Source organism: Triturus cristatus, chromosome 1_2 (assembly GCF_964204655.1).
Source record: "Triturus cristatus chromosome 1_2, aTriCri1.1, whole genome shotgun sequence".
Lineage (NCBI taxonomy): Eukaryota > Metazoa > Chordata > Amphibia > Caudata > Salamandridae > Triturus > Triturus cristatus.
In genome coordinates, this window is record NC_140580.1 from 238,970,076 (window position 1) to 239,042,164 (window position 72,089).

Here is a 72,089-nt window from a genome sequence, read left to right on the forward strand (position 1 = left end):
GTACCAGTACCAATACAGTGTTCAACTATGCGGATGACACTCAGCTTATCCTAAGGATTGAGAATTCGACCCTTGCTCAACAGTCTGCTCAGAGCATACTCAGGTTCACGGTTGGCTGGATGGAGGCTAACTCCTTAAAAATTAATCCCGATAAAACGGAGGTCCTTGCCATTTCAACTAAAGGTAACCCCTGGAATGATCTTTTTTGGCCTCAGGAGTTAGGATCCCCCCCATGCCAGCACCTGTGGTAAAAAGCCTGGGTATAAAGATCGACTCTGAGCTCTCTATGACTAATTAGGTCAACGCAGTGGTCGGTACTTGTTTCGGTCTGCTGCGACAGCTGAGGAAACTTGTTCCCCTCCTCTCGGTCTCGACCATGAAGACAATAGTAGCTGCTACGATAGTCTCCAGACTTGACTATGGAAATGCACTATATCTTGGGCTACCTCAGAAGTTGACAAATAAACTGCAGATAGTCTTGAACGATGCAGCCAAGCTCATTTTTAGATTACCTAGAAGAACTCATGCTACCCCTCTGCTGAGTGAACTACATTGGTTACCCATTAGGCAAAGAGCCAAGTTCAAGGGTTTGTGTATTACACACAAAGCCCTTTATGGTCACGCCCCGGAATACATAAAAGAACGTGTACTCAAATACGTGCCAGGACGAGTGCTGCGCTCAGCAGAAGCCAGTAGACTAATATGCCCTCGTTTTAACCTCGCATCGAAAGGAGGCAAAGCCTTTTCGATCCTTCTGCCCCAACTTTGGAATCAGTTGCCCGGAGAGCTTCGGAAGGAATCTAGACTTCTCCCCTTTCGTGCAAAACTTAAAACCCTCCTCTTCAGAGAAGCGTTTGATCTGGTGTGAATCCTTTTAGCATCCTAGGACCTAGCCTGTTTCCATGGTGTTGTTTTTTCCTCTGTTTGAGCGCTATGAGACCTGTCGGTATATATGCGCTATACAAGATTGAATTAACAATAACAATAACAATACCACCACCAATACCACTACCAATACCACCATCACCACCATCACCAATACCACCTATACCACCATCAATATCACCACCACCAATACCACCACCAACACCAATACTACCACCACCACCAATACCACCACCACCAATACCACCAATATCACCACAACCAATACCACTACCAATACTACCACCACCAATACCAGTACCACCACCACCAATACCAATACCACCACCAATACCAATGCCACCACCACCAATACCACCACCACCAATACCAATACTGCTACCAATACCACCACCACCAATGCCACCAATACCACCACCTCCACCAATACCACCACCATCAGTACCAATACCAATACCACCACCAATTCCACCACCAATACCACCACCACTACCACCAATCCCACCACCAATCCCACCACCACAACCATTACCACCACCAATACAACTTATACCACCACCAATACCACCACCACCACCAATACCACTGCCACCACCACCACCAATACCACGACCACCAATACCACCACCACCAATGCCAATACCACCACCACCAATGCTTCCAGCACCACCAATACCCCACCACCAATGCCACCACCACCACCAATGCCACCACCACCACCAATACCACCAACTCCACCAATACCACCACCACCAGTACCAATTCCACAACCAATTTCACCCCCAATACCACCACCACTACCACCAATCCCACCACCAATCCCACCACCACAACCATTACCATCACCAATACAACTTATACCACCACCAATATCACCACCACCAATACCAATACCACCACCAATACCACCACCACCAATACAACCACCACCACCAATACCACCACCACCACCAATACCACTGCCACCACCACCACCAATACCACCACCACCAATGCCAATACCGCCACCACCACCAATACCACCACCACCAATGCCACCAATACCACCACCAGTACCACCACCAATACCAGTACCACCACCACCACCAATACCATCACTACCAGTACCACCACCACCACCAATACCACCACCACCACAAATACCACCACCACAAATACCAGCACCACCAATACCACCACCACCACCAATACCTCCACCACCACCACCAAAACCACCACCACTAATACCAATACCACCACCAATACCACCATCACCAATGCCACCACCACCACCAATACCACCACCTCCACCAATACCACCACCACCAGTACCAATACTACCACCAATACCACCACCACTACACCCAATACCACCAATCGCACTGCCAATACCACTACCACCAATTGCACCACCACCACCAATACCACCAACACCAAAACCATCACCACCAATACCACCACCACCACCAATACCACCACCATACCCCACCACCAATACCAATACCACCACCAATACCACTACCACCACCACCAATACCACCACCACCAATACCAGTACCACCAATACCAGTACCACCAATACCACCACCAATACCACCACTACCAATGCCACTACCACCAATACCAGCACCACCAATACCACAACCACCAGTACCAGTACCAATACAGTGTTCAACTATGCGGATGACACTCAGCTTATCCTAAGGATTGAGAATTCGACCCTTGCTCAACAGTCTGCTCAGAGCATACTCAGGTTCACGGTTGGCTGGATGGAGGCTAACTCCTTAAAAATTAATCCCGATAAAACGGAGGTCCTTGCCATTTCAACTAAAGGTAACCCCTGGAATGATCTTTTTTGGCCTCAGGAGTTAGGATCCCCCCCCCATGCCAGCACCTGTGGTAAAAAGCCTGGGTATAAAGATCGACTCTGAGCTCTCTATGACTAATTAGGTCAACGCAGTGGTCGGTACTTGTTTCGGTCTGCTGCGACAGCTGAGGAAACTTGTTCCCCTCCTCTCGGTCTCGACCATGAAGACAATAGTAGCTGCTACGATAGTCTCCAGACTTGACTATGGAAATGCACTATATCTTGGGCTACCTCAGAAGTTGACAAATAAACTGCAGATAGTCTTGAACGATGCAGCCAAGCTCATTTTTAGATTACCTAGAAGAACTCATGCTACCCCTCTGCTGAGTGAACTACATTGGTTACCCATTAGGCAAAGAGCCAAGTTCAAGGGTTTGTGTATTACACACAAAGCCCTTTATGGTCACGCCCCGGAATACATAAAAGAACGTGTACTCAAATACGTGCCAGGACGAGTGCTGCGCTCAGCAGAAGCCAGTAGACTAATATGCCCTCGTTTTAACCTCGCATCGAAAGGAGGCAAAGCCTTTTCGATCCTTCTGCCCCAACTTTGGAATCAGTTGCCCGGAGAGCTTCGGAAGGAATCTAGACTTCTCCCCTTTCGTGCAAAACTTAAAACCCTCCTCTTCAGAGAAGCGTTTGATCTGGTGTGAATCCTTTTAGCATCCTAGGACCTAGCCTGTTTCCATGGTGTTGTTTTTTCCTCTGTTTGAGCGCTATGAGACCTGTCGGTATATATGCGCTATACAAGATTGAATTAACAATAACAATAACAATACCACCACCAATACCACTACCAATACCACCATCACCACCATCACCAATACCACCTATACCACCATCAATATCACCACCACCAATACCACCACCAACACCAATACTACCACCACCACCAATACCACCACCACCAATACCACCAATATCACCACAACCAATACCACTACCAATACTACCACCACCAATACCAGTACCACCACCACCAATACCAATACCACCACCAATACCAATGCCACCACCACCAATACCACCACCACCAATACCAATACTGCTACCAATACCACCACCACCAATGCCACCAATACCACCACCTCCACCAATACCACCACCATCAGTACCAATACCAATACCACCACCAATTCCACCACCAATACCACCACCACTACCACCAATCCCACCACCAATCCCACCACCACAACCATTACCACCACCAATACAACTTATACCACCACCAATACCACCACCACCACCAATACCACTGCCACCACCACCACCAATACCACGACCACCAATACCACCACCACCAATGCCAATACCACCACCACCAATGCTTCCAGCACCACCAATACCCCACCACCAATGCCACCACCACCACCAATGCCACCACCACCACCAATACCACCAACTCCACCAATACCACCACCACCAGTACCAATTCCACAACCAATTTCACCCCCAATACCACCACCACTACCACCAATCCCACCACCAATCCCACCACCACAACCATTACCATCACCAATACAACTTATACCACCACCAATATCACCACCACCAATACCAATACCACCACCAATACCACCACCACCAATACAACCACCACCACCAATACCACCACCACCACCAATACCACTGCCACCACCACCACCAATACCACCACCACCAATGCCAATACCGCCACCACCACCAATACCACCACCACCAATGCCACCAATACCACCACCAGTACCACCACCAATACCAGTACCACCACCACCACCAATACCATCACTACCAGTACCACCACCACCACCAATACCACCACCACCACAAATACCACCACCACAAATACCAGCACCACCAATACCACCACCACCACCAATACCTCCACCACCACCACCAAAACCACCACCACTAATACCAATACCACCACCAATACCACCATCACCAATGCCACCACCACCACCAATACCACCACCTCCACCAATACCACCACCACCAGTACCAATACTACCACCAATACCACCACCACTACACCCAATACCACCAATCGCACTGCCAATACCACTACCACCAATTGCACCACCACCACCAATACCACCAACACCAAAACCATCACCACCAATACCACCACCACCACCAATACCACCACCATACCCCACCACCAATACCAATACCACCACCAATACCACTACCACCACCACCAATACCACCACCACCAATACCAGTACCACCAATACCAGTACCACCAATACCACCACCAATACCACCACTACCAATGCCACTACCACCAATACCAGCACCACCAATACCACAACCACCAGTACCAGTACCAATACAGTGTTCAACTATGCGGATGACACTCAGCTTATCCTAAGGATTGAGAATTCGACCCTTGCTCAACAGTCTGCTCAGAGCATACTCAGGTTCACGGTTGGCTGGATGGAGGCTAACTCCTTAAAAATTAATCCCGATAAAACGGAGGTCCTTGCCATTTCAACTAAAGGTAACCCCTGGAATGATCTTTTTTGGCCTCAGGAGTTAGGATCCCCCCCCCATGCCAGCACCTGTGGTAAAAAGCCTGGGTATAAAGATCGACTCTGAGCTCTCTATGACTAATCAGGTCAACGCAGTGGTCGGTACTTGTGTCGGTCTGCTGCGACAGCTGAGGAAACTTGTTCCCCTCCTCTCGGTCTCGACCATGAAGACAATAGTAGCTGCTACGATAGTCTCCAGACTTGACTATGGAAATGCACTATATCTTGGGCTACCTCAGAAGTTGACAAATAAACTGCAGATAGTCTTGAACGATGCAGCCAGGCTCATTTTTAGATTACCTAGAAGAACTCATGCTACCCCTCTGCTGAGTGAACTACATTGGTTACCCATTAGGCAAAGAGCCAAGTTCAAGGGTTTGTGTATTACACACAAAGCCCTTTATGGTCACGCCCCGGAATACATAAAAGAACGTGTACTCAAATACGTGCCAGGACGAGTGCTGCGCTCAGCAGAAGCCAGTAGACTAATATGCCCTCGTTTTAACCTCGCATCGAAAGGAGGCAAAGCCTTTTCGATCCTTCTGCCCCAACTTTGGAATCAGTTGCCCGGAGAGCTTCGGAAGGAATCTAGACTTCTCCCCTTTCGTGCAAAACTTAAAACCCTCCTCTTCAGAGAAGCGTTTGATCTGGTGTGAATCCTTTTAGCATCCTAGGACCTAGCCTGTTTCCATGGTGTTGTTTTTTCCTCTGTTTGAGCGCTATGAGACCTGTCGGTATATATGCGCTATACAAGATTGAATTAACAATAACAATAACAATAACAATACCACCACCAATACCACTACCAATACCACCATCACCACCATCACCAATACCACCTATACCACCATCAATATCACCACCACCAATACCACCACCAACACCAATACTATCACCACCACCAATACCACCACCACCAATACCACCAATATCACCACAACCAATACCACCACCAATACTACCACCACCAATACCAGTACCACCACCACCAATACCAATACCACCACCAATACCAATGCCACCAGCACCAATACCACCACCACCAATACCAATACTGCCACCAATACCACCACCACCAATACCACCAATACCACCACCTCCACCAATACCACCACCATCAGTACCAATACCAATACCACCACCAATTCCACCACCAATACCACCACCACTACCACCAATCCCACCACCAATCCCACCACCACAACCATTACCACCACCAATACAACTTATACCACCACCAATACCACCACCACCAATACAACCACCACCACCAATACCACCACCACCACCAATACCACTGCCACCACCACCACCAATACCACGACCACCAATACCACCACCACCAATGCCAATACCACCACCACCAATGCTTCCAGCACCACCAATACCCCACCACCAATGCCACCACCACCACCAATGCCACCACCACCACCAATACCACCACCTCAACCAATACCACCACCACCAGTACCAATACCACAACCAATTTCACCCCAATACCACCACCAGTACCACCAATCCCACCACCAATCCCACCACCACAACCATTACCACCACCAATACAACTTATACCACCACCAATATCACCACCACCAATACCAATACCACCACCAATACCACCACCACCAATACAACCACCACCACCAATACCACCACCACCACCAATACCACTGCCACCACCACCACCAATACCACCACCACCAATGGCAATACCGCCACCACCACCAATACCACCACCACCAATGCCACCAATACCACCACCAGTACCACCACCAATACCAGTACCACCACCACCACCAATACCATCACTACCAGTACCACCACCACCACCAATACCACCACCACCACAAATACCACCACCACCAATACCAGCACCACCAATACCACCACCACCAATACCTCCACCACCACCAATACCGCCACCTCCACCAATACCACCACCAATATAACCACCACCAATACCAGTGCCACCACCAATACCATCCTACCACCAATACCAATACCACCACCACCAATACCAATACCACCACCAATACCAGTACCAATACCAATGCCACCACCAATACCACCACCACCTATACCACCACCACCAATACCACCACCACCAATAACACCACCCCCACCAATACCACCACCACCAATACCACCACCACCAATACCTTTAATGCCACCTCCACCAATACCATCACCACCAATACCACTAATACCACCATCACCAATGCCAATACTACCACCACCAATACCAATACCACCACCTCAGTGCCTCTTGCTCATTAGTAATAGTAGGGGCAGTGTACGAGTCCGGTGCTGCAGCTGAGACCATCCTTCTTCCCTCCATGCCTGCCATAAAGCACAGCCCGCCCTGCACTAAGAGGTGAAGCCAGGGCCCTACTACAGCTGGAGTGTTTTGTATTAGGCCAAAGATAGCAATGACATTAAGCAATGCCACACTGCACACTTAAATCACGGAGAGGGCAGGAAATAGCCCCCCTCCCGCTCTTCCTCCTGAGCCACGACAGTGTAATCACAGAGCGAAAGGTGTTGGAGCGCTTTGTGAGTGTTTATAGCTCGGATCATATGTAACTCTCACTTTGCACTTTGTTCCTGTGTATTACAACACTTACACATCTTCTTCACTGCTCTATTTATCACCACTTTGAAGACGTCGCAGGCCGGTCTCTTCCTCTGTTATTTACAATCTAACAAGCGTCCAAGAAGCTCCTTTATTGCAATGCAATAGGTCTCGCATTTGCGAGAGTTTAAACTATTAGTATTGTAAATGACAATGCCTTTTATTTATGCTTTAAAACCCAAACCATAAATAAAAGGCATTGTCATTTACGATGCCAATAGCTCAAACGTGCGTGAATGCGAGATATATAATATATTGCATTGCAAATGCTTGTTGCTGATAGAGGTTGAGGTATCAAATGTCAGTGTGGTGAGCTGTGTTATGCTCACCCATGTAAGGCTGTCCCATTGGGGATAATTTCCTTTTTGTCAGTGTTCGTGCAGTTTTCAATTCTGATTTGTGTTTCCATTGCCTACTTCTAGGTACACACTTTATTGTTGGTATTCTGAGTCAGAAACAGAACATCAAAGTTAGGTCTTATGAGCTTTTAGGATGCAATACTGCCGTTTCCAAACCATTATATTGTATAGAATGGAATAATTCACCGAAACATCTCATTGCATGGACAAAACTGATATTTTCTGCTCACATTAAAATGTCACTCAAAATGTCACACATCCTGCATTGAAATGTCACACATGAAAACACACATAAGCAACCTGAAAACTTGGCAGCTATTTACTTATTATAGTGGTAGCTTTTTTTATTACTAAAAATGTTCAAGAATGATGTTGAGTTAAGAGTTTGATACATTTAAAGTTGTGAATAATGTAAACGTTGTGGAATTTGGGTGGTTACTGGAGCATCGTAATTTAGACTCCACACTTACAAGTCACAGGGATTCAATTATATATATGCAACTGACATTTTATTTATTGTGTGCCTTAAATTCTATTAATTTGAGTTTGAAAGCAGAATCTTGTTCTTTAAATAAAGGAGCAGTCAGTCAGTTGGAGGTCTTCCAGTAGTTTATTATATATCACTGCAGCAAGAGTCTCTACATTGCTTGACCAGAGAAATCTGCTGGCAGACAAAAGTAACAAGCATATATACATTTCAGGATTGCATAGACTACAATGGACAGACATGATCTCAACAGGAAAACTTTAAAGAGGTCAACAGGGTCATGGAGATTATGCAGCTGCATTAAGGAGATTCCCAGACAGGTTTCTCCGCTGTGGTTGCCAACAATAACAGAATTTCGCTAGTTGTCGTGTTTTGGGACACACATCATACAATTTGTTATTCTAAACCTTGAGAAAGGGAACAGAGAGCTGACACACAGGCAGTTAATCACAGGCAAGCCCCCCCCACACAACTTTAACTGTCTGACAGGCCCCTTTGTCCCTGGATAAAAGGGTATAGACATATGTGACAGATAAGCACTTCTCTAGTGACCTCTGACCTACAGAAAAGCATTCTGAGGTTAAACCATTTATTTAAGGTATGTACTCCAACTGCCACATTCCTTGAACCCATGTGCAGGCACAAATGCCAGGAGAAGGAACATGGGCATAGAATGTCTATGTTACAAGGAGCAATGCTAAGCTAATGCTAAGGCTAAAATGGCTTCTATACAAAAATGAAAAAAGGCTTCCTCAGTCTCCCTCTTGAATGCCCTCTCACCCAGGCATTCACTCTATTTGCATTTTCACTATTTGAACTACCTCGGACAGATCTGTTTGTGAGTGTGATACCATCAACTTACTTATGTTTATTTGGGTTTTAGAGATACATGCAGAAATAAATGATAGGAGGGCTTAGATTAAAATGCAACAGAAAACTCATATCACCACTATCATTATCAGGTCTTTTATTAACCAACCCCAGCTGCCGGTGGACATTGTGCAATCCCAATTACCGCTCACAGGACCCTTAAGGTTTTTTTGTTATCTTTTCCATGTGAGTGGTGATACTTCTTTCTTCATTAACCACGCCCATTATGCATTTGTCCTTAACTATTCCGCACGGTACGCCCTCCTGGGCTAATATAAAATCTATAGCATACCTGTTCTGTTCAGAGTAAGTATACAGGCTTTCCAATTCCAAAGTAATGCTTTTTAATGCAGCAATGGTGGAGTTGGACAGGATCTGAAGTTTGCACCCAAAATTTTCTCTCGCTTCCTCCACCCTTGCTCCTGCCACACCTCTAAGGCTAAATATGGATGCCATTATATATCCAAATGTTAACCCATTCCTATAAGTAGCAATTTCAAGATCTGTTACTCCATCGCAAAATTCCTTAGTGTTCTCTTGCACCACCTGACATGGGGGTGTATATCAGTGCACGGCACACCAAGAGGTAAGACCATTCCCAATGCTACATCTTCAGTACCATTATACATGTTAGAGTATGTTCCATTGAATAGGAAAAAGAATCAATGCTCTTCGGCCTGAGGTCGCAACACATCCGGTGCTGACCGCCAGCGTTGACCTCGTTTGAAGCAGAGGTGCTGCGGTTATGAAATGGATGCGAGTGCAGCCGTAATCATTGAAAGCGGTCATATTTTTCCACGATTGCCCAGAGGATGGGCAAAATTTGAGTCGGGCCATGACAACTCATTCTCTCACTATTCCACACCACGTCTTTGGGATTTCCCTATCACAGCGTAATGGCTACCGACATTAAGACACAAGAGTGCAGGCTGTCCCACATATCTTTTCCATCCTGGGCTGTGGAGCACCTGTTACTGTGACCTCAGAAGCTGCTTCAAGATACAACATGGGCTTAGCAGCTCTGTTTGTGAGGTAGGAGGGGGCCCCCTTTTTATTTTATTGTTTCCTTTGCTTTTTTTGGTGCTTTTTCTCTTTCTTGAGGGAGATTTGCTGGAAGCTGGCTTGAAAGCTGGCTGAAAGTACTGTACCTCCCCAGTTCTTATTATCGGTAGTGAGCCAGATATGTAGCTGAGGTATCCCTTCTTAGCTGTTGGGTGCGGCTTGTTACCTTTTGGCATACATAAGCCCCCCCTCCGTAACCCTCAAGTGCTTTAGTGCAGTAGTCTCATAAAACCTTCTCATAAGCAGGTATAATGAAGCGGCTGACTGCAGGCGATGGGTCAGTTAAAGTTCGCACCCCAGCCAAGAATTGAAAGACTAATAAAGTATTGAAAACGTGGGGTGGTAAAAAACAGATGGAAACACTAAGCCCATTAAGCCCAGAAAATCTAGAAGCCAATACAGAGGAGAGTAATGACAGCCTTAATCTCAGCAGTTCACGCCACAGACTACTGACTTCCCCTGAGTAGGGAGAGCCAGGCTGCTCAACGGGACAAGACAAGGAGCTCTCAAATTCCCAGAAAAGATCTTCTTTACAGGAGGATGTGGATCAACTTAATATTTCCCTTCCTGAGGCACCAGTGAAGTGGTACCAGAAACCGTTAACCTCTGATCCAAACCCTCATATCCGCTTTTTGGGCAGAAAGCAGGAAAGACAACAGCTCAGGCAGTGGCTGAATCTCCAGTGGCAGTTCAAGATGTACAACTGCAAGTTGAATCTTTTCCATCATTAAGCCCGTTACCCGAGGGAAGTAACTTCTCGATAATTGGAATCAATGTACAGGATATTTCCAAGGGGCAGCCAGAGTCTCAATATTACATTTCTAATTCAATAGCACCAGGCAAAGAAAATTTACAAACGAAGACTGGGGGAAATAACGAACGCCTGACAGAAGTTGTCATAGATAACCTCCAATCACAAGTGACCTTAAGTGAAATCTTGCAGGAAATAAGGCAATTAAGGAATGCACAGGAAAAAGCCCACACCGAAGTCAAGGGCCAGCTAGAGAAGATCAATGAAAATATTTTGCAGTTAAATCAGAAACTAGCCCTTGAAGAGCAGCGAATTTCTGATCTCAAGAACGTTCAGAAAAAACTTGAAACTTGTCGGTCTAAACATAGTAGAGAGCTCGAGGCAATCCAGCTCGAAGAATTTGAGAACAGGTCAAAGAGGTCAAATTTGCGTTTTGTGGGTATCCCAGAAGGGCAAGAAGCTGGGCAAGGTCCCATTAAATTTATTTCAGATCTCATCAAACAGTATGCAATCCCAGTTGAACAGTCAAGTGGTGACTTTCATTCGATCATGAGAGCTCATCGTGTACCATTCCATCAGCAGCCTAATGCCAAATATCCACGCACGTTCCTTGTTAATTTTGGAGACTATTTGATAAAGGAGTCAATTCTAGCTGCTGCAATTAAAATGAAGAGATTTCAAACAAAGGATACATTTCGGTTTAACATCTATTCCGACATGTCAACGCCAGCCGCAATACGAGACCGTGAATTCAGAACAATGCTGAATGAATTAAAGAATCAAGGATACCAGACATCTATAGTCCAACAGTCTAAATTAAAAAATACCTGTCAATCCTCCAACAAAAACTGAGACAGCAATCGGGGGACTCCGGGCAGGGATGAGGATGATTAAAACAGTTTTTTTTGTTTTGGCGGTGAATCAAGTTATGGCGGTCACCGTGGATGTGATGACCCAAGTGCCAAACCAAGGCACAACAGCTTCAACATCACAGGGAAGGGAGGGAGGCGGGCTCTTCCCTCGCTAATTGTGGGTTTTTGGGGGTGTACTCAGGGTTTTCAGGGGGCACAACGAGGGTGGTGGGGCGAGCACTTGTTTGGTGGTAAAATTATCAGATGCAAGGAGATCAGAAAATGATTATTGGATTTTATGCAACAAAACATGAGTGTCAGTAGTAGGGCCATGAAGCGAAATGCAAGGAAAAATGATTTTCTTTTTAAATGTCTTTATCTTTAGAAAATACTATTCAGATTTTGTCATGCAATATTAACGGGATAGCCAATAAGCGAAAATATGCTAGCGTGATGAGTTGGCTAGCTTCCTTTACACCGGCTGTTATTTATTTTCAAGAAACCCATTTAAAGAGTAATACACCAAAACTGCGAATCCCACGTCTGTACTCACACGCATTTTTTGCGTCACCAAGTTCTGCAGTTAGGGGAGTCGCCATATATTTGAGTAGTAAAGTTGACTGGGAGGTGAGAGAAGTCATTCAAAATATACATGGGAGGTGGTTCTGGCTCAAAGTTTTAATGAACGGGCAAAATATAAATCTTCTAAACTACTATTGTCCTAGGTAATCTTTGTAACTGGTGGGTGTTACCAGGGTTCACACACAATTTGTAAGGACCCAATTTGGGCTGTGACACATACCAAAACAGTGGTTTCACCCAGAAGCCACCTGATCTAAGGTAAGTATTTACGTCTGTGATTGGTTTGTGCTCTCCTTTAATCCTATAGATTTACAGGGCGAATACATCCCAAAATGTTGTTTTAGACATAGTATATATAGACAGTCGAGTACTTGGTTATGGTGGTCTTTTCTTCTTTATTTAAAGACATGTGAAAAAGCAAGGAACAGCCGACACATGTTTCGCCCATGGGCCAGCAGGCCAGGGCTTTTTCAAGGCACAATATCTTCTGTTAGTAGGTTGTATTTCAATCATGTGAAAGAACTGATGAATTAGCGAAAAGCCTTTTGTGTGTGTCTAGGAATCTCTGCGGTCTGAATGAGGTCCTACTAGCGACGAAACAGATGGCCTTGTTGGCATTTTTGATCTTGCTCTTGGAGCTGTAGGTCCTTTGATTTGTGGGGAAGACTTTAATTTTATACAACATCTTGTTAAAGACACCTCCAACAAAAACAAAAAGCAACTCAAGCCCAAAACCAAAAAGATACTAGTATTAAAGGCCAGCTTTCAGCTGATTGAACCTTGGAGAGAGGATTACCCGACGGTTTAAATGTTTTTCGTTCAGATTTAAAACTTTGCCACATATTGATTTCTTTTTGATATCTAAATCTTTAAACAGGGGCCAAACATAGATCCTCTCCAATGCCTTTTCAGATCATTCCCTTGTTTCTTTAGAGGTCGAAATTCGGCCAAAAGATAGGGATGGATCTAGATGGCAATTCGATAGATCCTTCCTGTCAGATCCCGACTAGGTGGAGGAGACGAAGCTGTTTATTTTTGAGTTTTTTACCTTCAATTCCAATACAGCTCAGTTATTTTTTATTTGGAAGGCATTTAAAGTGACCTTAAGTGGAAGGATCATAGCATTAAAAGCAAGAAAACATAAGCAACGTACCTACAAGCTACTCTAGAAAATGCTATTAGAATCAGGGAACAAAACAATGGGCATGAGATAGAGCCAGGTTCAATTGCCACTGCAAAACAAAATTTTAGGGACTTCTTTACGCTTGAAGATATAAAAAAAATCCTGCATGTACCAACAAAAATTATATGAGGAGAATCAACAAAACAGCAAGTTTCTTAACCTGGTCGACTAGACTAAAGAAAGAGAAGGAATTGGTCATTTCTTTAGAACATCCATTCATAGCCCAGAAGGTCACTGGACAGGAGGAAATTCAAAAACCTCTTTTTTCAACATTATTTTCAAATTTACCAGACTCAATATATGGTATCTGAGAGCCTTATCAGTCAGTACTACACCTCATTGACTTTGCCTCTTCTATCTGGATCAAATTATCAGGCGATGTTGAAGCCCATAAATCTCTTGGAGACTCAACAAGCTTTAATGTTAATGCCCAACACAAAAGCTTGCGGTAATGATGGACTACCTAATTTTTCAAAACATTTTCAAATGACCTTCTTCCATTTCTAGTTGATTTATTCAATTTTATTAAAAGTGGGGGCAAGATCCCCTCAACCTTTTCAGAAGCAATAATAGTTTCATTTCTTAAAAAAGGATAAGAAACCAAAATCTCTGCACTCTTACAGTCTGCTTAATTCAGACTACAAATTACTAATGAAGCTTTGGGCGATCAGTGTCACTCCAGCAGCACAACAATTAATACATCAAGATCAGACTGGGTTTGTTGCAGGCTGTTTAATGTCTTCCAATACCCAGTTGTTGCTTCCAGGCATAGATTATTTTTCAGGAAATCATGGAAAAAACACTAGAGATGATGATCGATGCCGAGGAGGCATTTGAACTGGTAAATTGGGACGTCTTATTTTTCTGTTTTAGGAAAATTTGATTTTACTCCTCAGGTGATTTCAATGCTAACCAACTTGCATGACGGCGCCCAAGCAAAGCTGGTGGTTAATTCCAGGGTAGCTGGTCTAATTAAGATAAACAAAGGCACACGTCAGGGGTGCCTTTTTCCCCACTTTTATTTACCTTTTTTATAGAACCACTTGCAATGCAAATTCGTAGCAGCTCAAATTTAAATTCTCCATTGATGGGGATGGCAAAATTAAAATTATTTGCAGATGATATGATTCTCTATCCTAATCCCATTATTTACTCAAATAGGATGGTATAAGATCAATTTGACCAAAACGGAAATTTTGCTTTTTAACATTGCATTGGATGCTCTTTCGCCATCCTTACACTCCCGCGCTACGGCACAGCTCCAAATCAGATATCTTGGTATATTCGTTACCAATGTCTTTCCTAGCTTTTTTCAGTTGAATTACACTAAAATGTTGTATAAAATCAAGGGCTTGCTAGATAAATGGGCTCTTCTCCCCTTACTATAATAGACCGTAAGCTAACTCAAGGAATGAGCATATAGAAATTCGTATCCTATGGCATCTTAAAAGCACTTGCACTTTGTTAGAACAGATCCCTTCTGGAAAACTGTACTCATAGGCAGTATAGATAGTTACCCATAGTGCTTGGCTGCCATAGGGTTAATTGTTTTATGCACCCCTCAAATGCTTTTAGTCATATAACTACGCCTAGCTTTTCATGTATTTATTTATATTTATATATTTTAAATTGGTACAATAGATGATCAGTTTTTATTTTTATAATGAGCTTCACCCGTTCTTGAAAATTGTCTAAAGTGGAACCTTTTGGTTTAAATGCATTTAAATGTATTTTTGTAATATGAAATGTGATTAATCATTGTGTATCTTTTATGGTTTAAACCAAAACCGATATAAAGAAAGAATTGAATTGAATAATAGGCCGTATATCAATCCTTAAAATGTAAATTCTACTATTATTAATTCTTTTATTTTCTAACGTTCCGATAAAAGTTCCTAATAGTGTTTTTCAGGCACTAGATCCAGTAATGAGGAGCTTCACATGGAATAAAAAAATCGGCGAGGCTTAGGCTATCGATTTTACAACTTGATAAATCACAAGGTGGTTTGGCATGTCCCAATATTCGTATTTATTATCAGGCAGCATTACTCGATGCACTGTCATCCTACTTAAATCGGGCAATCCGGTAGACAAGTTCTTTTTAGAGAGAATGATACAAGAAGCAGATACGAGTTTACCAGTTTTTATAAAAACAGCAAACCAACCCAAAAAACTAGGTATAAAGTTCTTTAAGATATTGGTGGACGAATGAATGCACTGGGAAAAGTCTATGAAACTCCTTTTAATGTTTCCCTAGTCCAGCTTCAGGAGAGCACAGATATGGGTTTGCCCCTTGCAGAACAGGAAATTAGATATTGGTATTGTGTAGATTTCAAAATACTTGCCGACTTTTTCATACAATCTAAAATTATTTCATGGAAAGAGCTACGAGCGAGGCTCGGCCCACAATCTGTACAACATTTTTTAAGCTTTAATAGGATAACACATTTTCCTCAGGTTCAATGTAATGATGCAAATCCAGCGACTCGATCGATAAGTAGAGCACTTGTAATAAGCCAACTAATGGGAATTGCTATAGGTTTCTTCATAATCACGCTGCCAAGTCGGATACACCTGCTTTTCTATCAAGGCTAATTGAAAAAAAAAAATGTAATGTCTCAGAAAGCGACTGGTAAGTAATTTCAGAGATAGGAAATGAATCCCTTCGGGCAGCCAACTATAAAAGAATAACCAAAGGGGATGATGGACGGAGTGTTGAACAATGCAGGCACTCACCCCCAGTCAACTGATCTGGGTTTAATCCATCATCGTTCTTTAGCTCACTCCGCCACCCCAGTTCAGACATGGCTATATGCAAATCAGTCTGACCCTGTGCCTCTATAAAAGAAAAGCATTCCTTTCAAGATGGCTATCGTATTATCCACCCGAGCATCTCCATAAGATGTATCCCACGGTACCAAATAATTGCTTTCGCTGCCATCAAGCAGGTCAAGGTGGTTGGCTTCATACATTTGTGAATTGTGCGCACTTAACAAATTCATGGAGTCAAGTATTTACAGCTATTAGTAATGCTATTAACTATCCCATTCAGCCTGAAGCAACACTAGTTTTATTTGGTGCTTCTAAAGCCAGCCAATCGTTAACAAAAGCCCAGCAATATTTTGTTTCAATAGTTCTATTAATCGCTCGCTCCCTTATTATTCAGAATTGGAAATCTGGAAAGATTTTTTCGTTAGCTGAATGGAGAAATAAAATGTTCCGCACCATGAATTTCGAAGAGGCTTATGCTAAACGCGTAGGGGCTTTGAATAAATGTAACCACATCTGGCAAAACTGGCACTAAGCGGGAAGGGTGTGAGCAACTATTTTTGGGAGGCTGGTCACCCCAGATTAATACACAACAGTTTGTGGGGGTCAATTACGTTTTGAATAAAGGGTTCCATGCACTAGCAATAGACTAGTAAACGAGGTCTTAAAAACTGTATACAGTAGATAAGTACTGCACTTTTTTGTTTGCCTTAGGCTCTTGCTAGGCCTTTGCTATATTAGAAAGATGACAGAAACTTAAGTCCATCGAAATAAATGACTAAGCAAGGGGTAAAAGACAAAGTGGAGGGGGAGGTAGGGAGAGAGAAGGAAACAGAGGAGGTGGCGAGGGAGAGAGATGGGGGGCTAGTATAATTCCATAGCACTTTCACTTACAAATGTATTTATTCTTGCCTCTTCTCTCAATAGCACTTTAGCTCATCTGCACTTTATAATACAAAATCTATGGAAAGTTTTAGAAAAAGCAATTTATTGGATTCTCCTTCCCCCTTTTTCTTTTTTTTTTCTTATATCCCTCCTCTTCGCTATGTATGAGTTGCCACTCTTTAAGTCAATGTATAACACTTCGTTGGTTCTGATCGCAATGTGGTGTTTAATTTTCTGTGATTTTCTCTGCTCAATAAAAAAAAGAGGAAAAATCCAGGTCGGCATACAGGGGCTGATGGGCAGAATACATGGTTATCAAGTAACGGCTACTGTGCCCAGCAGTCTGCGGATCACTTTTGTTAGCCATTGGCACTATTGGTTTAAATTTAAATTTCCCCAAACAGTTTAACCACATTTTGGAATCACCCAGCAATGTCACAGCAGGTAGCATAATAGCCAGGTTCTGAGGTCACTGTTACTTATCCATTAGAAACTCCGTCAGAGTGAAAATAAATTCATCAAAATACAAAGAATCACAATTCGTAGTATTATCACACCCAGGGTCCCCTTGACCTTGACATACCCAATTGAGGAACAGGGACCAGGGTAGGCAAAACCAAATTGGCCATGCATCTCTTTAAAATGGGGTGATCTTTTGCGAGTATAGTTAACTATGGAGGCAGGGTATGCTGTCCACAATGCAGAAGTTGAATGATGGGATAACATGCTATTACCTTTCCAAAGATTCTCTCATGTGCAAAACAAAAACATTGGCTTGACTATAGATCACAAAAGTCAACGTCTCACACAATATAATGGTCATTTTGCCTATTGGTGGCTCCCTCTTATTAACTTTTAGGACTGAATGATGGCTCATTGTAACTGTAATTTTCTTCTTCTTTCTCTACGAGTTCTTCACAGGTAATATTGGACTCTATTTGCAAATCTTCACCACCACAAGGCATTGAGAGGTTACCAGCACATCAATAACTTTAAGCCTGATAGATAACTATAATTGATTGGACCCAGAAGGTGGTCTTGGCATCAATCGTAATGAGGGTTGTCAGTATGCAATGGCTGTGTGATGTCTGCAGTCTGTGGAGGCTGTGATTCATCTGTGGGCATGGGTTACATTGTTGGTGTGAACCCAGTTCTTGTTTCCTTGGCGTTTCAATGCTGTATTCGTCGTTAGCAATACCTGGGTGGGGCCTTTCTACCTCTGCTGAAGACAGTTGTTTTGCTGGAAGTTCTGTGTGAAAACCCAGTCTCCTGCCTGGAGACTGTGTCCTTCAGTCGTAGCGGGGCAGGTAAGGCATCTTCCACCTGGTTGTGCAGAAGATTCAATCTTATAGGAGGTAATGTAGTAATCTCTTAGCATCGCATCACCAATATGCGCTGTAGCACTTCTTTGGGGAGCCCCCCAAGGCCGCCATCAGCCTGCCACTCACAATGTCATGGGGGCTTAACTTCGTGTTGGTATATGGTGTGCTGCACATGCTCAGCAATGCTATGGGCAAAGCATCTACCCTTGTCAACTCAGTCTCTGCACATATTTTAGCTAGTTTTGCCTTCAGGAGGCCATTTCTCTTCTCAAATGCACCTGCCTCTTGAGGGTGATACACACAGTAAAACTTTTGTTTTATTGTCAAATCCTTGCATATCCATTCTACTATTCAGTTAGAGAAGTGGGGCCCGTTGTCAGAGGAACTTCCTCTTGGAATGCCTAATCTCAGGATCAGTTCCTTTAGTAAGCATTTAGCCACTGTCTGTGCATCATTCTTTTTTAGTAGCATACGCCGCAAAGGTAATTTGCAAATGTTCAAAGGGTTCTCCAGGAAGTGGGAAGTGTCCTGGTGTTGTAGGGGTTACCCCTATTGAACAGTCCACATGTAACACGGTCTTTACAGATGACCCCTGCAAGCTTGCAAAGGTTTTTATTATACCAAAATGGTGAAAAATACCTGCAAATACCATCACATCCCAAATGTGCAGGGCCATGAATGACAAGAGCCAAATTGTGCACCATAGCATTGGTTAATCTAAACATCTCATTTGGTCCTACCCAGATCCCCTCAACCTCCTTACGCTCCTTCTGCCATTCAGCCTTCTTATCCTCTCTCGCACTTTGTTGCAATAAGCAGGGTTCCATATTTACAGTACAATCCAATTGAATTTTTTATTCAGAATGCGCCACAGACATAGTACTTGTGTCAGTCAAAGCGGTACATCTCGCAGTTTGATCAGCAAAATTATAACCTCTACTCACATCATCAGTCCCTTTCTTATGGGCTGCCCACTTTATTATCACTAGAGCTTTGGGTAAAGCCAGTGCGTTGAGGAGGTGCACAATTAAGGTACCGTGTTTTATCTTTGCACCGCTGGTGGTCAGGAATCCCCTTTCCTCCCATATTCTAGCAAAATCATGCACAACCACACAAACATACTGGCTGTCAGTATAAATGTTTACTGTCAAATCTGCACTCAATTCACATGCTCTGGTAAGGGCTATTATTGCTGCCGCTTGAGATGGCAATTGTGATAGTTGCCTTGTTTCCACTACTGTTTGTAAGGTAGTGACTGCTCTAGTCTCTCCAGTAAGCAGTTTAAAACATGATATATTAACCCATAAATCCGCATCTCTTTTATCAAGAGCTTTATCAGACATTTCAATTCTGCCTTTGGTCTGTAGCTCTGTCACTAGAATGCAATCATGTAACTCTGTTGTTTGATCTTTTTTCGGTAGGGCATAAGTGTGGCTGGATTTTAAGAGGTGAAGTGGTGCAGAGTGACAATATTAGCAGATAGCAAAATCAACTCATATCTAGTCAGCCTAACAATAGTTAGATGTTGAGTATGGGTTGTTTTCAATAACATGTCAACCAAGTGGGGGGCGTAAACATTCAGTGTGTTTCCAAATATCAAACACTCACATTGTTCTCTTGATATTGCTGCTGCAAATGCTGCTCTGGCTGCGGGGTCTAATATTGCAGGCAGATATGCGCTGGGTCTCTTGAGACTCCTGTGTTCCTGTGCTAGGACAGTGAGAGCACAGACGTCCTGTTAATGTGTAAACACATGAAATTCCTTAGCATAATCAGGGATCCCTAGTACTGGGGAATCACAAAAGGCTGTTTAACAGCCTGAAAACATTCATTATGTTTATTGTAACCAGGGGATAGGGTCACTAACATCTTTCTGGGTCAAATCTTGAGATGGTTTGGAGATAAGAGAAAAATTTGGAATATATTGTTGACAATATCCTGCCATGCCTAAACATGAGCGTACTTCATGTTCTGTAGTGGGAACAGGATGGTGCATTATTGTGCGAATGCGCTCAGGTGATATTCTCCCCTCCCCTTTTGAAATCAGGTGCCCTAAATAAGACACCTGTTTTCTACAAAACTGCAATTTTTGGGGGGATGCTATGTGACCATGAGATGTCAAAAAGTTGAGTTAATTTATAGAGGCCCATGTGCACTGCTCTTCTGTGTCAGCTGCTACAAGAAGGTCATCCACATATTGTATTAATGCTACACCAAGTTCTAGAACATGCTGGTCAAGGTCTGCCTTTAAAATTTGTGAATAAATTGATGGGGACTCTGTAAAGCCTTGTGGGAATCTATTCCATTGGAACGTGCGTTGTTGGAATGTGAATCAAAACAAATACTGACTGTCAGGGTGCAACGGAATGGAGAGGAATGCATTTGTCAATCAATGACAGAAAAATATGTGGCTGAGGGAGGTACAGTGGTAAGGATGCAGGTGGGGTTTGGTACCATGGGAAATCTGCCTGCACTATTTAATTAATCTGTCGCAGGCCTTGAACCAAGCGCCATTCATCAGGTTTTGACAGGTCTTTACTTCATTTGGAATAGGAAGAACAGAGGAATTACATACACCCCCCTTTGACTCTCCAGTGTACCTTCCTTTATAAGTGCTGTTATTATTTTCTGTCGACCTAACTCTCCTTTTCGTGATAAGTGATATTGTGGACCTCTGGGCAATACAGCGTTTTCCTTTAGAACAACATGTACAGATTAAACATTAGAAATTTGCCCCCACATCATATTTGTTTAACCCATTCTGTGCTGTGCAAATTTTTGCACTGTGCGGGCGTTTTATGGAGTGGCGTAGTTCGGACTGACCCCGGCCGTCCTCCGTGACGTCAGACGTCAGACGTCAGACGGCCGGGGGCATCTGAAGCACACAAGGGGTTAAAGCCCAAACATCAGAAGCCACATTGTTGTGTACTATGTCTGGTAAACAATTCAAAACATCAGGCTCAATATCAGTATATTGGACAAACATTTAAGATACGAAGGGATAATCCTCACTGCATTCAAAGAAAACACCATCCGGTGTTCATTTTATAACAACATTTATCCTTTTCATTAAATCAAGACCGAACAAATTTAAAATGCTTTCATCAGAGACCACAAAGAAATTCTTATTGCTTATTGGACCAATAGTGAACTTGACAGGGTTACTGAAAGGATTTGTAACAGGTTTATTTGTTATCTCCATAGAGGTGTTCTTTCTCCCAAAAGAGGTAGGTGGGGAACATCATTAGCTGATACTGTGGAAAAAGTGGCCCCAGTATCCATGGGGAACTTAACATTATGATCATCAACCTTTGCTTTAACATTTGGGCCTTGCTGATTTACTGGTAACATGGCTTTCATTACTTCCTGTTCCCCTCTGGGGTACCCCTATTGTTCAGAAAAGTTCTCAGCATAAAAGTCTTGGGCCACCATCTGGTTTGAGGCTTGGTGTCTTTGGTCAAAATGGTTTCTATTTATGGGGGCAGAGGCATGCCCTGTGCGGGAGGCGGGGCAGAATGATGTTGTTGTGACATAAGGGAAGGAGTAGCATCTTGGGTGTTGTTAACATTAACAGTATTATTAGGGTATTCATTCTTCCAATGATTCATGTCCCCACAAATATGACATCCCTCATCTGGTGGGGAGAAACCCTCCCTGCCCCGTCCTTGCCCCCTGAAATCTCTGGCTCTCTGATTGTGAGGGTGCTGGAGCAGGGTTTTCTATTGAAAATTTATTGAGATTTGAACTCCAGTTTATGTTTTTATGTCATAATTAAAAATTACTGATAATTAATTATTAATCTTGTTGAAGTTTCTGATTAATCAACTTTACTAATGAAAGAAATACACGCGGGATTGCATTTATGTTGCTTTATTAATACGTGAACTAAGTTGGTGAGCAAATTAATTAAATATGTGTGGCTAAAGTGTTATTTGTTATGTGTTTGCACTTTAAAAATAACGTGCTTTAATGCTTTCTTGTGTTGCAGATGGCTAGTTAATTACATACACATAAGGGTATTAGTGGGGATTAACACTGTATAATCATTATGATGTGGTAACGCTGTTTTGTGTTTCTTTTAATTAAGATGGTCCGTTTTGGCCTAGTCAAAGATGGCCGATATTTACAGCCTGCATTTGAGTAGATGAAATACGACGAGAGGCCTCGCTGAAACCACCTGACCTCGGCCTCTGGCTGTATTAAAAGTTTCTGTGAGGACAGCAGCTCCGGGCTTGATGCCAGTTGCCCTTGGAAAAGAATAAAGCCACAATGAACTCTGATAAACTTGCGGTGGCTTCACTATGATTCCGAGGAAGAGCATCCATGGATGTTACATTTTTTAGTTTGAGCTTCCTTCTTCCGTGTTTTTATTTTTGAGATTTTCGAGAGCAGAGATTTTCTAAATGTTGCGAGTCAACATCCTTTCCTGTTCGCTCTGCTCAACGGCTCAACGGACGTTTAGAGTTTGTTTGTTACTTTCAATGTATAAGTTTTAGTATAAATACTGTTAGACTAGGGAGGGTCTAAGGCCACTTCTTCCCGAACCTATGCTCGAGAGGATCGACGCTGATTGAGAGGACGGTGACTCGGGAGACTATACTGAGAGACCTGTCCTGACCCAAATTACGACATTTAGCTAGAATAGGTAACTATGAGAATAATGATTTTGCTATTGATTGACTTTCATTTGAACTAATTTAGATAAAAGATAACCTTTGTTTGAATTCCAGTGTCGAGTGGTTATTTCTTTGTCATTTATTGAGTTTCCAAATGTATTTCTTATGGTTTAAATCATGACTCAAGACTGATCAATTAGGTCGCATTGACCTCAGTTAGATGCAGATTGATTAGGATTTCTCTCGCATATTCAGTGTGGATAGAGTAATAGAATGAATGTTAGTGTGATGGGCCCTAGCGTATGATGAGTGTATGTGCGTATGACTGTGGAATTACTCTGTCCGTGGAAGTAGGGAGAATTTATATGCTCCGATCTGCAGCAGTTTCCTGGTAGCAGTATGATGGTTTTGATTATTGTCTTGATCTGATAGATTGCTTGTACATAGGCTTTTGGATTCATTGATTTATTGATTGATTGATGTTGATATATGTATTAACACTATATGTTGAGGTCGTCGTATTGAGTTATATGTAGTGTGTACGGCTTCTGGAACGTGGGGAGCTGGTGACGGTTCCGTAGTAGGGCAGAGGGAAGTGAGTGCTGCTCTCGGGAAAGACGGGATTGTTGGCACTGTACGTATGCAGGGAAAAGCGTGTGACAATTGAAGTTGCGCGTCGCATTGTCTGGGTTCGGAATAAGTGACATCGTCGTGTGTTACTATTAGAGACATATTTTCAGTATAAAAGGAGTGTGTATGGTAGCGAAGGTTATCTGTGAAACTCTGGTCTTAAGTCCCAGGGATCCGTAAGGTTTGCCGTTAAAGCTTACTGCGGTTAACGTGTGTTATAATTCTGTAGTGGGACAGACTGTTCGCTGTTCTCGGGAAAGGCAGGATTCTGTGTGGATGTACTACATTTTCTGGTGTGAAAGTGCGTGAATGTATGAGCATTTAGTTGATTGTGAGACTCTTTGGAGCATTCCTGAAGGAAGCAGTTAATGGATGCATGATAGAAGGGCAGGGTAGAGGGATGTGCTACTGTGTCAACGAAAGTAATAATTCCGTAGTGGAGCAGAGGTAAGCGCTGTTCTAGGGAGAAGCGGGATTTTTTGTGAAAAAGATTCTTTACTATTCTGTGGTTAGCGAAGCAGACAATGGAGATGTTTATATGTTGTAACTAATAGATTTTGTAGAATCTGAAACGAAGTCTACTGAGAAGGTTTTGTAAAGGAGGGGTAGACGAGTGACAGGAGACAAGAGTAGAAGCGACTGCAGCGACTACTGACGTCAGAGAAAGACCGCGCTGTGATTGGGCAGTGGATTAGAACAGTGCTCGCGCTGGGATTGGTGCGTTGGTGTGAGCCGCGCAGGGATTGGAAGGAGTACAGGGTGACGTAGAAGCTCCAGGATTGGTGCGTTAGTGTGAGTCGCGCTGTTATTGGACACAAGATCGTACAGTTGCAGAAGGGATTAGAGAGTTGTGGTAAAAGCTAAAATGTATTACCAAACGGAGGAAAAGAAGAAAAAATAATCCTTGTTCGGTAAAAGGATAAGGATAAGAACATAATAACTAGAGAAGGTGAATTGCTACCTCCGACAAGAACTCCTGCATCCTTCATGGTTGCGAAATATGGGTATCATACCTGTATATGGTTAGACAATTGGGCTAAGTACACTAAAGACGATGGTGTTTTAGCGTTCCCGGAACATGGTTCATTTAATTTGGCCGTGTTGAGAAATTTACGGGAAAAGATGATGTGTCTAGAGCCTAGACCAAGGCCGACACAGTTTGAGGCGCTGGTAGAATGGGAAGATGAAGTGCATGAGCGAGAAAAGCAGAGGAGTGGAGGTAATTATAGGTATATTTTCGGGAGGAAATATGATCGTGAAACTCATCATGATCGAATGAGGAGATGGCGAGATGCTAGTATGTCAGAGGGATAATATCCTATGAGAACTGTTGAAGAGACGGAAGGGAGGAAGGGTACGGAAAAGGTACTGGATACAGAATTGAGAAGGTATGGGGCTAATGATTATGAGGATGAAGTCTTGGATGACATGATTTACAAGAGACCGCCACCATATAGACCAGAACCAGAAGAGAGAACACCAGTTGCTACTCCATAAGAGATACTTTGCGAATTGTTAAAACAGAAATTGCGACACCTGATCTGAAAAGTGGCAGCCCTTTCGCAGAAAGGGAAAGAGAGAGGGAGCGAGAGAGAGAGAGAGTGCAATTGGGGATGAGAAAACAAGAGAATTAGCCAGAACGACATCTGAGTTGACTGAGAAAATTAGAGAACTAACAAAGAATCTAGAAGCTGTTACAGTGCCTGTAACAATAGGTCCGGTTATGCCTATTTTTGATAAGCAAAGAATGGGTGAAAATGGTTTGACAGTTCCCTATGTAGGAAATGGATTGGTTGGTTCTTTGGAAGAATCAGGAACGAGGACGGGAGAAAATAATTTGAGACAGCTGAGACATGACACCTGTGGTGGAGGGTCAGATGTACAGCCTAATTCAGGATTGAATACTGGTTGTTTAGGAGGATCAATATTGGAACCACGGAGGATGGCAGAGCAAGTGGGTGCAGTGAAAAGGTCTACAGAAATAACAGCTGAGGATTTGAATGATTGGTTGAAAGTTCTTCAAAAGAAGGATAAAGATTCACAGGCAATTGATGTAGCCAGGTTGCGTATAGAATTGGAGGAGCTTATTGCAGGAACAATTCCTACAGAAATGTTGAAAAATCATCATGATGGAGAGTTGTTATTCATGTGCAAGAGTATTACCTGGAGGGCTAAGAGTACACATGACAGGTTAAAAGGAATAGCGAGTGAACTAGGAGTTGATATGGATAAGGTGAAAGCTTTGCAGAAGCCTTACAGGGTGGATTTCTCTGATAAGGATATTGAGAATCTAAATGATGTTGGCAGAACAGGGCAGATTAAGGAAATGATCTCCTTATTACGAAAATGGGGTGATGTGGAAAAGTGGAAGGATAGATGGTATAAGAAAAGAGAAGATTCAGTGGACAGGACTTACTCAGCATTTCCTATGAGAGAAAAAGAAAAAACTGTGGATGCTTATCCTATGAGAGAGATTCCTGGAGGAGGATATGTACATGTCCCATGGACTAGACAGGATATTTTGTCATTCACAAATGATTTCCCTTGACTGAGAGAAAAGCCCGTCGAGTGGTATAGGCAGGTAGATAGGTTTGTGAAATTGTCAAAGGTGCTGTGGATTGACTTAAATAGTCTGTTCGATATAATTGTTCCAGCAGACTTGTGGACAGAGTGTAAAATAGTTGTAGATTGGCCTGCTAAGGAATACCCAAGGGATCAGGAAACGGGAGCTCCAGACCCAGAGGTCATGAAGAAGTATGAGCAGGTTATTGTGTTTCTGAAGAATAAAGTACCCCCTAAAGAGACAGACTGGGTTAAGATAGATAGGACACATCAAGAAGCGAAATAATCAGTTCATGCTTTTTATGAAAGGCTGATACTGGCTTTTAAACAGTTTAGTGGAGGTGAACATCTGGGTGATAAGGATTTGAGTCATTTTGTATACAGGTTTGTATATGGCTTGAGACCTGAAATCAGTGAAAGGATTCATGAGCACACAGTTGATTGGCAGAGTAAGAAGATTGATGAGATTTTGAGACATGCGAAATACTTCAGTGATGAAATTGAGGCAAAGCAAAGAAAGCTGAAGGAGAAAGCAATGTGGGCACAGGTGAAGGTTGCAGAAAGACAAGAAGCACAGATGGTGGAACAAGCAAATAATCCAGGAAATAGGCCCAGATATGGTACAGGAAAAGGAAAGGGGAATTTAGAGGAGGCCAAGAAGAAGTTAACATGTCACAACTGTGGACAATTGGGGCATTGGAGATCCGATTGTACCAATCCACCATTAGTGAGTAATGAGAATAAATCATTGAATCAACAGGTGCAGAACAAGGGGTGTAATCATCAGCAACAACAGCAGAAGGTTGTCAGACAGCAGAGTCAAGAGCCAAAACCGCCCTTGCCGCAGAATAGAGGGTCTCAGAAATATAACCAGGACTCAGGATTCTACAATGATGAGCAGGTAAACAAACCGAGACATTCAAACCCGGTACAACAGTACTGGTTAAAGAATGAGGGGAGTGAGTCTGAAGGGGACTATTGACGGTGCCGAAGAGAGGAGGAAGAGTGCATACTTGGAGCAACTCTAGAAATAGACCAGGCAAGACCATTTGTAGATGGGAAAATAAATGGGGAAAGTGTTACTTTTTTGGTAGACAGGAGCGACGAGATCAACTGTCAGGTCAGCAGATATAAGAAATCTTCCTCTCTCGGACGAAGCAATCCAAGTGGTTGGTGTAGCTAATACACAGATTAAGACTAGTTTTACTGAACCAGTAAGGGTAAGAATAGGGAAATTTTCAGATATGCACAGATTTGTAGTCTGTGACACCAGTCCAGTGAACTTGTTAGGCAGGGACTTATTGTGTAAAATGAATTGCACAATTTTCTGTACTCCGGATGGAATAGCTTTTGAGACACCAGATGAGGATGTTTTGTACAGGATGACTCTAGATAATAGAGAAAGTGAGATTGTTGGTACATATGCTGTGTTTAATCCAGATGATTTGCCTCAAGAGTTGAGATACACAGTAAAAGCAGCGGTTTGGGATTTTACTGGAGAAGATGTGGGATTGATGAATAATGTGGATCCAGTGAAAATTTCAGTGAAAGAGGGAATTGTTTATCCTAATATCCCACAGTACAGGTTGACACCAGAGATAATTGAGGGAATAACACCTATAATTGACAAGATGATTCAACAGGGTGTTTTGAGAGAGTTACTGAGTAGCCCGTGTAATTCACCGATAATGGGGCTGAAGAAACCTAATGGGAAGTTCAGGATTGTACAAGATTTGAGAAAGATTAATAAAATTGTGGTAGCATGTTGTCCCATTGTGCCAAATCCATCAGTGATTTTATATCAGATACCTCATGATGCTGAATGGTACACGGTAATTGATTTGTGTCATGCTTTCTTTTCAATTCCATTGCATCATGACAGCCAGCCGATTTTTGCATTTCGGTTTGGACAGCGTATTTTGGCATGGTGTCGTATCCCATAGGGGTATACAGAGAGTCCTTCAATATTCAATCAATTGTTGAAAAAGTCTTTAGAGAGTTTGATCATGCCTGAAAGCTCAGTACTAGTGCAGTATATCGATGACCTACTTGTGGCATCGAAGACACGTGAAGCTTGTGAAGTAGATACCATAGCTTTACTGAATCATCTGGCAGATGGAGGGTTAAAGGTATCTCCAGCCAAATTGCAATTTTGCAAGAAAGAAGTACATTATCTTGGACACAATATTGAAAAAGGTCTGAGAAAAATGACCAATGACAGGATCAAAATTATCAGAGGAATGAGAGCCCCAATGACCCAGAGAGAAGTGAGGATGTTTCTGGGGATGGTGGGTTATTGTCGTCAGTGGATAAGTAATTTTTCCCTGATAGCAAAGCCACTGATTAAATTGACTAAAAGTGAGGTGAGAGACCCATTGGAACTGAATGCAGAACAAATGGCAGCATTTGAGGAGTTGAAGAGCAGAATGTGTGAAGCTCCTGCTTTGGGAATGCCAGACTGCGAGAAAGAGTTTGAGTTGTACTGCAGTGAGAGAAATGGATGTGCACTTTCAGTGTTAATCCAGAAACATGGGCGATTGAGAAGGCCAATTGCATACTTCTCATCAATTCTTGACCCCGTAGCTGTGGGTTTGCCTGAAAGCAGTAGCTGCTACATGCAGAAGCTTGGAACAGAGTGAGGGTATAATAATGGGATTTCCTGTAAGGGTGTTCGTACCTCATGATGTTGCGATTCTTTTGACAAGAAGCAGGACTCAATATATGTCACATAGTCGGCTGACTAAATATGAGAAAATCATTCTGGGAGCATCAAATGTGACTCTTGAGAGATGTGTGAATGTCAATCCAGCAACTCTGTTGCCAGATGCTGAAAATGTGAATGTGGGAGATGATGTTGATCATGATTGTTTGGATGTGCTTGACTACTGCACAAAACCCAGACCAGACATAAGAGATCTGCCACTGCCTGAGAGTGATCATGTGTTGTTTGTGGATGGATCATGTTTGAGAACTGATGATGGTGTGCTAAGTGCAGCATATGCGGTGTGCAAGGTTTCAGAAGTTATGGAAGCTTCGCCTTTGAAGGGAGTTAGATCTGCTCAAGTGGCTGAATTGGTGGCATTGACGAAAGCTTGCAAGATTGGGAAGAATTTGAGAGTGACTGTGATGACTGATAGTCAGTATGGATTTGGAGTGGTTCATGATTTTGGCCAACTTTGGCTGCAGAGAGGTTTCTTGACGTCGAGTGGAACTCCTATAAAGAATGCTGAAGTGATTGGAAAGTTGCTTGAGGCGATACAGCTGCCTAAAGAACTAGCAGTTGTAAAATGTGCTGCTCATGGACAAGGAGATGATTTTGTAACTCTTGGTAATCGTTTTGCAAATGACATAGCACAATATTGTGCAAAGAACAATCATTCGATTAACCGGGGAAGAGAAAGGGAAATGTCTTTTGTTTCTGTGATGTTTACTAATGTCCTGGAAACATGGGATGAAGTGAAACAGTTGCAGGATGAAGCAGGAGATGAGGAAATGAGGGATTGGATCAAGGCAGGTTGTGCCCCAAGAGAGAAAGATCATGTTTGGATCTATAGAGATGGAAGACCAGTCATGCCTAAATCGATGCTATCAACAATGGCAAGAATGTATCATGGTCAGGGACATCTGGGGAGGGACGCTATGATTAGGTCCTTTAAACAAACCTGGTACAATGCAAAGTTCAGACTAATTGCAGAGAGCATCTGTCAAAGATGTTTGATTTGTCAGCAATTCAATACTGGAAAGAAAACGGTGGTGAGCCTAGGAACAATAGGCAGAGAAGGAGGTCCTTTTACCAGAATGCAAATTGATTTCATTGAAATGCCCCAAGTGAATAGATTGAGGTATGTTCTAGTGGTTGTCTGTTTGTTTTCAAGATGGGTGGAAGCATATCCGACTAGGAGAAATGATGGAATAACAGTGGCCAAGTTACTGTTAAGAGAGTTGATTCCTAGGTACGGGTTCCCAGTGACAATTGAGTCAGACAAAGGTGGACACTTCTACAATGAGCTCATGGGTTTAATTTGTGAAGCATTGAGCATACAGCAGAAGCTACATTGTGCATACAGACCAGAGGCTTCTGGTGTTGTTGAACAGATGAATGGCACAATAAAAAATAGAATTGGTAAGATGTGTTTAGCCACTGGAATGAAATGGCCTGATGTCTTGCCTCTAGTGCTAATGACTATTAGGTCTACTCCAGATAGAACTACAGGGTTGAGTCCACATGAAATACTGATGGGACGAGCAATGAGACATGCATTCGTGCCTGTCAACAAATTGATGACAATAACTGATGACATGATTTTGGATTACTGTAAAGGCCTGGCTGACACAGTTCATTCTGTGTTTCACCAGGTTGGAGGAGACGCCACCACACTTGAAAAGAAGCAAGCCCATGATCTGAGTCCAGGGGACTGGGTGAGAATAAAAGTGCACAGAAGAAGAAATTGCTTGGTTCCAAGGTGGGGAAGGCCAAGATAAGTCATTTTGACTACGACAACTGCTGTAAAGTGTGCTGGTGTGAAAAACTGGGTTCATGCAAGTCATACTCTTAGAGTTCCAAATCCAAAGGATGGGACTGGTAAGGAGTACTTTGAAGAATCAGATTCCAGTGATGATGCGGAGACTGAACCAGTGAGAAGAAAAAAGAATCCTGAAAGGGGGGAAGGAGAAAGAGAGTCAGGTGATTCTTTTTTCTTACCAAGAGAGGCTTCAAGTGGAACATTGAGAGCCTCAGGAGAAAGTTCAGATTCTGGGAAAGTGCCTGATGTTTCAACACGTGGTGAAAAAGAAAGAGGAGAAAGAAGTAATTCCACAGAGACTACACCTGAGTCAGATGAAGAGATTGAGAATCCATTTGAGATTACTCCTGAAGAAGTAGGGTCAGAAGAAGATAGAGAGGGACAGATTGCGGAAGACCCCCGAGGAGGTGTAGGGAACATTCCTGATAAGCTAGGGGAAGGGACAAGTAGACAGCAAGAAGATTGCGTGTCGGAGACACGAGGAGGGACAGTAGTAGGGACATCTCAATTGGTGGAGAAGAAGTCTGTGGAGCAAGAGAAAATTGTTGATGAACCAGAGGCAAATGAAACAGAATCGGATGAGAGTGAGAATGGGAAACCAGAGGGTCGAGTTCTGAGAAAGAGAACTTGGATTGGAGAAAGAATCAACAGAGAAGTGAAACAGAAAAAGAGCGTAAAAGGAGATCTTTGGCCTAACAAGATAAAGAGGCTGAGGTACAGACTGACACGAGCAAATTCATCGAAAGCTGAACAGGTGAACGAGGTGTCGAGTCAGAATCAAGCAAAGGGTGAAAAACAAAAGGAAACAAAAGAACCAGAGGAAATCAAGAGAATCAGAAAACCTAACCAGAAGTATAGGTCACCGGAATGGATGTACGTGGCACTGTCTGAAGAAGAAGAGGCAGAAAGTCAAGGAAATCCAGAGGGGACCTTACGAGAAGTGGTTGAGGAAGAGAAAACTGTTGGGATCCTGAAAGTTATCTTGACTGACATTGGAGAAGAGTCAGATGCTCAGGATATTGAAGATCTGATACAGTTTGATGTTGCTGAAGAAGAAGTGAAAAGTGATGAAAATCCAAATTGAGTGAACTGAAGGAGTCACTTGGAGACTTGGAGAAAAGTGGAAAGAAGAAAATCTAAAATTTACTGTTTGAAATAATCTAGTATTCTAGAAATTCAGTAGTGGAGTAGTAGAGGCTAAGTCAAAAGACACTGTCAGAGTAATAAGATGGCTAACACAGAAAATAATCAAAGTAGATGTACCTTCTTGAAAAGGTGGTGTAGAATGTGCTGCTGCTGTACAGGATTATTAATGCTACTATGGAGTGTACTTGCTTTACTAGTTACATTTAGGGTTACAATAGACCCCTTTGGAATACATACTGAGAATATGACTAACATAGGGAAGAGTTCACAGAAAGTAGTTCCTACTAGAATTAGTAACATATACATACATAAGGATAGGTCAATTAATGATTTCTCTAGTAATGTTTTTTCAAAGTTGTTGTACGAATACCTAAAGACAATGGAAGTAAGGGATTGCTACGTATGTATGCAATTGCCTGCATCCGTTTCAGAAGGAGTTACTTATCACCATCTTCCAGCTACGTATGGGATTTCATGTAGTGTGTTAAGTAGTGTTTTTTATTTGTTAGGGAAAGTAGATTATGAGATGTCTAATAAAGATAACATTTTTGGGCAATTGCCTATGGATGACAAACTGAACCCTGCTAAAGAAGCTAACATTTTTGGTGAGATTTTTATTGAAACAGAAGAATTAACATCAGATTACATTTTTAGAAATAATTTAACTTGCAGTTTGAAAGAAGAAGAAAAGGCTTTCCTAGACATGGTAGAGAAAAGGAGAGTGAGCATGCATGAAAAGGCAGGAGAATATAAAATGAGTGAGACAATATGGGACATTGAAATGGGAAAGGAGTTGAAGAGAGGGACCAGTCCAACTTTGGCTTTAGATGCACCACAGAAGGGTAAACTATGCATTACCAGAAGGAAATCCCAATATGATAGCTATTTTGTTGGGACTAGTGAGTGCCATGATACATACTTTATTGCAACAGGATGGGGATTCAAGGGAGGAGAAGATCCAGTTTTCCCGGGGGTGTATTATATTTGTGGGAATAAGGCTTATTACAGGTTGCCTGACCATTGGTATGGCACATGTTATGTAGGCCTGGTCTTTCCAAAGATTTTCCATATAGATAAGATAGAAGATGCAGAACAGATTAATCTACTAACACGCTTTAAGAGAGAAACTTGGTCAGAAATAGTAGGAGATATTTTTGGAGCTTTGATTCCAGCAGTGGGAATTTCGTTAAATGCATATGGAATTCGGAAACTGTCAACAGTGGTGGATCGCTTATCGACAAGTACCGCTGGAGGATTTCTTTTAGTAAATACGGAGATGGTTGCCTTACGCGCCATGTCAATGCAAAATCGACTTGCCCTTGATATGGAATGCTGAAGGTTCAACATTGTTGCACTTACATTCCTGACGAAAGTAGAGATCTAAAGGTCTATATCAAAAATATTACTGATTTGCATGAAGAATTAGTACCACTGGAAGCTGAAAGTATCTGGACTAAAATGGCTAATAAGATGATTGCTGTTAAGGACTTTATTGCTAAAATAGGTAGTACCATGATTGGTAAGATATTGTTTCCTTTGACATGTGTGATTGTTGCTTTATTGATACTAAGATTAGGGTGTTGGTGTTGTAAAAACAGGGGAGGGAAAAAGAAAATGATAAGAGAAAATACTGAAAAGAAACAAAAGAGGTCAAAGAGAGACCCACAAGAAATAGAATTAGAAGAATTGAGGGAGAGTGTTTACTTGGAGTCGAAGAGGGATGATGAAAGAGAGTCTGGTGTGTAGTGTCATAAAAGACATTTCAATTTCTCCCAAGAAATGGGGACTAAATTTTTTTTTTGGTTGGTTTTTGTGGTGATAATATATCACCAAAGGGGGGATTGCTGGAGCAGGGTTTTCTATTGAAAATTTATTGAGATTTGAACTCCAGTTTATGTTTTTATGTCATAATTAAAAATTACTGATAATTAATTATTAATTATTAATCTTGTTGAAGTTTCTGATTAATCAACTTTACTAATGAAAGAAATACACGCGGGATTGCATTTATGTTGCTTTATTAATACGTGAACTAAGTTGGTGAGCAAATTAATTAAATATGTGTGGCTAAAGTGTTATTTGTTATGTGTTTGCACTTTAAAAATAACGTGCTTTAATGCTTTCTTGTGTTGCAGATGGCTAGTTAATTACATACACATAAGGGTATTAGTGGGGATTAACACTGTATAATCATTATGATGTGGTAATGCTGTTTTGTGTTTCTTTTAATTAAGATGGTCCGTTTTGGCCTAGTCAAAGATGGCCGATATTTACAGCCTGCATTTGAGTAGATGAAATACGACGAGAGGCCTCGCTGAATATGGTTGTAAACGACCTGACCTCGGCCTCTGACTGTATTAAAAGTTTCCGTGAGGACAGCAGCTCCGGGCTTGATGCCAGTTGCCCTTGGAAAAGAATAAAGCCACAATGAACTCTGATAAACTTGCGGTGGCTTCACTATGATTCCGAGGAAGAGCATCCATGGATGTGACATTTTTTAGTTTGAGCTTCCTTCTTCCGTGTTTTTATTTTTGAGATTTTCGAGAGCGGAGATTTTCTAAATGTTGCGAGTCAACATCCTTTCCTGTTCGCTCTGCTCAACGGCTCAACGGACGTTTAGAGTTTGTTTGTTACTTTCAATGTGTAAGTTTTAGTATAAATACTGTTAGACTAGGGAGGGTCTAAGGCCACTTCTTCCCGAACCTATGCTCGAGAGGATCGACGCTGATTGAGAGGACAGTGACTCGGGATACTATACTGAGAGACCTGTCCTGACCCAAATTACGACATTTAGCTAGAATAGGTAACTATGAGAATAATGATTTTGCTATTGATTGACTTTCATTTGAACTAATTTAGATAAAAGATAACCTTTGTTTGAATTCCAGTATCGAGTGGTTATTTCTTTGTCATTTATTGAGTTTCCAAATGTATTTCTTATGGTTTAAATCATGACTCAAGACTGATCAATTAGGTCGCATTGACCTCAGTTAGATGCAGATTGATTAGGATTTCTCTCGTATATTCAGTGTGGATAGAGTAATAGAATGAATGTTAGTGTGATGGGCCCTAGCGTATGATGAGTGTATGTGCGTATGACTGTGGAATTACTCTGTCCGTGGAAGTAGGGAGAATTTATATGCTCCGATCTGCAGCAAGGGTTCCCCCGGAATCCTGTACCTCGACCCCTATGTGTAGATTTAAACTGTTGTAACTGCTGCACCATTAACTTTGTTTTAGTTTCTTTCTGCAGTTTCTCCTGCTGGTCCGCTTGCTGTTGTTGGGATTCAAAACAATATTGGCCATTAGCTAGTATCTTATCAAGTGGTTCTACTGACCAACAAGGAATAACTGTTTGTAAGTTTTTCTTAATGGCAGGCTGCAATCCATACACAAAGGCGTTCAATAGAGCTGAAGAGGAACCAGGATTATCTAGGTCCATTCCACTGTGGGCTCTAAACGCTTTTCTTAACCTTTCATAATAGCAAAGAAATGTCTCATCCCTGTTCTGAGCTACCAGGTATATTTTATTCTAATGAATGCGTTGCCGCGATATCAATACATCAAGGCACTCAAGGACCTTTCTTGGGAATGCTAAAGTATCCTTTGCGGGTGAACCATCGTCCACTCTGTCGTGCTCCTCTTTCGGCCATGCTACATTTACATCATTTTAACCTTAGTCCATATGTCAGAAGGTATAATTATGGAAAACAAAGTATCCACATCTTTCCATGTTAAGTCTCATGTTAATTTCAGCACCTGCTCTACTTTTGAGTACCATGCGTAATGATCAACTCACAAGTTAAGGACATTTTTAGTAAAGGTGTATAAATCCATCATAGTCCAGGGAGCATATGCATATTGAAACTGCTTAGTATTTGCGCCTGGTACTTCTCTCATAGGGCAGAATTTAGATTGGGGGAGTACTGGCAGGGGGACCTATATACTGGAAACTAGTGGGAGAGTCTGGAATTATTGAAGTATTTAGGGTTGCCGTATAATTTTCACTTTCAGATGATGACAATGACTCATTAACGACTCCTGGACCAGCCACCTGGATCGCATTCTGGGTCTGTAATGTAACTTCTACGCTGGGAGACCTGTTAGCGGTCAATGGTGACCTCTCATTCTTTTGTAATAATAAAGAATTGTTATCACCCTGATGTTCTGTAGTATGCATAGCATGTTGCATCATAAATCTATCCCTTCTTTGCTTTTTCTTTTCTTGCTCTATTTCCCGCCTTCATGTATCTGCCTGTTCCTGCCATTCCTGTATCCGGGGGTATAACTCCTTTATCCATAATCTAGCTTCCTCTATGACCCATTCTCCCTTCCCCAACTCCTTGTAATCTTGTTCTAAATCGGATTCCCATTGTGCCATCGAGGGTCTTTGTTAGAAAAATGTTTCTGGGCAAAAAGAACAGCATCCCCATAAGCTTGATAACCCAAAAACCCCAGCTCATATGCCATTCCATTCATCTCTTTCTCATCCAAATTAACAGATGTTGAGATGCCTTTCTCCCTACGCCCTTTTCTGCAGGCATCTTCCTCAGACCTGGCCTTTGAGTCTTTTTTCTAGCCCTTCTCTTTACTCTACTTTCCTTTCCTTTTCCTTGTTTTGCTTCCTCACTTTTTCCAGTCAAGCTGTAGGGAGGAGGCGTCCGGTTCATAAGTCCCTCTATTACTGCGTCTACCTCCTCCTCCTCTGGTGGGACAAAAGGCCGTGCCACAAAAGCCTTACTTTCTCTTAAAGTGTCCACACGCCAGTACTCCTTAATCTTCTGTATTTTCTGAGCCTGTCTGAATTCTTGCAATTCCTTTCTGGATGTATGAAGGACCATTCCCTTCGCCTGCTTTGCGCATTTTATCTGTCTTCTCTACAATTCCCATTCATTCAAACTGTCAAACTATGCCAATCCAATCTTGCTCCTTCTGTCTTTTCTTATCCTGCAATGCCTCAAATTTTGTAACTTGGCTAAGTCAAAAGTTTCCTTCATTGGAAATTGTAAATGAATATTATTTCTAGTATATTTATGCCATTAGTTAAAAACAAATATGTTGAAATAGAAACTTTAGTCATTATTTCATGAGATGAAGACCCTTCAGGTGCCGAAGGTTGACCCTGATCTAGCCCATTGCTCTTACTAAATGCTTGACCAATTATTTAGAATGATTTCTTAGGCACCCCCAAAATCCTGATAAACCCTGGGAACTTCCCAAAAAAATAACAGTGGAGGAGCCAACCCCCAGTACAATAGAGGAACCTGCCTCTAGTGTTGAGGAACCCAAGCCTCTTTGAAAACATCCAACTTTCCCGGTTAAACCTGATTCCCTTTGCTAGTGCCTGTGGGAAAAAAACAACTTCCTCTTTTACTCCTTCTAGCAGAGCCTCCCTTTCTCCTCTATCCTTTCTGCCACCTTTACCCACTGCCCAACTTCTCAATGGTTCTTTAGGGTGAAGCATGAGTCACTCACCGTGTGTAAGTTGCAGCTTGGCCCCCACAGAGTCCGACTCAGGACCAGTCCCGCTACTGAGGTGCACACTTCAGGAATATGCAGGGGTCCACGCTGGACCATTCACCGCGGTGCTGAGCACCGGCTGGAATGGCTCATATTCCTCTCAGCAGTGCCTCCAGCTGTCAAAGCAGAATCTTGTTCTTTATATGAAGGAACAGTCAGTCAGTTGGAGGTCTTCCAGTTGTTTATTATATACCGCTGCTGCGAGAGTCTCTGTGTTACTTGACCACAGAAATCTGCTGGCAGACAAAAGTAACAACCGTATATACTTTTCAGGCTTACATACAATACAATGAATATTCATGATCTCAACAGGAAAACATTAAAGAGGTCAAACGAGTCTTGGAGATTATACAGCTGCAGGACGGAGATTCCCAGACAGGTTTCCTGGTTGTGGTTGCCAACAATAACAAATATGTTCTAGTTATCATATCTCGGGACATACATCATGCAACATCTTATCCAAACCTTGAGAAAGGAAGCAGAGAGTTGGCACATAGGTAGTAAATCACAGGTAAAGGCCACCCGCACAACTTCAACTTTTTGACAGGACCCCTTTGTCCCTGAATAACAGGGCACAGAAATATGTGACAGATAATCACTTCTCCAGTGACCTCTGACTTACAGAAAAGCATTCGGCAATGAAAGCATTTATTACAGTCTGTTGTCTGTACTCCAACTGACAACACTTTCCGTGAACTTGTGCAGGCACGACTGTCAGGAGAAGGAACAGGGGAATAGAATTTCTATGTTACAAGGAGCAATGCTAAGTTAATGCTTAGTCTAAAATGAACTCAATAGAAAACTGAAAAATTGGACGTCCTCTGCTGTGTGTGGATCCGTCGGCTATCGTGCATCGTCATTGCTTGCGTCTTATGCATTCCTCCGCATCCGGATGCGCGAACGCACAAACGCGAGGAGAACAGCCGGGCAGCTGCAATTATCTGGGCCTTATTCTTTTTCATTTTTCATTTTTTAGGTCTCGCCTGACCCAGCGCTTGCGCTGGTCTGGCGAGACTTAAAGTAAGGGTTTCAAAAAATGCTACTGATGCAGCGCGGAAACTTGGGTAACGGGGAAACAGGACAAGACCCCGTACCAAATATCCTCCCTTCGTCACAGACCAAATATCACATTAACAAATTAATTCCTACAATCATTGGTGGGGCCCATAACACCAACATTCACACTTCACTTCTCACTGGCCTGCACTTACAGGAGAGATGAATGTTCCAAGTGCTGACATGAAAGGAATACCTTATAATCTATAGAGAGAAATTTATTTACACATTTATACACTAATATCCTTACCCCTACAGATCTCAATCCTAAGCATTAAGATACTCCTCCCACGTGATCAATGAATCATTTAGTTGGATTAGTATGGTGATTTAGACCAGCTAAAAACCACATTTAGGATTTAATCTATCCTCCCTTAATAAATGACACAACACATTTGCACGTTAATCAATAGTTGTTTATCTAATTATAGCAAGAATTTTAGTTCCATTTATTAAATTTTATTAAGTCGCAGAACATCATATTTACCTAATCTGGCTATCAGTCGTCCTCTAAGTCATCAAATTTAGTCGTCAATCAGTTGGAATTCAAAAGTTCTTCATGCGGCACGCTACAGTCCCAAAGATGGACAAGGACCAGAGACGTGCAAGCATCTATCAGTGCCCCTAAATTTTATAAAGTTCGCAGTTGATCAAGGAAATGGGCAGCATTCATTCTGTCAAAGATTCAGGAACGCCGCAGTCACGTAGCGTCACCGTCGTCTCCGTCAGCAAAAAGGAAAAGATATAAGGGGATTTTTCTCTCTATTCTTCCGTCATTTTTATAATAAAAGTAATGTCAAGATGTTACATTTTACAAAATTTGGGCTTATCCCATTGGTCGGTTGGGATCGTCCGGTGAGGTTTCACACAGTTCAGGAGGTTATGATATCAAACATGATCTTTCCGGTTCCTTGTGCCTGTCCATTGTTAGTGTACTTGCCGGGCTTCCCACCGTGGCCTTGCTTGGGTACAGCGAGAGTAGGGTCATGTCGAGGCCATTGGAACATGTTGTAGCGCAGGCGCACTTTGTCCGAAACCTCGTGGAATGGTGGCCATCGCGTTGTGTTAAGTCGGCGGCCATCTTTGCTTTAGGCCCAAAGAACAACTTAAGCGAAACAAACACAAAAGAGTAATTAATACATAGAAATAATGAATAAAATGTTAAACCCTCACTAATTCCCCTATGTGCTTGTAATTATCTAGCGTATAGCGACATTTAAAGCGTTCATATTCACCCATTGATGTCATCTGGTGCGACATTATGAAAACGTCACAGAAGCAACATATATCATGCGATATTCTATTTTCTACTGTTAGTGTGCGTACATATGTTAATTACAAATTATTTAGCCAAGCAAAATGCGAATCCCACATGTATTTCGTACATTAGTAATGTTGATTAAACTTCATGCAAACACGTTAATAGTATTATAATTAAACAATTATTCTAATTAGTATAGGCATGCAGATTAGGGGGGTATACAAAATGTTGTATTATCCGCTCCATCAATCCCCCCTTTGGTGATTTTATCACCACACCATTAAAATTTTGTATTTCTTTTCATGAAGTTGAAATGAGTTCTTGCTATCGTTTTTACATCTCAGTCTCCCCAATTTCTTCTCTTCTGGCTGTCTTATACATATTTTCCTTTACTTCTTCTAATTCTATTTCTTCAAATTCCCTCTCTTGTTTCACCTAGTACCTTTGCCGGTTTTACCTTATTTAGCTTGTCTTCTTAAATTTTCTCTTTTTAACTTTTTCTGAATTTTCTTCTTTTTATGACAGAGGCAACCTAATCTTAATATTAATACTAAGAAAGTCCCCCGCAACAAACTTTGGGATTCCCTTAAGGAAGCCGGTATGCCGGCCCCTCTTCAACTTTTTATAATTAGACTCCATACTTCGAACTTTGCCCAAGTTCGATGGGGTCAACAGGGTGAAACAACTGATAAATTCCCTATAAACAGAGGCGTCAGGCAGGGATGCGTTTTAGCTCCAACCCTGTTTTCCCTTTATATAAATAGGGTTATATCCTACTATACAAATTATCCAACCGACGCCCCTACCTTAGATGGTTCCAGGGTTCCGCTTCTTATGTTTGCAGACGATACGCTCATTTTATCAAAAACTCAATCTGGTCTGCAGAGGTCCCTGGATCTCCCTGCTGATTTGCAATGACCATGACTTGGTAATTAATGTTGAAAAGACCAAGTACATGGTGATGCATAAACATAAAAAAATCAAGAGTCAAGTGTCACTGGATGGCACTCCTCTAGAACAGATCGATACATTCCCATACTTGGGCATTACAATAAATAGAAAGTTATCTTGGAAGCCACAGATAGATTTATTTGCTCTGAAACACAACCAGCTTGCTGGAGCCATTCTGAAAGAATTCAGAGCTTCCTATACAAAACCCGTGGGACCTGCAATTGCTTTACATAAGGGGAAAGTTAGAGCATCAATCATATACGGGGCGGAGATTTGGGGCTTTGACAACTTATTGCCTCTAGTTGAAGCACAAAACAAGTTCTTGCGTTCACTTACGTCCCTCCCACAATCCACCCCATACTGCCCTTATTGTTAGATTTGGGGTGCAGGGCATTTAATGAGGAGGCTGAGTATAGACCTCTCTCCTACTGGAGAAGACTGTGGACCACCCCCGAGTTGCTGTCGTATGCCAATGCAATTTGGTATATTAAGAATCTCGACACGCAAAAGAGAATTGCTTGGCTCCAAAATATTAAAAAGGGCTTGACTGAAATGGGTTTGAGCCATTTGTGGGTGGACCCTAGGGGTAATCAGTTCCCCAGTAAGCTTGAGTTCAAAATTTTATATTGGGAATTTAGGATAAGAAAACTGTGGTCTGATACGAACAGCAGCTCATTATCCGGTCTCTTCTTGGATCATAAACTTTTAGGTAGCTTTGAACCCTACTGGAATTTTATTTCCAAAGTAGGGGACCGTAAACTATACCATCAGTTTAGAGTGGGGTCTCTCCCGCTTAATTCTTTCAGCTACAAGTGGAAGGGCGGAACAGATAGATATTGTCCTATCTGCAAAACACAGGTTGAGTCCATCGCCCATGTCTTGTTTGTGTGCCCAGCCTTTGCTCTTCCCAGGAAGATATGGCTAAAGCCGATCTGTTCTAACTTAGGCACCAGATCACATAAAATGGCTATGCGTCTTCTGAGAACTAACACCCGAGAGGACATAGTTGTTGCTCTAGCCAAGTTCCTCAGTTGGTCCTGGGCCATACGCAGGGTCCAGGTTAACAGGAACGATCCCTTATTGCCTTCAGTTTTAGAATTTTAGATCCACCTAGTCCTGTTGTATCTAGTTTTCTTTTTTTTATTTCTTTTACTAGACAATGAAAGATCTCTACTTTTTACATGGTTTTAGTATGACCTCTTGGGCTGGTCCCATTTGGAGTGTTTTGTTGTATTTGTTTCATGTATATCCTTTTTTATCTTTATTGTACTGTATCTTTCATGATGTAACAATCGAATAAAGATTTGTTGACTAAGAAAATGACACATGTTAAGGGAAATAAGATGTTACCTAAGAAGGTACTACCTAAGTTTAGTAAGACATTTTTAATAGAAGAAATTTTCTTTCCAATCTTTTCCCAAACACCTTCAACCTCCAGTGGTGCAATTTCATCATGCAGATCAGTTATATTTTTAATATAAATTTTCAAATCTTTACTTTCGTCTGGAATGTAAGTACAACAATGTTGAGCTTTCAGCATTCCACAGACTCCACCCTCTTTTGCCAATAGTATATCAAGGGCAAGTCGATTTTGCATTACCATGGCACGCATGGCAACCATTTCAGTGTTTACCAATAAAACTCCTTCAGCGGTACTTGTTGACAAGTGATCCACTACTGTTGATAGTCTTCAAATTTTGTTCGCATTCAGAGATATTCCCGCTGCTGGTATTAATACTCCAAAGATATCACCTACAATTTCTGACCAAGATTCTCTCTTTCTACGTGCTAAATAACTACCTAACTTATGTACACCATCTTCTCCTCTTCCCATATGAAACATCTTTGGGAAAACCTGGCCTATATAACATGTGCCATACCAATGGTCTGGCAAACGATAATACGCCTTGCTCCCGCAGATAAAGTATAACCCAGGAAAAACTGGATCATTTCTTCCTTTAAATCCCCATCCACCCATGATTCGGTATGTATCATGGCACTCACTGTTACCTACAATGTAATTATCATATGCAGTCTGATTCCTTCTAATACACAATTTCCCTTTCTGAGGCCAATCTAAAGCCATAGTTGGACTAGCTTCTCCCTTCAAATGTTTTTCCATTTCTACATCCCAAACTGTCTTTTCCACTTTTCCCTCAGATGCCTTCCTTTGCATTTTCAATCTCCTTTCTTCAACCATATCTAAAAACGTCTTTTCTTCTTTCTTTAAACTGCAAGTCAAATTATTTCTAAATATATATTCTAATGTTAGTTCTTTAGTCTCTAAGAAAAATTCACCTAGTACCTTTGCCGGTTTTACCTTATTTAGCTTGTTAATTGATGGTACTTGTGAAAATATGTTATCTACATCTGAAAAATAATACTCTAACTTCCCTGTTTGGTAAAATAAACTAGCTATTACACTACATGTTATTCCATAAGTTACTGGAAGGTGGTGATGAGTCACTCCCTCCGAAACAGATGCAGGTAACTGCATACAGACGTAGCAATCCCTTACGTCCATTGGCTTTACATATTCATACAGTAATTTCGAAAATACATTGTTAGAAAAATCAGTTATAGACCTGTCTTTATGTAAATAATTTCTATCTATTTTAGTCGGAACTACCTTCTGAATCTTTTCTATATTAGTTTTGTTTTCACTATGTCCTTCTATTGTGTCAATGGTAACTTTAAATGAGATCATCAGAGCTAGTATACTCCACGTGATCAGAGGAGCCTGCCTTGGTGCACAAGCAGGCATGCGGCGACAGTTGGAAGCCGATCTCACGGCCTTGAAACCAAACTACTCCGAAGGGAGGGGGAGGCGTTGGAGGGCAATATTGAGCCTTTGGAGCGCCTTAGGGAAGAACACTCCGGATTACTCCGTTATCTAAATTATGCTGCACACTCAGCACGTACCCATCATGCGGGAGATAAACCCGGTAGGCTGCTGTCGTGGCTGATACGGCAAGATGTGGCCACCGCACCCGTGACAGCAATACAAAATACACAGGGAGTCTTGGTGCACACCCAAAATGATGTCCACCACGCCTTCGTGACACCTTACTCCACAATATACAGGTCTTGCTTGAGAGCTACAGCTGCAGACATACAGGGCTTCCTATCCACAATCACGTTGCCACGGCTCACGGATCATCAACAGGGAGAAATAGGTGCTCCTCTGTTGCCGGAGGACATAAGGGATAGCATCTACTCTCTATCAAATGGTAAAACGCCGGGTCGTGACGGACTGCCGGCTGAATTTTACAAGGCATATTCAGTTGCACTAGTACCAGAGTTGTTACGGGTGTATGCGGCAGCACAAGAACACTCAACACTCACCCCCACGCAAAACAAGGCAACTTTGGTTTCCCTCTTGAAACCGGGTCGAAACACTGATCTTCTGGGCTCTTATCGCCCGCTGGCCCTGTTAAACACGGACTATAAAATCCTTGCTTTGGCCCTGGCTAAACGTATTGCCCCGCCGGTGCCACCTCTGGTACATACTGATCAGAACGGTTTTGTACCTCCCTTAATATTCGGAGACTGTTCAGAATCCAAGCACATGCTACGGAAGTCTGGCCCAGATCCGGTTGTCTAGTATTAGACCTAGAGGAGGCCTTTGACACGCTGGAATGGCCTTATCTTGCAGCGGTCTTACATAAGTACGAGCTAGGAGACGATTATTTACAGCTGGTGCAACTGTTGTATCAACGCCCCACAGTGCGGGCTCGCGCAGGCAGGCTCCTCTCTGACAAAATTAGGGTGAGACGAGGGACCAGACAAGGGTGTCCCTTGTCCCTGTTACTGTTTTCGCTTGCCATGGAACCACTGGCGGCTCTCCTCCGAGAGAGTGGTGCGGATTGGGGCATCCCCTTGAGCGATGGACTACATACAGTGTCCCTATATGCGGACGACCTGTTGTTATATATACGAGAGCTGCATGCTGTGCCGCCGGAGATATCAGCGCTGTTCTGTAGATTCGAGGCGACGTCAGGCCTCAGGGTTAACTGGGCTAAGTCGGGCGCTTATTTCTCCCGCGAAGATACAGTTGCGACTGATATAATCATTAATGGCATCACTCTCGATTGGTATCCTACTACGTTCAAATACTTAGGAGTCTATATTTATAGGTCTTTAATAAACAAAAGTGATTCTATCCTATCAAAAAGTGTAAAAACGTGATACTAAATAGTTAATTGATTACTTGATTCTATGTATTTTTTGATTTTTACAATAATTAGTACAGTGAAATTGAAGTGATCCGTGGAATGCCACGGAAAGCACTAAGTGTTTTTAAAATACCCCTCACACACTATGAGTCCCATAGTGTCATGCTTCATCATGGGGGTCTTCCCGTCCCTCTACGGGGCGGGGCGTGCTACTACCAACGGCTACGCGGGAGCACTGTTGTTGTGAAAGTAAGGCTTATGTGTAGTGCAAGGGATGTGAGTGATTAGGGATACGTGAAAATAAAATTAAAAAGACCCTGGCTAGTAGAAAAAACAATTTTATTCTGTTCTCTAGCTGGGACTATTAAAAATGGGGAAAAGGAGTAGGAAATCTCAATTTAGTGGTTACCTACTGGGTCGACATGTTTCGTGAGCAGTCCCCACTGCTATACTCATCAGGACCAGAAAATAATAATCCCTTAAACACTAGAGAGAATTTCTAGATTCATATGCCTATTCGTCTCTATTGGCAGACTTGAATGAAAGCTGCGCCCTAGGGTACACTGACCCCAATCGGAAAATAGGACCAAATTGGTATTTTGATTAGTTGTACTGTTCAGGCTTCATGAGCACGCACTGGAGGGGAGGACGCCTGGTAATAGTCAAGTTTTCAGGATCATGCCTCGCTTCCGTATGCCTCCGTGCCGCTCCGTCGATGGAGCGGCACGGAGGCATACGGAAGCGAGGCATGAAGCCTGAACAGTACAACTAATCAAAATACCAATTTGGTCCTATTTTCCGATTGCGGTCTGGGCACAAGCGGAAGGCGTCACTCTACATAGGGAAGAAACGGCGGGGCTGCGCAAACTTCCCATTGCGCAAAACTGGGATGATATGCTCAGAACTCTCACGGAATCGAACGTCACACCACAAGCGCCTCCTGCGCAACGGGCAGGGCCTGACACTTAATGAGACGCCTGAATGCAGATGACGTAATACCTCCATATGTCGCTCCAACCGCTGCAGTTGAGCTTGGCAACGCCCGCGTGCCCCTCCATGACACTGTATGGAAAGAGTTCCCAATAAAAGCTCCCTCCACGATAACATAACTGCATGAGAAGGAACAGTGGCAGCCCACACGTCACACCCGCACGCTAGACTAGTCGCGACTGCACCCAGATGACACACCAAGCACTAGGCACATATTCACTCGGTCATCAGATGTCTCCCGTGTTTTGATTAATTATTTGTTGTTGTTAGATATGGTTGATTTGTTATAAAAGATAATATCTAGTGGCCAGACTCGACATTTGCATATGAAACGTTATTTGTTACAACTCAAGAGCTGAGTCCAAGTATAAACGGCCTTGGTCTGGAAACGTTGCTGTACTTGCGAATCATTGTTCACAGCCATAAGAGGTGCACTAAACACTTTCACTCTGGCCTTCAATTGGAGTTGGCAGAATGTGTGGGCTGTAGGAGCTCATTACAGCTCATAAATGTATGAGTAACCTTACACTGTAGATATAAATGGTACTGAAACTGCGGGTAGGAAACGCCCTGAATTATATGTATGGTGTCATAGCACAAGAGATGATGTAGCCAAGGTGTAATATGATGATGCTTGTAACCTACTGTATCAGTAAACAATAAAATGCAATAAAGATATTAAAAAAAAAAATCAGAGCCAGTATACTCCACAGAAGCATTAGTAGTCCTGTACAACAACAACACATTTTACACCATCGCTTCAAAAATATACATCTACCTTTTCTACTATCTGTGTTTGCCATTTTGTAAAAATGAACAGTGTCTTTTGACTTAGACTCTTCTACTTCACAACTAGTTTGTCTAACCCAAGGCTCTAAGCACCTACTTGGTTCTAACAGTTTTTGTCTTTTTCCCGTATTTTATTGTCTTTCCATTAGCAGCTTTCTTGTCTCATTCAGTTTGGCATCTTATCATCTTTCACCTTTCCTTCGTCATCAGAATACAGAATGCCCTGAACATCCGCTTCTTCTCCAATATCGGACAAGATAACTCTCAGGATTTCTGATTCCTCGTCTTCCTCAACCACTTCCGGTACAGTCACCTCTGGGTTTCCTTGGCTATCCGCCTCTTCTTTTATTTCAGGCAGGGCCACATACGGCCATTCCGGCGACTTATACTTCTGGTTAGGTTTCCTCGTTCTTTTGCTTTCTCCAATTACAACTATTTCTTCGTCTTTTGATTTCTCTTCACTTGTTATTTCATTCACCTGTTCAGCTCTTGGTGAATTTACTCGTGTCAGTCGATATCTCAGTCTTTTTATTTTATTCGGCCATACTTCATCCTTTGCTGATCTTTTCAGTTTACTTCCTTTATCATTCTTTTCAGTTCTCCAAGCTCTCTTTCTTAAGACTCTGTTTCAACTTGCTTTTTACTTTCAACAGCTTTTCTTTCCACCACTTCTTTCGTTTTCCCTACTTCTGTCCCTCCTCGAGTCTCCTGCACGCAATCTTCCTGCTGGCTACTTGTCCCTTCCTCTAACTGGATGTTGAAGTTCCCTACACCTCCTCGGGGGTCTTCCGTAAGAATATTTCCCTCTCTCTCTGTATCTGGCACCTGTCCATCTAAATTTGTTATCTCAGGTGGAATTTCTCGCAGTTTTTCATCTGGAACTTCTTTATCAATAATTTCTTTAATTGTCTTTTCGTTGTCTTTAATTTTCTTTTCGCTGTCTTTTTCTTTTCTCGAACGTAGAGTTCCTTGTTCAGTCTCTGAATCTGAGCTGGTATCAGAAATCTGTAACCTTCTCCTCAGGACAAAAGTTAGATCTGACTCCGATTCCCCCCTTTCATGTTTTTTTTTATTCCTGTCTCTTCATCATCTGATTCAGTACTAGATTCTGTTTCATCAAAATATTCTCTTTCTGTGCTATCCACCGGATTTGGGATTCTTAATGTGTGACTTGCATGAATCCAGTTCTTGATTCCAGCACACTTCACAGCTGTTGTAGTCAAAATCACTCGTCGTGGTTTTCCCCACCTTAGAACCAAACAGTTTCTTCTTCTGTGTACTTTGATTCTTACCCAGTCCCCTTGGCTCAGATCATGAGCTTGCTTCTTTTCAAGGGTGGTGGCATCCGCTCCAACCTGATGAAACACAGAATGAACTGCGTCAGCCAGGTTTTTACAGTAATCCAACACCATGTCATCAGTTCTAGGCAACAGCTTGTTGACTGGTATGAACACATGACGCATTGCTCTACCCATGATAATTTCATGGGGGCTCAACCCTGTAGTTCTGTCTGGAATTGATCTAATAGTCATGAGTACTAGGGGCAAGACATCAGGCCATTTCATACCCGTGGCTAAACACAGTTTCCCTATCCTGTTTTTGATAGTACCATTCATTTGTTCCACCACACCAGAAGCCTCTGGGCGAAAGGCACAATGTAGTTTCTGTCGTACATTCAATGCTTCACAAATCAATTTTATGATCTCATTATGGAAATGTCTTCCTCAGTATGATTCAATTGTTACTGGAAACCCGAATCTGGGAATAAATTCCCTCAAAAGCAATTTTGCCACTGTGATTCCATCGTTTCTTCTCGTTGGGTATGCTTCTACCCATCTCGAAAACAAACAGACCATAACTAGAACATACCTCAACCTGTTACAAGGAGGCATTTCAATGAAATCTACTTGCATTCTGGTAAAAGGCCCTCCTTCTCGGCCTATTGTTCCTAGACTCACCACTGTCTTTCTTCCAGGGTTGTATTGTTGACATATAAGGCTTCTCTGGCAAAGACTTTCTGCTACAAGTCTAAATTTTGCATTATACCAGGTCTGTTTAAATGACCTGATCATAGCATCTCTCCCTATGTGTCCCTGACCATGATATATCCGTGCCATGGCAGACATCATGCTATCAGGCATAACTGGTCTTCCATCCTGACAGACCCACACATGGTCCTTCTGGTCCTTCTCCCTTTTTTTTTGCAGTTTTATATAGCGCAAACTTGACTCGAATCCAACCAGGTATCAGAGCGCTTTACATAGCATCAGTTAGGTTACATGAGGACACACATTCATTTTTTTTTTTTTTTGTTTGGCACAGGGAGATTAAGTGATTTGCCCAGAATCACAGGATGTTTAGCGTCGTTACCGAGACTGCTTCTTCCTGCAATTGTCTCACTTTCTCCCAGGTACCCACAATGTTAGTAAACATTAAGGTGCAAGAAGTCACTTCCTTCTCCTTTAGCCCGATTAATGGAATTCTGATTTCGTGCACAGTATTGGGCCATATTATTGGCGTACTTGTTGCCGATGGCGATGTAATCGCCAGACTGACTATGTGCAGCACACTTCACAACAGCCAATTGCTTAGGCAGCTGTATCGCCTCAAGCAATTTTCCAACCACTACAGCATTCCTAATGGGAGTTCCACTTGATGTCAAAAATCCTCTCTGTAGCCATATTTGGCCACAGTCATGCACCACACCAAATCCATACTGACTGTCAGTGATCCCAGTCACTCTCACACTCTTCCCAATCTTACATGCTCTAGTCAAAGCAACAAGTTCAGCTACTTGGGCTGATCTTACTCCTTTCAGGTAGGATGCTTCCATTACTGCTGCAACTGTACATACTGCATATGCTGCACTCAACATTCCATCATCTGTTCAGCAAGAACCATCAACAAACATCACAAAATCACTTTCTGGCAATGATACATCTTTTATGTCCGGACGTGGTTTGGTACAGAAGTCGAGTACATCCAGACAATCATGATCTGCTTCATCTCTGACTTCCACATTCTCAGCATCAGGCAGCAACGATGAAGGATTCACATTCAAGCCTCTCACAAGACTCACATTCGTTGCACCTAATATGACTTTCTCATACTTTGTCAGCCGACTATGTGTCATGTACTGCATGCAACTCCTTGTTAAAAGGATTGCCACATCATGAGGTACAAACACTTTCACATGATATCCCATCACAATTCCTTCACTCTGTTCCAAACTCCGACAGGTAGCAGCCACTGCTTTCAAGCACACAGGTAAGGCTACAGCTACTGGGTCTAGCATTGATGAAAAGTATGCAATTGGCCTCCTCAGTTTTCCATGCTTCTGTATTAATACAGAAAGTGCACATCCATTCCTCTCACTGCAATACAACTCGAACTCCTTCTCATAATCAGGCATTCCTAATGCTGGCGCTTCACACAAACCATCTCTCAATCGTTTAAATGCTGCCAATTCCTCTTTGTTCAAATCAATGGGATCTCTCACATCACTTCTTGTCAAGCGTACCAAGGGCTTTGCAATCAGGGAAAAATTGCTTATCCACTGCCGACAATATCCAACCATTCCAAGAAACATTCTCACCTCTCTTTGCGTCATAGTAGGTTTCATTCCTTTTATGATCCTGATTCTGTCTATCGTTATTTTCCTCAGTCCTTTTTTGATATTATGGCCTAAATAAGGTACTTCTTTTTTGCAAAATTGCAATTTTGATGGTGACACTTTAAGTCCTCGATCTGCTAGATGATTCATCAAGGCTATAGTGTCCATTACACAGGCTTCACGAGTCTTCGACGCCACAAGAAGGTCGTCGATATATTGTACTAACACTGAATTCTCTGGCATCTCTAGACTTTCTAAGGATTTCTTCAATATCTGATTAAAGATTGAGGGGCTTTCTGTATACCCCTGTGGAATTCGGCACCAAGCCAAAATACGCTCGCCAAAACGAAACGCAAAAATTTGCTGGCTGTCATAGTGCAATGGAATGGAAAAAAAAGCATGGCATAAGTCAATCACAGTATACCATTCTGCATCATGGGGAATCTGATACAAAATCACAGATGGATTTAGTACAAAGGGACAACACAACACAACGATTTTGTTTATCTTTCTAAAATATTGCACTATCCTGAATTTTCCATTAGGCTTCTTCAGTCCCACAATCGGGGAATTACATGGACTACTCATTAGTTCTCTCAAAATGCCTTGTTTTATCATCTTCTCAATTATTGGAGTAACTCCTTCTACTATCTCAGGTGTCAGTTTATATTGAGGGACATTTGGATAGCTTACTCCTTTCTTCACTGTGATTTTTTACTGGGTCCATATTTCTCATTAGTCCCACATCTTCTCCCGTGAAATCCCAGACTTCTGCCTTTACAGTCTGTTTCAATTCTTTGGGTAATTCATCAGGGTTAAATACAGCATAGGCTTCAGTAACCTCAGTTTCCCTGTTTGCCATAGCCATCTTATACAGCAAATCTTCATCAGGGGTCTCAAATGCTATACCATCAGGGGTACAGAAAATAGTACAATTCATTTTGCACAGCAGATCCCTACCTAACAAATTTACAGGACTTGTATTGCACGCAACAAAGCGGTGCATTTCAGAGAATTTCCCTATGCTACCTTTCACTGGTTCTGTAAGATAAGTTTTAATCTGTCTGTTGGATACACCAACTACTTGAATTATTTCATCCGAGAGAGGAAGATTCTTAACATCAGCTGACCTAACAGTTGATCGAGTAGCACCAGTATCGACTAGGAAAGTAACATTTTCATTATTTATCTTCCCATCCACAAATGGGCCTGTCTGGTCTACTTATAGAGTTGCGTCAAGTACGCACTCTTCTTCCTCCCTTCGGCACCGTCAATAACCTTCTTCTGAATCGCTCTCATCGCGTTGCAGCCAATACTGAGAAACAGCGCTAGCACGCAGCAGCTTAGTTACCTGTTCTTCGTTGTAGAATCCTGTCTCATTACTGTATTTCTGTGAATTTTTGCTTTGTAGAAAAGGCGGTTTTGGCACCTGATTCTGTTGGGCAACAACCTGCTGCTGTCGCTGCGGTTGACCACTCACCTCATTCTGCACCTGTTGATTCAATGATGCATTTTCATTATTAGTACTTGGGGGAAATTTACACTCGGATTTCCAATGCCCTACTCCACCGCAATTATGAAATGGGAATTTCTTTTTGTCTTCTTCTTTGTTAAAATTTCCCTTACCTTTCCCAGGAGTGAATTTTCTGGGGCCTGTATTTTTCACTTGTTCTGCTAACTGAGCTTCCTGTCTTTCTGCCACTTTTACTTGTGCCCACATAGCCTTCTCTTTTAATTTACGCTGTTTGGCTTCAATCTCATCACTGAAATATTTTGCATGTCTCAATACTTCATCTATTTTCTTATTTTGCCAATCTACAGTATGTTGCTTAATCGTTTCACTAATTTCTGGACGTAAACCATATACAAATCTTTATACAAAATGACTCAAATCCTTTTCAGTCAAATTTTCATCACCACTGAACTGTTTAAAGGCCAACATTAATCTTTCGTAATATGCATGTACAGACTCCTTACTTTCCTGATGAGTTCTGTCAATTTTCACCCAATCAGTTTCTTTAGAAGGTACTTTATTTTTCTGGCAATAACCTGTTCGTATTTCTTCATTACCTCGGGGTCTGGGGCTCCTGTCTTTGGATCCCTAGGGTATTCCTGTGTAGGCCAATTTATCATCAACTTACACTCTGTCCATCAATCTGCTGGTACTATTATGTCAAATAAACTATTCAGATCAAGCCATAATACTTTAGATAATTTCACAAATCTGTCCACTTGCCTATCCCACTCGACGGGCTTTTCGCGTAGTCAAGGGAAATCATTTGTAAATGACAAAATATCTTGTCTAGTCCATGGAACATGTACATATCCTCCTCCTGGAATTTCTCTCATGGGGCATTCTGTTACTACCTTTTCTTTTTCTCTAACAGGGAACGCTGCAAATGTTTTATCTGAGGTATCATCTAGTTTTCGGTACCACCTACTTCTCCATTTATCCACATCTCCCCATTTTCTCAGCAAGATAATTATTTCCTTGATCTGACTTATTCATCCTGTGGTATTCAAATTTTCAATATCTTTTTCAGTAAAATCTATTCGATATGGTTTCTGTAGGGCCTTTACCTTTTCAATATCTATACCCATTTCATTTGCTACTTCTTCTAATCTTTCATGCAAATTTTTTCTCTCCATGTTACACTTTTGCACAAAAACAGTAACTCCTCATCCTGGTAGGTTTTTAACTTCTCTGTGGGGATAGTTCCTACTATTAATTCTTCCAGTACCATTCGTAGTTTGGTCACATCTATTGATTGGGATTCTTTGTCTTTTCTCTGCAAGCTTCTCAACCATTCGCTCAATTCCTCTGAAGATGGGCCTACTGGTTTCTCTACATTACTTCGTTCTAAGTCCCTTCGAGTCTCTAATACTGATTCCATTGTCATTGTATGTCTTTCTGCTATATTTGAACCTAAAAATGGGTTATTCGAAGCATTTTGCTTGATCGTACTCATTGTCTGTCTCCATGGATTGTCATTTAGGCTCTGCTTTGGCTTCTCAGTCTGTTTATTACTGATATAAGGAACTGTTAAACAATGTTCGCTATCTTTCTGTTTATCAAAAATAGGCAACACAGGGCCTATAGTCACTGGAACAGTTACAGCTTCTAAATTTTTTGTCAACTCTCTTATCTTTTCAGTTAATTCTAAAGTTGTTTTTGCTAATTCTGCCGAATTCTCACCACTCATTTTATCATCTGATTTTCTCTCTATCTCTCTCATGGAATTATTTTTCCCTAATTCTTGGGGTACTGGTTCAGTCTTAATGATTCGCAAAGTTTCTCTCATTGGGGCACTTGGTGTCAACATTTCAGATTCTGGTTGATACGGAGGTGGATTTTTATAAAACATGTCATCAAGAACATCATCCTCCAATTCATTCACTCCATACCCTCTTGATTCTATATTATGTCTCTTTTCTGTACATTTTCTACCTCCACCTTCTTCAACAGTTCTCACGGGAAACAGACCTTCAGTCATACTTGCATTTCGCCACCTTCTCCTTCTCTCATCATGAGTATCATGCCCATATCTACCAAACATGTATCTGTATCTTCCGCCACTCCTCTGTCTTTCTCTGTCATGCATCTCATCTTCCCATTCTGTCAGTGCTTCAAACAGTGTTGACTAGGTCTTGGTTCTAGATTCATAATTTTCTCTCTCAAAATTCTCAAAACATTTAAATTAAACGAACCGTGCTCTGGAAATGCCATAACTCCATCATTCTTTGTATATTTCACCCAGTTATCTAACCAAATACAAGTATGATATCCGTATTTCGCAACCATAAAGGATGCGGGGGTTTTCGGTGGGGGAAGCAACTGTCCCTCCCTAGTCACAATCGGTTTGTCCTTTTTAAACAATTTCTTGATTTTCCCAAACCAGGACTTTTTCTCCTTTTCAGGTGGATCGTAATACATCATTTTGTCTTTCGTGTATCGCTAGTCTTTTCCTTAGGACTGTTCTATTATTTTAACCAATCGTAGCACGACAAATGCGCCAATTCGGAGCGTCGACGTCACCTCTTCAATTCTCCAATCCCAGCGCGTCTCACACTTACGTACCAATCAGCAGCGTCTACGTCACCCTATAATTCTCCACTCCTAGTGTGGCATGCACTAATACATCAATCAGGGGCGTCTACGCTTCTTACTGACTAGCCAATCCCAGCGCGGCTTTTCTGACGTCAGCTCTTTCTCACTGTCGCACCTCCTGCTGACCCCTCCTTTACAAAATTTTATCGGTAACTTTTCTTACGTTCTTTTTATTTACAAATCTGTTAGTAACGACATAAAAACGCCACCATTGTCCGCTTCTCTAACCAAAGAATAGTTAATGACCTTTTCTCACAAGAATTCCGTCTTTCCCGACAGCAGCGCTTACCTCTGCCCTACTACGGAATCGTTACTTCCGTTGATAAAGTAGCACATTCCTCTACCTTACCCTTCTAGCGAGCATTAGCTAACTGTTTCTCCAGAATTAAGACACCTAGTTGGAGACCCAATGCTCCTGAGTAATAAAACCAGAGTTTCGCAATTAACCCAAATGCCTTTTCATTCACGCACTTTCACACGGAAAAATGTAGTTCATTCACACAGAATTCTGTCTTTCCCGAGATTAGCAAACAGTCTGTCCTACTACAGAATTATGACATTCGCTAACAAAGTAGCACTTCCCTCTACTTTATCCTTCTGACAAGCTTAGGGAACACCTATTACCTTTCCAGTGATAAGCGTTATCAGAGCTTCTTCTGGACTCCTGGTACCTAAGACCAAAATTTCACAGGCGACCTTCCCTACCACACATCTCTTTCATACAGGAGATATTTCTAATGGCAACACACGACGATGTCACCGAACCAAACCCAGACACTGCTTCGTGCAACTTCACTCGTTAAACGTTTCCCCTGTGTACCTACAGGGTAACAACAGTTCCGTCTTTCCCGAGAGCAGCGCTTACCTCTGCTCTACTACGGAACCGTTACAAACTTCCCACTTCCTACATCCCAGAAGCCGTGCAAACAACATAGAACTCAACACGACTCAACATAGAGTGTTAATACATAAACCAATACTTTCCAATAATCAATAAGCTATTTACAAGCAATAATCACCAAACCAAAACAATAAAAACCATCATCCTGCTACCAGAAAAACTGATGCAGCGCGGAAACTTGGGTAACAGGGAAACAGGACAAGACCCCGTACCAAATATCCTCCCTTCGTCACAGACCAAATATCACATTAACACATTAATTCCTACAATCATTGGTGGGGCCCATAACACCAACATTCACACTTCACTTCTCACTGGCCTGCACTTACAGGAGAGATGAATGTTCCAAGCGCTGACATGAAAGGAATACCTTATAACCTATAGAGAGAAATGTATTTACACATTTATACACTAATATCCTTACCCTTACAGATCTCAATCCTAAGCATTAAGATACTCCTCCCACGTGATCAATGGATCATTTAGTTGGATTAGTATGGTGATTTAGACCAGCTAAAAACCACATTTAGGATTTAATCTATCCTCCCTTAATAAATGAAAAAACACATTTGCTTGTTAATCAATAGTTGTAAGTATAGCAAGAATTTTAGTTCAATCTATTAAATTTTATTAAGTCACAGAACATCATATTTACCTAATCTGGCTATTAGTTGTCCTCTAAGTCATCAAATTTAGTCGTCAATCAGTCGGAATTCGAAAGTTCTTCATGCGGCACGCTACAGTCCCAAAGATGTAAAAGGACCAGAGACATGCAAGCATCTATCAGTGCCCATAAATTTTATAAAGTTTGCAGTTCATCAAGGAAATGGGCAGCATTCAGTCTGTCAAAGATTCAGGAATGCAGCAGTCACGTAGCGTCACCGCCGTCTCCATCAGCAAAAAGGAAAAGATATAAGGGGATTTTTCACTCTATTCTACCGTCATTTTTATAATAAAAGTAATGTCAAGATGTTACATTTTACAAAATTTGGGCTTATCCCATTGGTCGGTTGGGATCGTCCGGTGAGGTTTCACACAGTACAGGAGGTTATGTCATCAAACATGATCTTTCCGGTTCCTTATGTCTGTCTATTGTTAGTGTACTTGGCGGGCTTCCCACCGTGGCCTTGCTTGGGTACAGCGAGAGTAGGGTCATGTCGAGGCCATAGGAACATGTTGTAGCGCAGGCGCACTTTGTCCGAAACCTCGTGGAATGGTGGCCATCGCGTTGTGTTAAGTCGGCGGCCATCTTTGCTTTAGGCCCAAAGGACAACTTAAGCGAAACAAACACAAAAGAGTCATTAATACATAGAAATAATGAATAAAATGTTAAACCCTCACTAATTCCCCTATGTGCTTGTAATTATCTAGCGTATAGCGACATTTAAAGCGTTCATATTCACCCATTGATGTCATCTGGTGTGACATTAAGAAAACGTCACAGAAGCAACATATATCATGCGATATTCTATTTTCTACTGTTAGTATGCGTACATATGTTAATTACAAATTATTTAGCCATGCAAAATGCGAATCCCACATGTATTTCGTACATTAGTAATGTTGATTAAACTTCATGCAAACACATTAATAGTATTATAATTAAAAGATTATTCTAATTAGTATAGGCATGCAGATTAGGGGGGTATACAAAATGTTGTACTATCCGCTCCATCAATCCCCCCTTTGGTGATTTTATCACCACGCTATTAAAATTTTGTATTTCTTTTCATGGGGTTGAAATGAGTTCTTGCTTTCGTTTTTACATCTCAGTCTCCCCAATTTCTTCTCTTCTGGCTGTCTTATACATATTTTCCTTTACTTCTTCTAATTCTATTTCTTCAACCGGACTTTAGCTTAAGATGTTTAACCTAAAGCACGGGTGCCGCCATTAATACAGAGCAGTAATAAATAGAAACAAGCATTGGCATAGCCAATAGGTTTCGCTTTTGGGACCTTATAAGTATTTAGTTATGCAACTGTTGTATGGCTAAACACTTATAAGGTCCCAAAGGCGAGACCTATTGGCTATGCCAATGCTTGTTTTTACTGTTTATTACTTCTGTATAGTAATGGCGGCACCCGTGCTTTAGCTTAAACATCTTAGGCTAAAGTTGGGTGCTGAGATTGCTTCAAAAGTAAAGAAATAGACAATTCTTTACTTTTGAAACAATCTTGGCACCCAACTTTAGCTTAAGATGTTTAAGCTAAAGCACGGGTGCCGCCATTACTACAGTGCAGTAAGAAACAGAAACAAGCATTGGCATAGCCAATAGGTCTCATTTTTAGGACCTTATAAGTATTTAGTTATGTAACTGTTGCATGGCTAAACACTTATAAGGTCCCAAAGGCGAGACCTGTTGGCTATGCTAATGCTTGTTTTCATCGTTTCATTTTTAAAATAGCGCTAATCGCACTTCGGAGGAAGCGTGAAGTGTGCAAATGGGAAATTGCGACCTGGTCTGGCAAACTAGCTACCAAAAGTGATCGGCGTGTTGCTGAAAACCCCCGGAGGGGGGGAGGAAAGGGAAAACTCCTGCAAGTTGGGAGGTGCCGGGAATATTTTGCCAGCCTAAGCAGAAATAGCATCAAATAAGGAGGGGCACCTCAGGAAAAGTAAAAACACGGCTAGTCTGACTCCACACAGCAGAGGTAAGTGGCGTTTTTAAGTTCTTGATTGTCTTTTATGCTTTAATCCTCTAGCAAAACGCAAGAGTTTAGCTTTTGGATGAGGGAAAAGTGGAGAAGTAATTGAGCGCAAGCAAGGTAGTGGAGCATTAGTGTTCTGGACTTAGTTCGCCTCATATACTCTTCCCTCTTGTCCCCAACCTCTTACCCTTTCACGCATACCTCAGCCCACAGTATATAATGACTCTCCTAATGGCACCAAAGAAGTTAAAAATAAGCAAAGTAAGAAAAGAGCTCCCAACTCCGAACAATGAGCAAATGGAACTAAACAGGTCAATTCAAGTAGTAAGCACGGACTTGGAGGAGTCTGCTAGAAGTACACAAAGAAAATCAATAAAGAAAACATCAATACTTGACAAATAAGTTAGCGAGAAAGGGGGGGTCTCGTGTCAAAATCAATAAAAGACTTTGTTGGTAGACACTTCAAGAAGATACCCACGCCCCACAAATCTCAAGCCCACGAGAAGGAACTGTCAACAGCTCAAGAAGCAAATGCACACTGTGCCGCAAGCATAGAAGAATTAATTTTAGTTTAAAGTTTTATTAGTCAAATTAATATTAACCTGGAACCAAGACTTTCTTCTTCTCCAAGGATTTTCTCTATGAGCGCTCCTGCCAAAGTAGAATACGAGGAGAATGTCTCTAAGGATCTGCATACCCAGAAAGGAACTAAGGACTCAGAGATAAGGTCTAGGAAAGCATGGGCCAATCGTTGATTCAAGGTTCCAAGTCTTTAGAAGAATTGGTGCGCAACAGCACTTTGGGTTTGGACATATCAGCAACATCCTCGGCCTCAATGCTAGACTTAATGTTAATGCTACAAAAAACCTTACAAGGCTTGCTAGAAGTTACTTTATCTAACAATAAAATATGAAATGCTCATGAATTATATTTAAAACAAACTGTAAGTGAATTACAGGGCATCAGGGGCCTAATGCCACCTGTGGTCAGACCGGTGCCTGACATTGTCACTCAAAGCGGGGCAGGGGAAAAATTGCCAGTATGTTTATATACCTAAATGCCCAATGTTAATCCGGAGATGGGGAGAACACCCATGGTATAGGCATCTAAACACAAGGTTCAATTTAAAAAGACAAACCCTGCAAAGGGGGAAACAAAGAGCTCAAAGAGGATAAGGGAGATGGGCCACTTAAAACATCACAAGAAAGAGGAGCTCCCTTAAATAATAGGAAACAAATGAGGTATCTAGTGGGACCCTCAACCACGAGACAGGTGGAAATAAGGGGGAAAAGGGCTCAACAAAGATTCACTGGTAAAGTAGAAAGACAGGAGGAAATGTTGGGAGAATTGGTAAATTTGCAGGAGGCGAAAGAACTTACAAAGGGACCAGGGAAGGGTGGCAAAATGCCCAAAACAACAAAAACTCCATTCATAAAGAAAGATACGAGAGAAAGAAAAAATCTGGGCTTCAAAGAAATAGAATCGACTGTTAAAAAGTGGTTATACTTTGAACCCTCTGAAGTAGAGAAGGGGAGGAAAAAGTTGGGAAAAATTGTACCCCTAAATCGTTCTCAACTTCTATTTTCCTTTTCAAAATGTCCAAGCCTGAGAGAAATTGAGTCTAAAGACCTGTGGCAGGTAGGATTCAGTAATAACAATGGAGGCAAGGAACTTACAAAAGTTGAAGTCTACTCAGGGCTGGTAAAAATGGCAACCCTAAAAGCAGAAAAATAATTATTAAAGGAAGGAATTAGACTAATATCAGAAGCTGAATTGGAAAGGATAAGTCAGCCTGAGAGCGCCTTCTTGAGTTGCCATGCTGGCCTTGGGAAAAGGCGAGTAAATTTGATAGCCGGGTCATGTGGAGAAAGAGCAAATATAAACATGGTTATTGAGAACCCAGAGCCCAGTAATAGATGGGGTAATTGGAGCCCAGGAGATAGCTTTACAAGCACACCCTCGTGGGTCTTGAATGAGCCCAGCAATCTTAGTGCGATTGATTAGGGAAGTGGGTTGTCGCATAGCCTAAAAATAATCTCATGGAACATAAATGGGTTTATAGGGCAAACAAAGATGGAAAGCATAAATTTTGTCTCACTGCAGGCAGACATTATTTGTCTGCAGGAAACGTGGCTATGTGACAATAACCCGGTAATCAAGGGGTTTGTACAACACCATAAACCTGCTAATAAAAAGAGATTTGGTCGACCAGCTGGGGGGATTATGACTCTTGTCTCCACGAGGATTGCAGAAAAAGTAAAGTCAATAACAACATCCTGTAAATGGGTGTTGGTCAGCGAATTAACCCTACTGGTTTCAGAAAGGTCAAATGAACGATTGATTCTGGTAAACATCTATATACAATGGGACTCTCAAGAGGAGTATGAAAGGGAAATGGGGTTATTTAAGGATGTAATTAACTCTTTGAGCGATAAGTATGGAAATGTTTTGTTGCTTACTATGGGGGATTTTAATCATTCATTTCATTTGTTAGTCTTTATTTCGCCAAGTTGATCATAAAAGACAGAAGTATTTACATCATCACATATATAAAATCAATTTCTCGTCAAAGACCATACAGATGATATAATAATACATATTAAAAGGACAACGATTTAAATATCTACAAAAAACTGATCATTATAAATCTCCTGTAAAAATGTAAAAACAATACAAGCTAAACGAAGAAACAGTTCATATAATGAACTATACCATCTGACCTCTATACAGATATGCAGATATAAAAGATTTATAAATCTATATAAAACAGTGTGTAACAGTACTAGGAAACTAGGCAGAAGACAGGGCGTTAATAAACACTGTCACAGTCTGCTTGTTTTTGACCTGTTGTCTTATTCTCCAGGCCCAACCCAAAAACTTCGCTATAGCAATCACAATTGCCTCTTGGGTGCTAGTCTTTAATAATCTTAGCGCAGTATCACTCGACCTAGTACCAAGGTTCTGCCAAATTGATTTGAGCCATTTTCTTAGTGGAGAACAATATGCTGGATAAGCAAAAAATATATGGGAGACTGTTTCATCCATACTCTGGCAGAATAGACATGTGCTATCTTGGGAAAGGTGCCAGGTCTTGGTGAAAACTTTGGTTGGCAACGTTCCTATCTGGAACTGAAAGTAATGTTTTCTATCAATGGACTTAGTTATAAAATCCCAGAATTCTTCATATAATGGTTCCAGCTTGTGATCCAAGAAGGTACTGGTCAACGATGAAGATTTGGAGTGACTCAGAATACCAGATCTGATCATAGTCCAGTGCGCATCTTTAAATACTTTTTTAGAAGGAAAAGTATTATGTGCTGGATCTTCCCAAAGATGCCTCATGCCCATGTCTACCAGGGATCTTTGGACCTGTTGTAGCCATCTGATCTTATGAGAAGTGTCAATTCCTCTGATGTCCATAAGAGCTGAGGCATAATGGGCTAGTCCCAGAGTAGACCAAAGCCTTCTATAGTAGGCCAGTGGTTTGAACCTAGCAACCTCTGTTAAAAAATGGCACCCCAAATCAAAATATAAAGGAGTAAGAGGAGTACTCTGGGGGAGACCAACCAAACCTCTCAGGAAGCTTTTTTGGGCCTCAGCTAGTGAGGACAGATTTTCGAACCCCCATAGTTCTGCCCCATACAAAATGGACGCCATAACCGTAACATGATAAATCTTAAGTGCGGGGCCGACAGGCTTTGTCTGGGAAAGCCTATGTTTTTTCAAAATCACCCCTGCTATCTGTGAGTGTTTAAGCACCATTGTTTCTATTTGAGGCTTCCAATCTAACTTACGATTAATATTTACTCCAGGGGGGGGGGCGTGGCTAGCAGCCGTCTAGAATGGCCGCTGCCTGAATGAGCTCCCACCTTCCCGGTGAATATTTTGCCCTATCCTGTGCCATCCACAACAAGAACCTGACCTGAAGCTGCAGAGTCCCGTCCCCGGACCCCCCTGGGAATTTCTCAGCCTCCGTAGTGGTGCACGGTTGAAGACATTGCCCTCTGTGGCAGTCCGGGCAGAGCGGTAATGGCGGCTCCCCGGTGACGGGACCAGTACGTGCAGGTCCAGAGAGGCGGCAGAGGCTGTGTCAGCTAAGCGGTGGAGCCGCGGTGCGAGTGACCCCTACATTGGCAGCCGTTGCACTGGGGGCATATTGAGGCATGTCCTGCGCAAAGCTCCGGCATCCAAGTGAGTACGTGAGACCCCGGCTTCTGGGCCTGGACAGAAGGGGGCGCGGCCAAGGCCTTGGCGCCCTGCAACAGAGGACGGAATCGCGATCTGGCCAGGAGGCGGTGATTGTGAGCGGAGGTAGTGGCGGGCCTCCTGTGACTGTTGCGGCTGGGTAGGGGCAGTCTTCAATACATTACAAGAGGCCCAGTCGCTGAGACCCGGCCCGCGATGCAACAGTGTAGGTCCCGGCTTGGGGCCTGGTTGCTGGCGTGATCCTGCCCGAAGGCCCGGATGGGGGCGCTGCCTGCAGCTGAGCCGCCCCTTGTGCTGGCGGCTGAAATCCGAAGAGCGGGTATTGCTGGCTGCTGTGGGGGGACCACTGCTCTGGCCCCCCATTCTCTCCCCCCGATTCAGAGGCATAGCAGGGCAATATTGGGACGTGAAGGGCCCACAGACCCGAATATAGGACGGAACTGTAACTGTGACCGCTCCCTGGCCCCAAAGGAACACCAGTGACCATTGACCGTCTGGGAGTGGCTCTTGGGGCCTGTGGCGAGAAGCACTGTCTGGACTGTTGAGGAGCAGGTACGCGTGCGACTGGAGAAGTCCCTTGGCGACAATCATAATACATGGTGAGGCCTTCAAACGACTGGGGAGCTCTGGAAGATGGCAGGGAAAGCCTATGTGATCCCCTGAGGGATGGCTGGGTGGTAACAGTGGACACACGCTCCATATATGGGACTCCTGATGCAACTAGGAAGGCGTCCCGGAGCTAGAGTTGATTTGCGTGGCCCACTGCCCTGATCGCATTGCTGAACGCCGCGGCGAGTGTAGTGACCTCCGCCACTGACTCCTGGAGGCGGAGGAGAACCGGGGAGACAATTCCGGGAGTAGTGTACTTTAATTTGACCTCCGCACTTGCCCTCACCTGGTGGATTGGCTGGGGGCACACAGGCATGGCGACAGGAGGGAAAGGCCTCAGGGGCAAGCCCCAAAAGCAACTAGCAAAATTTGCATGGTCCAAGGCTTGGGAAAAAGGTGACTCCCTGCGATCGGATATGGACGGTGACACAGCGGCACCCACGCAGAACCAGGAGCCTACTCTGCACGACGTCATGGCGGCCATTAACAGAGTGCGTGCGTCAGCGGATTCGGTCAATGTGGAGGTCTCGCTCATTAGAGCCGACTTCCGCAAGATGGACGAGAAGGTCAAGGAACTCAAAATAGTCACCAGCACCCTGCAAACGGACACTTCAGAACTGCAATCACAAATGCTTGTAATGCAGAATCAGCAGGAGAGGATGTCGCAACAACTCGATGACTACAAAGGCCGTGCCCGCCGCAATAACATTGGCATTTTGGGGGTCCCAGAAAAAACGGAAGGGCCAGTGGCGGACCTGTACGTGAAGGAACTCATCACGAAGCATCTTAAAACCAAGACTCTATCAAGCAATTTTTCTATTGAGAGAGCTCACAGGGTGGCAGGAGGTAGACCAAAACCCGGGGCACCCCCGAGACCCATTATTGCACGGGTGTTCAACTACCGGAATAGGGACATTATCTTGCAGACAGCACGCTCCAATCCTCCCCTGAAGATAGACAATTATGAGGTGGCCTTTTTTCCCGATTTGACGGCCAAGGTTCAAGCTTAACGTCGCAGCTATCAGGCGGTGAAGAAGGGACTGAGAGACAGAGAGGTCAAGTACGCGATGCTCTTTCCTGCGCGTCTGAGAGTTGAATCTGATGGCAAGTCCTGGTTCTTTGACTCTCCGGAGGCGGTCTGGGAGTGGATGGATGGTTGGACCACGGTGGGGGGCCGGAGGAGAGACCGACTGGGTAAACCAGGCCAGCGTAGAGAAGTCAGAGTGGAGGAGGTTCATAAGGGCTCAGCGGAGAATAATAGTCAGCTGGAGAAACAGGACTGATGGACATGGGCGATAAGACTGGAATGCCCACGCTCGGCTAAAAAGCGCAAGTAGTGGGTCTGGGGGGAGGGGGTGACATACCCATCGATACGAGATTTGCTGGCAGAAGATTCCTAAGGGTATGATATAAATTGTTGGGTTTCGGATATGCGATTTGGGAGGGTCTCTAATGGTTAAGTGTGGATGGCTACAATTCCAGATATTGTGATGTGAACCAACGGGAGGGGGGTCAAACTACCCCGTGTATTTTCAGCATTTTGGGGGGGGAGAGAAGCACTCTGCCAAGTTTGGGGGTGGGTAGTTTTGAATCCACGGGCAGGGGGGCAGGGAGGGGTGAGGAGGTTGAGGGGGGATGGGAGGTGTTTCAAGGTTGACTGGTTTATTGGTATGATGATTGGGTTACTGATCCTTTCAAGTGACTTTAGCATAGAAAAGCTTATTAGTATGCAACGTGCTGTAGTGAATCAACAATGTATAGTAGCCATATTGAACAGTGGACGACAATTGCGGGGTAAACAGGGTTATGTTCTTTCCTGCACAGATATGATCCAAATAAGGGAACGGGGGGAGATACACAACTATGGGGCAGGATAGAGAACGATCCCTGGCTATAATGTCCTGGAACGTGAATGGGATGGGAGATAAGATAAAGAGGGGAATAGTCCAACAATACCTGAAGAGACACTCGCCAGATGTGGTCTTGCTGCAAGAAACACATTTAGTAGGTCAGAAATCCAAGGCCCTCACTAGATGGGGGTACAAACTTCTGGTGCACGCAGACTACACCACGGGTTCAAGGGGCCACAGCTATATTAGTGAAGAAAACAACACCCCTTATTGTTCACAAGATGTGGGCTGACACGGGGGCCGGTTTGCGGGGGTTGAGGCCCAATGGGATGGGAAGGATATTAATATACTCTCTGTCTATTTACAGCCAGCTATGGGCAAGGCGGCACTAGAAGACCTAGGTAATAAGCTGACGGGACTCCGGGAGGGCATACTGATTATGGGGGAGACTACAATATGACCGTAGATGATACTGTATACCGCCACCCACCAAAGCCAAAAGAAAAGTCTAATGACCTCACGGGCGATTTTGTAAAAGCGCTGGGTCTGGCAGATGTGGGTCAGATACTCTATCCCACCGAAAAATTGTTCACGTTCTTCTCCAGTGCCAACCGCAGTCCATCACGTATTGACTATTTCCTTACGCATCTGTCCACAATAGGTAACTTCGCTCAATATAGAGTCCTGCCCAGAGGGATTTCGGATCATTCCCCGATCTGGATGAAATATACGCAATGGGAGCACCAACCACGCGCCACGATAGTAATTTACCCATGGCTCCTGCATATCCCAGACATTAACGACAAACTCCGTACACACACAGAGAACTACTTTACTGAAAATGTGGGCTCTGTCGACTCCACACAAACAATCTGGGAAGCATTCAAAGTGGTACTCAAGGGTCAAGCTCTGTCGTTAAAGACGGGCTATATTGCCTAAAAGCAAGAACTTCTGGCTAAAGTAGAATCTGACCTTATTGAACTAGAGCGCGAACATTCGCAAGATCCTTTGCCTGACACTAGTCATAGACTTATCCTGAAACAGGACGAATACAGGATAAAAACCAGGGAACAGATGGTAGCTAAGCAGCGTGCAACCCAACACAGGCTCTACGAGATTGGGGACAGGGCGGGAAGGACACTGGCATGGTTGGAGAGACGGGAGCAAGGCTCCAGATGGGTGCATAAATTGATGACATCGGGGGTGAAGCAGTGATACACTCAAGGTAAATAGCGGACAAATTCGCCGATCACTTTGAAACGGTGTACTCCCCCTCTACACACTATACAGCAGAAGACTCTCGTCAGCTCCTCATTGACAGCAATGTTCCAAGCCTCTCGGAGGTGGATAGTGAAACTCTGGAGGCGGACCTATCAAACGAAGAAATAAGCAAGGCCCTGGGACAGCTTAAATCGGGAAAGGCGATGGGGCCTAACGGCATCCCAGTGGAGTTTCTGAAGGCCACAGCCTCTTTGACTGTACCACATCTTAAAGCCATGTATGAGGAGGGATTGGAGAGGGGCCAGCTACCACTAGATCAATGGCTGGCCACTATTGTAGTCATTCATAAACAGGGTAAGCCACCAGAGAATTGTGGCTACTATAGGCCAATCTCACTGATTAATGTAGAGACGAAGGTATTGGCAAAAGTCCTGACTAATAGATTGGCGACAGTTATTACTTCATTGGTCCATCCAGACCAATCTGGCTTCATGCCGGGGCGACATACGGCCCTCAACCTGCGCCGCCTACATAATGTAATGGCACGTAGACAATACATTGAAGAAGACGTGGCGGTGCTGTCCCTCGATGCCTCTATGGCGTTCGACTCCATAGAATGGCCATACCAATTCAAAGTGCTGCAGAAGGTGGGGCTGGGACCTAAATATGTAGCTTGGGTGAGGCTTCTATATACGGGTGTGCTGGGACAGGTGAGGGTTACTGGGTTTACATCCCGGAAATTCGAGCTACGTAGAGGTACGAGGCAGGGGTGGCCGCTGTCCCCGCTAATCTTCGCTCTCGTACTGGAGCCGCTCGCGGCCTGGGTGCGTAGAGACATGGTGGTGCGTGGCATGCGCTGGACAATCGGAGTTGAAGACCGCATATCGCTTTATGTAGACGACTTTCTGCTCTACCTAGCATCCCCATATAGATCAATCAGTGTGGTGTTGGATATATTCACGAATTTTGATAAATATTCGGGATATGGAATTAATTGGCACAAGTCAGTGTTGTTTATGCTGAGAGGCGATGTGCCTCGCCTCCCGACAGAATGCGCAATAACGGTCGCTACGGAAGGTTTTCGCTACTTGGGGATTTTTATCACCTCAGACCCAGCCTGTTTCTATAGCTCTAATCTGGCCCCACTTTTGGCCAGACTGCGAGCGGATGTAAGGCATTGGAGGACCCTACCCCTAACACTGGTGGGGACGGCGGCACTCTTCAAGATGCTGGCCCTTCCTCGCTTTCTTTACGTGTTACATAACTGTCCTCACAGAGTCCCAGACTCGTACTTCAGAGCTGTTGAGGAAGAGGTTTGCACGCAGCTGTGGGACGGTAGGGGCCCTAGAATTGCAAGGCAGAAACTGACAAAAAGCTGGTATGATAGGGGCATCGCTCTCCCTGATCTACAGCGATACTACTGGGCTGCCCAACTGGTGACCGTCAATCACTGGATATATCGCCCCCCAGATGACCCAGCGTATGCTCTTGATAGATACCAAACTGACCGTTCTGGATATCTGGGGGGGGTTTATACACTACTGATAGGAAAAATAGGGAGAAGTTCTTCGGGCCGACCAAACACACACTGGAAATCTGGCGTATAGTTTCCTCTCGGCTAGGTTGGACAGGCACTCTCTCGCTAGCCACGCCACTATGGTTTACTCAAAAACTGGGAATGCTGGGCTATCAGCCCGGATTCGAAAAATGGGACCTTATTGGGGTGTCAACAGTGAGGGATTTGGTTAAGAAGGGAGCAATACTGACCTTCAGTGAGCTCCAGAAGCAATGTCAGTTGACGCAGGGAGAACTGTACAGACACTTGCAAATCAGACATGAGCTGCAGGCAGCGTTTTCATCTCCTAAAGACATACCGGAGTCGTCACCTCTGGAGGATCGCCTGCTTGATGGGCCTCTCACCTCGAAGGCAATATCTTTAACTTACAAGAAGCTGAGTAACAATCTGCCAGACGCTTTCCCGAAGCTCAGGGAGCGATGGCAAGACGACATAGGCCATATAGAGGATGAAGACTGGCAGTCGGCACTAAGGTCCCCGCGTGCTGCGGCTATCACCCAGAGATTTCGACTAATTTAGCTTAGAATACTTCACCGATCATACATTGCAGGGACGGTTCTGGCTAGGATAGGGTCTAGGCCCGATGACCGGTGTGTAAGGGGATGTGGTCAGAAGGCCACATTTTATCATACCCTGTGGTCTTGCCCCATGGTGCGCCCCCTTTGGGAGGGAGCCACGAATCACATGTGCACAGCCCTGGGGAAAAATATAGTACTAACCCCACAACTGGGAATATTAAACATTTGGGATGCTACTGACCTAACTGAAGTCGAACAGCAATTTACAACATTGGGGTACACGCTAGCATAGAGAGAATTGGCTAGGGGTTGGAGGAGTATAAACCCTCCTCGTGTCACCCTATGGGTCAAGGAAATGGCTAGATGTATGCTGGCAGAGACAGAGGTCTACAAGGCTCGGGGATGCCCCAAGAAGTGGGATAGGAAGTGGTCATAGTGGAATAAATATAGGGGAGATCTCTGTGTGTCACCTACTGTTGAAATGGAGATGCGTAGACAAGCGAGACTGGTAGGAGATATGTAATATGTATCCATGATTAACGTGATGCTGGATCATTTGGCTGAGAATATGCACTATATCGTCCACTCTTGTAATGTATGGCTGTGATTTAAACCAATAAACAAAGTATAATAAAAAAAAATATTTACTCCAAGATAGGTGAATAAATCTGTTTGCTCTAAATACTCATTATTCATAACAACCCTTGACTTGATGACTTTGTGGTTGTGTAACACCATAAATTTAGTTTTATCCACATTTACCAATAATTCATGTTCTTTGCAGAATGTCTCAAAACGTATCAGGGCTTTCTGCAGCCCAGCTTGGGTTTTGGATAAAATTAAAGTATCATCCGCGAACATGAGTATTGGTATTATGATACCTGCAACAAAGGGAGCATCGGTTGGGTAATCAGAAAAATAACTAACCACACCATTTATGAAAAGTGAAAACAGGGTTGGAGCCAGCACACATCCTTGGTGTACCCCTTTTAAAATTGGAAATTTGGGGGTAGTATTCCCTTGAGCACCCCATCGAACCTGCGCGTTGTTTGATTCATGCAATTTAACCACCAGCTGCAAAAGTTCAGGGGGAATTCCTAGATCTCTCAATACGGCCCAGAGCTTATTTCTTGGGACCGTATCGAAAGCTGCCTTGAGATCTGCGAATGTGGCATAAATAGCTCCACCCGCTAGCAATACAACACGCCAATAGATTAATACAAAGTAAAAGACTTGGTCTATCATGCTTACGAAGGCCCTAAAACCTGCTTGGAAGGGGGATAGTATGTTATTCTCCGTTATCCATGTCTGTATTTTATTCAGAATCAATCTAGCCATGATCTTTTGGGTAGAATCGATCAGGCTGATAGGCCTGTAGTTATTGGGGCTGGAACGGTCCCCCTTCTTATAAATAGGGAGGATTTCCGCCCCACACCAGGAATCAGGAATAGATGTTCCACTGGCAATCGCATTTGCGAGAAACAAAATGTACCTAAACCAATTTTCTTTATCAAATAAAAATAAATCCACTGGGACACAGTCGGGACCGGGTGCCCTACCTTTTGGTGCTGTGGTCACAGCGGTTTCGACTTCCCTTAAAGAGAATTTTACTGGAGTCACTACACTTAGGACTATAAATGAGGGTATATTTTCAGTGACAGCGAATTGAAGCTCAAAAAAAGATACCCATTGGTCTGGGGCAATATGATTTGATGGGGCATTTCCTTTGCCTCCTCGACCCCAATTAACAAGCTACCAGAATGATTGATTGTTATTCATTTTGCTTGCTTGCAAATGTTCCGGGCACCTTTGTTCATCCCGTGCCTTTTTTGCCAGTATTTGTGTGGTTTTATACTGCTTGCGGGCTATTCTTATCCTATCTATATCGTTGGATTTTACAACCCAGGACAACTGCTTGTATACTGCCTTACATGCCTTATTATACCAATGGTCACGTTTTGGTAACAATCTCTTAGGGGTTTTATAAGGTTTGAAGACCAGTACTCTATATTGATAAGAATGTAATCTATTCGACTACTTCTCAGGCCATTGTTATAAGTGTGTGATCCTGAGAGGTCTGATGGTGTACGTCCATTTACTGCTCTCACACCCCTCTCTAGACTAAAGGCTTTCAACTGTAGGGCTGCCTCGGTCCATTTTTTAGTTGGTGGGATTTCCTACAGGGGAATACCGCATTGGGCGTCTTTGTCTGCACTTAAGTGGCCATCCTCATAGTCCAAAGGCTCAAATGTGGTATTGAAATCTCCAGCAACCCTTCTCCCTTTCCAACTAAAAAGTTGTTAAGATCAGTAATAGTCTTTGAGGACCTGCCACCCGCCAAGCCCCTAGCATAAACATTTACTATGAGTAACTTTGGCGAATTTTTAGGACAAATGAGCAGTGCCAAAATATCTATGTTATCAGTCTCCAATTCAGTTATCTTAAAAGTGGAGCTCTGCCTCACCCATATTGTTAAACTTCCAGAAGGTCTTCCTTTGTGCCTGCCTACTGCGAATTTGTGGAAGTTTAGGTATCCATGGTGAAAGACCGGGGCCAACGCCCAGGTCTCCTTAAACACTATAATGTCCAGTGTTTCTATAAAATCTATCCAATCGGATGAATGAATCTTATTGGGCAGCCCTGCTATATTCCACAATGCCAGTCTCAATAGAGATGAATCATGGTACACTATGGTATTGCCTGAGCTAGCCACCATTGTTATACCCAATGTAGGGGTAACTGGAACTGGAGTATGCTTTTCTATTTGACTTGAGTTTCCTTTTGAGTATAAACTACACTCAGTGGTTGGACATGAGTCCTAAGCAAGTCATCGGCACAATCTATCCCTTCTAAACCAATACCAGGGGGGCAGCTTATACAGGAGCTTTCGTCCCCTCCTGTTAAAGTGGCCACCATGGGTCCTCCTTGTGGACACAGACCAGTTGATGGTCAATCTATGTTTAGGAGGGATGAATCCCCAATTCGCTTTGGTTCGTAGGCATTAATGGGTCGGTGAATAACAGAATCAGAAGGGTTAAATTTCAGCCTAATATTTGTATGAATAAGATGTGAGGTTCTTAGCTTAAATGCCAGCAGGTTTTCTACCAGCAATGGCGAGACAAGGGTAAGGCACACATAGTCAGAGTCGACATCCTTCGAGCGATGTCTTACAGCAGAGGATATATCCTCCCTGATTATTGATCTGCACTTACGAACATGTCTCAGCCACTGGGTACTCTTGTTAATCAAAGACTGTTCATCCCCTCTAATTAGACTGGGCAGGGTCTTGGGGACATTAGTTAGAAACATTTGTGACTTAAGTAGCCGGGGACAAGGATTTACAGAAAGTGTGTGGACTTGTCCTAGGCTGATTTAAAGGAGGGGGTTGGGTTTCCCTTCTGTTGAATGTATTAAGCAATTTATCAGATCTACTTACTGCTTCATTAGTAACAGCAGATTTCCTCATGGTATTTGAATCGCAAGATGGTTTTTTGGGAACTCCTTCCGTTTGTACGTTAACTATGTTCTTAACAATTGGGCAGCTTAGATTTCTTTTGTTAGAAATTGGTACTCTGCAAGCTTGAATATGGGGCAAATCTTGTGTAGCTGAGTACTCTTTGCC